Raw genomic sequence first — 72,089 nt, forward strand, 5'->3', positions numbered from 1 at the left:
ATTCTTACCAGCATATGATACATTACAATTACTTGGTTTCTCCTATCTCAAAAACAAAAATGAAAACCTTGACCTCATGCCTGCCCCCTTCCAGTGACAGCACCACTTCTGTTCCCATACTCGCTAATTCCCCTCCTCCCACCACTCTATTAAATAATGTGTCCCCTCTGTGCTATCCCTTCACCAAAAGGGTGCTCGCATATCAAGATCTACCATGACCTCACATCGCTACAGCCAACGGTAAATTTTCCATCCTTATCTTACCTAAACTAGCACCTGCATTGAACACAACACTCCTCTTGGGATACTTTTCATATTTGACTCCCAAGACACTCAGTTTTCTTGGTTCTTCTCCTACTTTCCTGGCCACAGCTATTCAGTCTTTCTTGGTTCCTTCTGTGTGCCTTTAACCATCAACAATAGGGTGTCCCAGGGCTCAGTGTTCAGCTGGCACCTATTCTCTTCTACAGCTCCCTGCCTTGGTGGTCTCATGTGAGCTCACAATTCTGTATGCCATCTATACACTGATGGCTCCCAACTGTCTAGCTTCTGCCTAGATGCTTTTAAACTAAGAGATACTCAGCTATCCAAGTGAGTATGCAATAATGCCACATGGATACTGTCTTAGTCCATTCAGGCTGCTGTAACACAAACACCATAAACTGGATGGCTTATAAACACAAACATTTATTTCTCACAGATCTGGAAGCTAAGAAGTCCAAGATCGTGGTGCTGGCAGATTCAGTGTCTGGTACAGGCCCACTTCCTGACAGCCATCTTTTTGCTGTAGGGCAGAACACAGGCAAGGGATCTCTCTGGAGTCTCTTTTATAAGAGCACTGATCCCATTCATGAGGGCAAAGCCTTCATAACGTGAACACCTCCCAAAGGTTCTACCTCCTAATAGCATCATCACTTTGGGGTAAGGATTTTAACACATGGGGGCACCTGGCTGGCTCAGTCAGTAGAGCATGCCACTCTTGATCTCAAGGTTGTTGAGTCTGAGCCCAAAACTGGGTATGGAGATTACTTTAATTTTTTTAAAAAAAGGACTTTAACATGAATGGGGTGTGTGTGTGACACAAGCACTCTATAGCAGATGTCTAATTTTAAGAATTTTGTTAAGAAATGGGTAACTAGAGGGGCACCTGGGTGGCTCAGTTTGTTAAGCCATCTGCCTTCGGCTCAGGTCATGATCCCAGGGTCCTGGAATAGAGCCCCATATCGGGCTCCCTGCCTAGCAGGGGGGTCTGCTTCTACCTCTCCTTCAGCCTGCCCCTCCTGCTGTTTGTGCTCTCTCTCTCAAATAAATAAATAAAATCTTTAAAAAAAGAAATGGATAGCTTGAATAGGAGTATCATCTAATCTGTCTTTTGGATGTGGAGACTGCCAGGTTCCCAGAAATAAACTAGGTCCCCAATGGTCAGAAAGAGGAAGAATTCTGGTCACCTGATGCTCTTTATTTTTTTTAAGATTTTATTTATTTACTCATGAGAGAGATGGCGGGGGGGGGGGGGGCGGGCAGAGACACAGGCAGAGGGAGAAGCAGGCTCCATGCAGGGAGCCCGACGTGGGACTCGATCCCGGGTCCCCAGGATCACGCCCAGGGCTGAAGGCAGACGCTTTAGCTGCTAAGCCACCCAGGGATTCCACCTGATGCTCTTCTAGCCACCTCTCCACCTCCACTAAAAGAATACTTCTGCCTGGGCATCATAATGGTAAAGATAAAGAGGAGGGACAGATAACAAACAGTAAATCAAAACAGCAACCAAAAAATAAAACAGTAACAAGATTAAGGATGTTTCTAGTAAAAAATGGAAAACACCTAGAGTAACAAAGGAGCAATCCATAAAACCTTAACAGACTCTTAAAATTGACCCACCGACTTTGTGGATATCTCAGGTAACTCTAATATGGAGTCAACTTCATTCTCAAAGATATTCCATCCACAGACTGCATACCAGAAAGGGATTTTAACTGAACAGGTGCTTTGGTCTCTGGAGCTGGTCAATTGGTGAGAAGGCTTGAGAGAGAACATTTGCAGCATTGCTAGGAGTAAGGCTTGCCAAATGATCACCTCCCTCCTGACATGTACAATTTCACTTTGGCTTCACCTTTTTTACTTCCCAGCAACATGACAAGGTTAGTTTCACAGCAATAAGCCCATTTCTTTCAAATCCAAATGGACAACTTATTAAGGATTTGAAAGGCACTAGCGACAAAAAGTAAAAGCTTGGTTACCAAGCCTGAGCAAAGGTCACCTGGAGTGCTATCACATAACCCAGATCATTTTCTTAAGGTGCCAAGTCCTCATGTCCATACAAGTTACAATGCTGTAGCACAGACACCTACATAGGCATTTCATTGTGCCATATGTAACTCCATCTGAAAAAATTAAGTTACAACGTTAAACTCAATGTACTTAACTGTTCTTATTGTGTTTCCCTGTATGAAAGATGCAATAGGGACGCCTGGGTGGCTCAGCAGTTGAGCATCTGCCTTCGGCTCAGGACGTGATCCCGGAGTCCCAGGATCGAGTCCCACATCAGGCTCTCTGCATGGAGCTTGCTTCTCCCTCTGCCTGTGTCTCTGCCTCTCTCTCTGTGTCTCTCATGAATAAATAAATAAACTCTTAAAAAAAAAAAGAAAAGAAAGATGCAATAATTGAACCAGATCATTTTTAATAATGCCCCCCTCAGGTAATTCTTACGCAGGAGGAGCACAAGCCACACATACGGAAAAACAATGGCTCAGACAGTGCCTTGGATGTTCTTCTAATGGTCTGGGACTGTAAAAGCAGTTTAAAAAGGAGGCAAAACACAGGAAGCCAACTCTGACCATAACAAGTATTAAACTAGGGATTTGACAAGTTATTAGTCCTACATGATCACCATTAATGTGTATTATGTCTATGTATAAAGAATGCACATAAAACCTACAGAATGAAGACTAAAAAGCAAATGAATACTAAAAATTATTAGCAACATTTACTTTCAGTAACGACGGACCAGGTAGTTGGGGCCAATACACCCACTGAAAATACCAGCTGAGCAAAGGGAAAGAAAATATCTTAAAAAGGTACAAAAGAGCTATTCAAATTGTGGGTAACCACTGAGTACCAAGTCTAAAGGTGGGTGGGAGGACATACATGGGGATGTTTTGCTCAGATACAGTTGCATTTGGCATGATGAAATGCATAAACCCCTATATAGAGGTCTGTCTAGGCTACAGGATTGTAACTTGTGTGGAAATACAGACTTGGCACCTTATGAAAATGATCTGGGTTATGTGTGCTAGCACTCCAGGTGATCTTTGCTTAGGCATGGTAACCAACCTTTTACTTTTTTGTCACCATCACCTTTCAAATTCTTAATAAGTTGTCCATTTGGATATGAAAGAAATGGGCTTCTTGCCGTGAAACTAACCTTGTCATGTTGTTGGGAAGTAAAAAAGATGAAACAAAAGTGAAAACACAACTGTATTTGCGGATACTCTCGGAAAATGAGAGGATGAAGGTTATTTCTGATGGCCTCTCAGGGAGAAAAAACAGAAGTTGAGGCCCAGTAAGAATAGACTATCTCATCTGGGGATTAAAAAAAAAGCAGACTGAACAGAAAGTAACTAGCCCTCATAGGGACTTACAGCCAGGCTTCAAGTCATCTGGGAGGCTCAGATGACTTAGATTAATAAGAGGATTCCAGAAAGCTAGTACCTTCAGGCATCTGACAGCAGAAAACAAAAACATTCTCTAGGGGCATAAGGCATCTTAGATTTTCAAACACAATATCCAGATATAATCAAATGTAACCGTTTATGCAAGAAGAAAAGAAATCACGAGCAAGAAAAAACAGAAACAAGACACAACAGAAAAAAAAAAGACTCCAAATATTAGAACTGTCAGAATTGGACTGTAAAATAACTACTCCTGACATAAGGGGCTAAGAGCCAAACTTAAAAATTTCATTAGGGTTGGACGCCTAGCTGACTCAGACCAAAGAGCATGCAACTCTTGTTCAGGGGTGTGAGTTCAAGCCCCATGTTAGGTATAGAGATACTTAAAAAAATAAAATATTGAAAAACAATGTATCAGTAGGGAACTAGAAATTATTCTCTTTTTAATGACATGGGTGTGAGAAAAAGAAAATATCAGTTCTACATGTGAAAATCAATCTTTTTTAAATTAGGAGCTCAACGGATTAAGAAAATTAGTGAGCTGAAAGGTAAATTGGGTGGATAAAAGCATTCAGAACAAATTACAGAGAGGCATAAGGATGGACAAAAGGCCAGAGTAAGAGGTATGGTAGTTTCTAAAGATAGGACACAACAAGCCATGCTTCCCAGTATTCATGAACTTGTGCCATCCCCTCCCAAATTAAAGCTTAGTCAGTTTTCAAGTTCTGGTTAACTTTAACTAAAGGAACAGAGTCAAAGCGATACCGGAGTCAAAGTGATACCGTATGAGTTCTGGGCTTATTTCTCAAGAAAGCCTGACCACTTCGATTTTTCCAGAAGCTCTTTTAGGAGCCTAGAGTCGCCATGTAAGAAGCCTAACTGTCCTGCTGGAGAGACTACATGGAGAGGCCATGACTAGAGGCCTAGTCCTAAGATTTCCTGTCACCTCTATCGAGATCAACCTTCCAGTTGTCCCTATCCAGGACACCAGATATGTCAGTGAGGGCATTTTCAACGTTTGAGCTGCATATGCCTTCTGTCTGCAGTCTCATGACAGATCCCAAGCAAAAGCAGAAGAATTATCCAACTGAGCCCTAATCTACCGACAGAATTTTGAATAGTGAAATGGTTGCTGTTCCAAGCCACTAATTAAGGGACTTGTGTGCAAGAACAGGTAACTGAAACAAATATTTTACTGGAGATAGAAGAATGAGAAAATGGACTAGGAATACTCTAGAAAGATAACAGTCGAGAACTTTCCAAAATTCACTTAACATTCCACTCTCAGATTCCAGAAGCTCTAATAAAACCAAAAAGGGTATATGAAAAGCTTTCGACACAACATAGTAAAAACGCAGAAAATTAAAGATGCAGATAAAATTTTAAAAGTAACCAACTAGAAAAAAATAAAAATAAAAAATAAAAGTAACCAGAGGAAAGAGGCAAATTATATCCAAAGCAACAATAATAAGGGGTGCCTGGCTGGCTCAGTCAATGGAGCCTGCAACCTTTGATCTTGGGATTGTGAGTTCATACCCCACATTGGGTGTAGAACTTACTTGTAAGTAAAATCCTTAGGGATGCCTGGGTGCCTTCAATTCAGGTCATGACCTCAGGGCTTCCTGCTGGGGGGGAGGGGGTCTACTTGTCCTCCCCTTCTCTGTCCCTCACCCCTGCTCATGCGCGCTCTCTCTCAAATAAATAAATTTTTTTAAAAAAACTAAATCTTTAAAAAGGAGGGGACAATAATTAGACTGATGACTGTCCACAAAAAAAATTACTGGGGGCACCTGGGTAGCTCAGTGGTTGAGCATCTGCCTTTGGCTCAGGTCATGATCCTGGGGTCCTGGGATCAAGTCCCACTTAGGGCTCCCCACAGGGAGACTGCTTCTCCCTCTGCCTATATCTCTGCCTCAATCTCTTTGTTTCACATGAATAAATAAATAAAATCTTTTTAAAAAATTACTGAAGTTGGAAGGCAATAGAATGATATCTTCAAAGCACTAAAAGGAACTATTTGCCAACTGGGAATCCTATAAGCAATGAACACACCGCTCAAGAATGAAGGGGAGAAAAATACTTTCAGAATAACAAAAACTGAAAAAAAAATCATCACTAGCAGAACTACATTAAAGGAAATAGAAATGATGTTTTGTCAAGCAGAACAATTAAAACAACTCCAATTTATTTGAAAATTAAATAATATCTAAGTAACTCAAAGGTCAAAGAAAAAAAGTAAAAAATCAACAATATTTCAAACTGTATAACAAACTTACATTTTCAAATGTATAGATTAAAGCCTAAACTACTTAAAATAAGAAATATGTATGTCAGAGGGATACCTGGATGGCTCAGTCGGTAGAGCATGTAACACTCTTGATCTCGAGGTCATGAGTTCAAGCCCATGCTGGGTGTACAGCTTACTTAAGAAAAGGAAAGAAAGGAAATAAATATAATATATATGTTATTTTCTAAGAACAACTAAAAGTTACAAAGCTAAGTATGCATCTCAAAGCATTAAGACCAAAACTAGGGCAGCCTGGGTGGCTCAGCGGTTTGGCGACGCCTGCAGCCCAGGGTGTGATCCTGGAGACCTGGGATGGAGTCTCATGTCGGGCTCCCTGCATGGAGCCTGCTTCTCTCCTCTGCCTGTGTCTGTGCCTCTCTCTCTGTGTCTCTCATGAATAAATAAATAAAATCTTAAAAAAAAAGACCAAAACTAAACCAAAGAAAGCACAAAGAAGGAAATCCTAACAAGACCAGAAATTCAATGGAAAACCAAGCATAAAATAGTGACAATAGGCAAAAGTGTGAATTGGCCATTTGAGAATATTAATAAACATGCTAAACCTCTGAATGAAAACCGATGATTAAAACAGAGAAAAAAGACATAACTGCAGATAGTGAAGATGATTAGAAAGCATATTTCAATCAACTTTATCCCAAAAAGTTTAAAATTTTGGACAACTTGGGAAAAATTCTCAAAAAATACAACTTACTGAATCACAAGAAATATAAAACCTAAACAGTCCGTTAAGAAACTGAATCAGTAATTAAAAACTTTCCTACAGTAAAAAATAATAATAAACTGCATACCTAGATGGCTTCACCATCAAGTTCTACCAAAAATTTAAGAAAGCAGTAACACTTAACACAAGATTTAAGGCTAAATTATACAAACCTTTCCAGAGAACAGCAGCAAAGGGCACGTTCCAGAGCTTGCAATTTAGATTGAGCCAAGTACAAAAACACAACTAGAGCTATGCAAGAGCTGAAAATTATAGGCCAGTCTCATTCCTGATCACAGATTTAAAAATCTTAAAGAAAATATCAGGCACATCAAATCCGTATTATTTCAAAAGGACCATATACCTATTCAAATTGATTTTAAATCTGGACTCCACCCTTCATTTCTCTTCAAAGTCAGTCAATATAATTGGCCATATTAACAGAGTAAAAGAAAAAATCAGATTCTCATCTTGATACAGAAAAAGTGACATCTATTGATTAAAAAAGTAACTCGAGCAACAGAAGGAAAATTCATCCTCTAAAAGAAGATAACATGCCAAAACCTGTAAGAAACATAATACTTACAGGTAAAATCTCAAAAGGATTCTCTTTTAAAAAGGGGAATGAGACAAGGCGTCTACCGTCATTTCTTCTACTCAACAGTGTACTAGAAGTCTTGGCCATGACAGTAAAGCAAGAAAAAGATATAAGGGTTAAAAAGGAAGAAAAACGTAGTATTATTGACAGATGAGAAGACTATGTTCATAGAAAAAAAAAAAAAATCAAAGGCCTCACTATATTACTACACTTTTAAAGGGCTTTTATTAGCAAGATTATGGACTATAACATCAAAGCTCAAAAAATTTTTTTAGTTTTTTATATACTAGCAATTGTTAGAAATAAAGTTCTGATAAATATGCCATTTTCATCACATAAAAATCTATTAAGTATATGGAAATAAATCTAACAAATTATGTACACGATCACTATGCAGAAAATGGTATCACTGAATCTGTTGAGCAAATAAAGGCAGATGCAAAATACATGCTATATTAATCTATTCACATAAAGCTTAGAAATCAGCAAAACTACATAATTTAGAGATAAATATTTAGATAGTAAAATTAAAAAGCAAAACAAAGGAGGGATTTTCATAAAGCTAGGATATCTCTGGGAGAAAGGGCAAATGACTAGAGGGAAAAGAAGGCTTCCAGGTTCCATTTCTTGGCCTCAGTGGTGGTTAGATGGGTGCTTGTTTATAATATCTCTTTCAGCTGCACAGTTTCTACCACATTTCTGCAAGTATACTGTATTTCATACACAGGCCTATATACATGAAAGGTTTTTAAAAAATCCCCAAAGAACCAGGGAAGTGGAGATCCATATGGTAAATGGCTCTTTGAGACATAAGGATAAACTAATTTGGAACAATCACTTTGAAGAAACACTTACAATGAAACGTTTTTATTCAAAAAAAAAAAAAAAAAAAAAAAAACAGAGGACTAACAGGACGGAAGCCAGTCTCCCTACCAGGGCAGCCAAAAGCATGGTTTTAGAGTCAGAAAAGTTAAGTTTCAATCTTAGTTCTACCACATTCTAGCACTGTCTTGGGAAGGTTTGGTGTTTTTTTGTTTTTTGTTTAGCAAAGTCTAGTTTTCTGTACTGCAAAATAAGGATTCCACTTAACTCAGAAGGATTAGAGAGAATATATCTGCAGTGTCTTGTCACGTAACAGAAGATCAGTAATGAAAACCGCTTTTGTAATTATCTCTGCTATAACTAGAAGGTGAGTGCCTCCCCATTATTAGTAAGTTTACAGTCTTGAACTGACACGTAAGGTACTGACCGACCAAAGGCATTACCAGTCATTCGGTTAATAAAAATCGATCATCAGGAACTACCTCACTTGAAATCATTACTAAATGACAAGTTTTACAGAAATCTCAATAAATTACATTTAATACATTCAATAAATATGGTTTTATAGTAGGCTGCTCCAACAGTTCCTTTCTGAAAAGAATTATAAGAATCCTTTTTACATGTGTTTGTTATATGACCACAGTATAACCTGTACATAAAAAAAGAAGAGTCTTCACAGTATGAAAGCTTTAAGGACATAGATGTCACACAGCACTAATGAGTATTTATCCACATTAGTCCAAAAGTATTCAAATCCACAGGTATTCGCCACAGCAGCGTGAGCTGATCATGAGCGCTCAGCCCATCTCATTCAGACGCAAGCCATAGCACAAAGAACCATGGCCATGGAAGATCCATTCAACCTGTGAGAAACAAAGTAGTAACAGGAAAAAAGAATGCGTCTAAGAGACAAACAGATCTGCTCACAAATCCAGGCTCTGCCATTTCCTAATTAAACATTCTCTTTAAGCCTCGGTGTCCAGAGTTGTCCCAATGAAATAAAATCTCAAAGGACTGTTGAACAGAAATTCCTCACTGCAGAACTGGGGCAGGGGGGAGTGGACCGACCATCATTCTGCGGAGTAAAGCCACCTCTTAACTCAGATACCCCACCCCACCAGATTGTGCCTGCTTTTTCACACAGGTGTTTCTTTGTTAAGTGTCTCATAGAAGTTGACTAATAATACAGCCATTAATTAGACATCAGTACAAAATTAAAACTCCAGCACAAGGAATTAAAATCCCAGAAATTCAGAGCTGCAGAGAGCGAGCCCGGAGACTACCAGATGCTCTAGACATAACCTGGTGCCATCTACCTGGGCTTACGTTTTTTACATAGATGATCACTACAATGTAGTTAATTGTTAAGGATTTGTTAAAGGTCTAGAAGAGTAATTCTCAACCCCGGCTAAACATTACAGCCACGTGAGTAGTTTTTTTTTGTTTTTGTTTTTTTTTTTAATTTATGATAGTCACAGAGAGAGAATTCAGAATGCCAGAACAAAGGTCTTTTTTTTTAATTTTTTTATTTATTTATGATAGTCACAGAGAGAGAGAGAGGCAGAGACACAGGCAGAGGGAGAAGCAGGCTCCATGCACCGGGAGCCTGATGTGGGATTCGATCCCGGGTCTCCAGGATCGCACCCTGGGTCAAAGGCAGGCGCCAAACCGCTGCGCCACCCAGGAATCCCCTACGTGAGTAGTTTAAACACACATGCACACGTTCCACATTCAATCAGAATTGAACCAGAAATTTGAAGTAGAACATGGGTGTTAATCATTTTGTAAACCTTCTCCTGGTGATTCTAATGAACAGCAAGGGTTGAGACCACCAAAGCAGAAGAAAAGACAGCAAAGAAACCTGTCAGTACTTCATAGTCAAAAAAAAATTGCCTTAATAATTATGTGGCCCTTTTTCTATCCCACTAAAAAATGAGTCAGATAAAGAGCAACCCAAGAGATCCAGGCTGTATTTAAACAATTTCACAATCAGGGGACCTGGGTGGTACAGCCAGTTAAGCATCTGACTCTTGGTTTTGGCTCAAGTTGTGATGGAGCCCTGCATTAGGCTCCGCACTCAGCATTGAGTCAGCTTGGGATTCTCTCTCCCTCTGCCCCTGTGTTCTCTCTCTCAAATCAATCATTTTCACACTCAAGAGTTATTTGATATAATGTAATTAAAGGAGATATACAATTAGCTTCTCTGGAACACTACTCATACAAAGAGCACATTTTGGTATTATCATGTTAAGAAAAAATGGAACACTACTGCTTTTGCCCAGGGCTTTGCACTTTCTCTTGTGATTTTATCCATGCTAAACAGTGCATTAGAAAGTCACTCCAAGTGTAACATTTTTAGTTATCCCATATCAAAATGAAAAGTGTTAACAGACAGTGGCTATCAGAAACATGACTTTTGTTTTTCTGTACTTTCCACTTTACACAACGTGTATTTCTACCCATGTTCCAGATATTCTTGGTTTATTTTCTAAATTTCTCCTATAGAAATAAGTCGTTACTATAGTAATATTTACCCACCCTGATATTCTTTCCCATTTGCTTATTCTAGGGCTTTTGCACATAGCAACCACACAAATCTCTGCTGCAAGCTGCTCATAGCACTCAGATCCTTGGCAACATTCAGAAATGAATGTATCAAAAAAAAAAAGAAATGAATATATCTTTAAACTATGGGAACACTTAGCTGAATACCATAGTTTCAAATGTCTCTAAAGTGCTTTTTGTGCAAAATCCATCCCAGATTTGACAATTCTTACTATAAGTAACACATTCTCTTTATCTTCACGCAGGTGGAGGAGTCAAAAACTATAGCAGAATAAGCTGGCACAGGAGTCTGCTCATTATTAACATATTTTGGAGTTGAAGACATTTACTCCTGGCATGTATAGCTAACGAGTGATTATTTAGTATACATGTATTTTTCTCCCCGACAAAAGTTGCAAATAAACGGTATCTTTATGCAGATTGAGAATGTTCCTACTCTTTAGATAAGAACTTAGCAGTTACTATGGTAGCTGTTTGAATCGATAGAGTATTAGTGGACTGCTACCTATGCTTTGTCAACATATTTTCCCTAGAAATAACTTATGTGGAAAGACAGTGGATGTGATTCTTTGCATAAAAGTTCCCATTTGTGAACTCATAAAGGAGTAATAGATTAACACCTACCTGATTATCACAGGAGGGAGTCCAGTTACAGAAAGGGTCATAAAGAGCACAATCACAGCCTCTTAACTTTCGGTAACAAGTCTTTGCAGAAAGAATAATTAGTTATAGACGTATGTGTGCACACACTCAAAATATGTGGAGATGTAAGTAGATATAAATGTGTGTATTTGTACACATAGAACTTTAAAATACATAGAATTTTACAATGCATACAACCATACAGAACAAAGTAAAGTGTGGATAATACTGAATTAGCTAAAATCAAGATCGAGGACAGCCCCGGTGGTGCAGCAGTTTAGCACTGCCTGCAGCCCAGGGCATGATCCTGGAGACCCAGGATCGAGTCCTCAGGCTCTCTGCATGGTGCCTGCCTCTCCCTCTGCCTGTGTCTCTGCCTCTCTCTCTCTCTCTCTGTGTGTGTCTCTATGAATAAATAAATAAAATCTTTAAAAAAAAATAAAATCAAGATCAAAGCCCCCAAAGACCCTAATGAGTAACGTCTTCATTCTCTTTTTTTTTAATTTTATTTATTTATTCATGAGAGACAGAGAGAGAGAGCGAGAGAGACAGAGAGAGAATGAGGAAGAGAGGCAGAGGGAGAAGCAGGCTCCATGCAGGGAGCCCTACGTGGGACTCGATTCCGGGTCTCCAGGGTCACGCCCTGGGCTGTAGGCAGCGCTAAACGGCTGAGCCACCAGGGCTGCCCTTCATTCTCTTCTTAATGTTTCTTCTAAGTCCATTTATAGTAGGAGGGAAAAGAGTTGAAGAAAAATCACAATAGGGGAGTTATTCCAAATAGTATCCACCAGCAGGTTGTCTCAGCCTAATGATTCGTGGTCTCTTGGGTGTATGATGGGAGCCTGTTACTCTGAGCTGGGTTTGCAATGAGTCACACAATGGCTGACTCACTTTCCTCCATGACTAACCAGTGCAGGAGTTTGTCGGTGAAGGACCCACAGCCCACCACAAGGCGGCACCCCAGGGAAGGAAGAGTCTAAGGTTAGTGGGTTCCAAGAGAAAAAGATTCTTTGGGCTGCGCGAAGGAAATAGCATATAGCCACAAAATATAGAATATGCAGCTCACTGATGAACCGGGGAATCTGTGCAGTCAAGTCAGCATCTGATGACAGAATTATCTTCAGTACGTTGCAAAGGACTGGTTGAAAGACTTAAAAAAGAAAAAAAAAAAAGAGGTCCAAAAAGTTGCAAAGTGAATTTAACCTGTGGTCAGACCCCTAATACTAACATAGAATTTGGAAGAAGAAAAATATATTAAATGTTAGACTGATTTACCATTTTCTATTTAAAAAGGGGGGGGGGATCAAAATTCTTCAGACACAAGAATTTCACACTTGGACAAAAAGCTATCCTGGAATACCTGGGTGACTCAGTGGTTGAGCGACTGCCTTGGGCTCAGGTCATGATCCCAGGGTCCAGGGATGGAGCCCCACACTGGGCTCCCTTCTCAGTAGGGAGCCTGCTTAACTCTTTCTTGCTCCCTCTACTTGTGCTTTGTTCTCTCTCTCTAATACGTAAAATCATTTTTAAAAAGAGAACACTTTTCTTTTAAAACAGCATTTCTAGGGCATGAAACTTAAGATTCTCCCTCTGCCCCTACCCTCTTCCTTCTCTAAAAAAAAAATAAATATAAATAACACAGTTATTTCTTTTTTTAAGATTTTATTTATTTATTCATGAGAGACACAGAGAGAAGGCAGAGACCTAGGCAGAGGGAGAAGCAGGCTCCTCACTGGGAGCCTGATGTGGGACACGATCCCAGAACTCTGGGATCACGCTGAGCTGAAGGCAGATAGTCAACCACTGAGCCACCCAGGCGTCCCTAAAACAGCCTTTCTAAGGACGATCTAGATCAGTGCTCTTCAGAGTTTAATGTATATACCAATCCCTTAGGGATTGTGTTGAACTACAGAATCCAATTCAGTAGGTCAGAGGTAGGGCCCAAGATGCCCCAATTCTAACAAGCTCTCACCTTGGAAATGTCAATTTCAGTTGCTTAGGAAATCAGGTCAGTAAATTTTACATTAGCTCCTCAGTGACTGTGCACTTTTTAAAGGGACTTGGGGAGATATAATCCAAAAACTAGGCCCATTTTTCCCTGTATGACTAGAAAATCCACAGCATTGTGTGTACCTGAGTTAAAACCCAAGAACGTCAAGTTCCAAACAGACACGAAAATAGCACATCCAGTACCATGGCAAAATTGTACCATCAAAGGGAGCTAATATTTGCTGGCGGCCTTTTACATGTCAAGCAAGCACAATGTGCTTTGGAGACATCATTTCTTTTCATTCTTCCATGTCAGAGGAGGCACCTGAGACAGAGCCTCTGCTCCAGGTCAGAATCTGAATTCACATTCCACCCCCATCTGTCTCTATGTGCTACTTTTATTTATTTCTATTTTTATGTTCCAGCTCTATGCATCCTATTCCCCACCAGGTGGTAGATGGGATCATTATTCCCAACTATTTCTCCCTCTGCATAATAGGGTTATTCATCCTTTTGACTGTCATGGGAGAGAAGTACATGTCCCCACTTCCTTGACTTTGGGTTTGGCCCCTATGACACACATTGACTAATGGAAATGTGAGCAGATATGGCACTAACCACCTCCAAACCGAGGTTTTAACTGTGTTGCGTGGTTTGGATTGTGCTCCTGCTCTTCACCAAGAGAACAGCATGTCCCAGATAGAAACTGTTCTTTCAGTATCACTTGTAATAATAAGAAAATTGGAAACCACCTATTGTCTATTAAAGATGGTAATTACAAAGACACAGGCTATGGAAGAATACATAATGTCAAATAAGAAACCCCAAACTAGGACTGCAGCTATGGAGAGCTGCAACATACACACGAACACGGACAAAAGGACAAAAAGGAAATCTACCAAAATATAATCAAGATTTTGTTGGACTCCTGGATAACTTTCGTCCTCTTCTCTATTTACTACATGTCTGTTACCGTGGCACGCTGCTTCAATAAAATGCAAATTCATCTTCAACTTTCAAATTTCAAGGCAAGACTTTATAAGACATACCATCAGACAATACAGGCCATGGGCACACCTTGCCAAACTGAGAATGTCACAACTTGGAATCTTCTCTTTTTTATGTGCAATAAAAACTCACAGTTGCAAGTTACCAGCAGTGTGACCTTGTATAAATTAACCACTCTGCCTGTTTCCTCATCCATAAGTGGTTTTAATACTGACTTCTTTGGTTATTTAGCACATTAAATATGGTAATATATAAGGCACCTGACTTATACAAGCATTCAATGAAAGCACCTTTCTTTCACTACAGCTAATAACACAGAAAACAGATGTAATTATATCTGTTGTAGAAAGGGATTTATCAACGAAGCATTAACCGAAGATAATATTCAAGGCAATTTAAAATCCTCAGCAGTCCATGAACCTAGCTCTAAGCAGATTCTACAGCACACACCACTTTTAGGGACCCTTGATTACCCTGAGCCTACCCAGGTAATCCAGTACCATCTTTTTTTTGTTTTTTTAAAGTAGGCTCCACACCCAATGTGGAGCTCCAACTCATGGCGCTGAAATCACAAGTCACATGCTCTATACCTAACTGAGCCAGCTAAGCACCCCCAGGATAATCTTTTATTTATTTTATTTTATTTTATTATTTTATTTTATTTAGGATAATCTATTTTAAAGACACCTGAGTAGCAACCTAATTCCATGTGCAACTTTAACTCCTCTTTCCTTTCCTTTATTTAACATGTTCCACAGGTTCCAGGAATTAGGACACAGAATTCATCTGTGGGCCATTATTCTACCTAGCACATGGTGATACCACATGCATAACAACTCAGTACTTCAGAAGCTGGCTGAAATCACAGATTCCCACAACAAAGCACCAAGGTGAATTGCTCTTTTCTATTTGTGTACTCTGATGTTCCCAGTGGTTGATCAACATTCAGTCTCTTATATCAGAAAAGCACATTTGCTTCTTTTTTCCAAGATTTTTTAAATTGATTTATTCATGAGAGACAGAGAGCGAGGCAGAGACATAGGCAGAGGGACAAGTACGCTCCCCACAGGGAGCCCGATGCAGGACTCGATCCCAGGACCCGGGGATCATGACCTGAGCCAAAGGCTTAAACACTGAGCCACCCAGGTGCCCCCAGAAAAGCACATTTCTGTAAGAACCATACTTAAATGAATGAATGCTCTCCATCTATTCAGCCCTGCTTCAGGGCCAACTGCCAGGGCCACATCTAATAGAGAAGACTTAAGGGCAGTCTCAGTTCATGAAGCCCTCACCAACCCAGGGGAAGGGGATTAACCAAGTGAAACCCCAGTAACACTGAAATCAGAACTTCCAAAGTTCTGTGGAGCTGCAACAGGTTGTCAGTGAAGGCTTTCCTGAAAAAGGCATTTGGGTGAAATGTGTAGGGAGGAAAGAGAAGCAAGGGGCTGAAGGCACTGAGGCTCAGGCACATTCTGTCCAGGGTATAAGGAAACAGCCCCCTGGGCTGGGGAGCAGCGGAGTGGGCCCATGTCCCTGGGCTGCTGAATGGGAAGGTAGGAGAGCGCCATTTATGAACTCCAAAGGAGAGGAGGAAGCCAGCCTAGATCCTAAGGATCACAGGGGCCAAAAGGCCAAAGAAGGAAGAAAAAGGACCTCAAAACTGGGCAGTAAATTGTTCCCCAGAGAAGCCAGAAAACTGCAACAAATGAGGGAAGAGGCGGAGCAGAGGAAGACAGAGGCAGGGGAAGGAGGGAGAGGACTTTTCTGGGCGGCCACCAAGCACCAGCCACTGCATTTGTGCAGGACTATATAAGGAATGTGTGGAAAAATCATAAAGACAAAGAATTACGGGGGTTGCCAGAGGTTGGGAGGAGGGACCTATGAGAAGTTAGTATTTAATGGGGACAGAGTTTCAGGGTTTTTTTTTAAGATTTTATTTATTTATTTGACAGAGAATGAGAGAGCGAGCACAAGCAGGCAGAGTCAGGCCGAGGGAGAAGCAGGCTCTGCGCTGAGCAGGGAGCCCAACACGGGGCTGGATCCCAGGACTCGGAGTTCATGACCTGAGCGAAAGCAGATGCTTAACCATCCCAGCCACCCAGGCACCCCAGAGTTTCAGTTTTGCAAGACAAAGAAATGGGTTCGGGTAGACAGTGATGATGGGTACTGAACGCTACTGAGTGATATACATAAAAATGGTTAAGATGGTAAATCTTACATTATGTGTATTTGGCCATGATTTTTTTAAATTGAAGGAAAAAGGAAAAGGATGAATGGAACTTGACAAAGGAGGGATTTCTCTGCTTATCAATTTCTCTTTCTAGCAGCCAAATATTGAAAAGAAGTAGTATGCGAGATTAAGTTAAAAAAAAATCCTACAATAAGCTTGGACACCTTCATGGGCTAAGGAGAAGCAACAGTAAGGGAAATAAAGATAATATGGGATGACAGTATAAGTTCTGGAATAAATCCCAGAGAGGCAAACAGACTCAGAATCCAGAGAACATGTGGGGAGGGCAGTGGGGGGCGTAGGGGGAAGGAGGAGCTTTGGTGAGAGGTGGAGGACTCTCTTCTCCGGAGTGGAGAGAGGCGCCACCACAAGAAAGGGAGAAAGAGAGGGCTGGCTGTGAGGCAGGAGAGAAGTAAAGGATGTCAGAAGTTAGGGAGAAGAGAAACGGAGAACTGCAATGTCCAAAAGGGAATTGCTTCATCTGGATCCCTGACCAAAATTCTAGAAGTCAGTTGCACATGTCAAGGTTTCAATGGAGAACAGTGAAGTCTCAGTTGTGGTTTTATCTCGAAGCAGCTCTGTTACTTTTGCTAAGTCCATTAAACTTCTTAAACGACATCTCTCAAAGAGGGGGATTTGCTAAAATAATCCTACTGTCCCTTCCAGCTCTACATTTCAATGATTTTAAAAGCAGAGAGCTTATCCTTTGCACCGTGTCAGTTTACCTACCTACCCACCCACCCCACCAACCCCCACCCCCACCACCAAAGGAAAAAAAAAGGACTGAAATGAGAACAAAAGTCAAGGTGTATATCATTTAAATACCCTTGGGCTGATTTCACATCTCACTTTGAATAGTGAGAGCCACAACAAACAGATGGTTACCGCTGACAAGAGATGTGTCATTACAGTCCTAATGATAACTGATGTTTTTACAGCTCTTTACTCTTTATAAAGTGCCTTCACAGATCAATCATTTGTGATCTTCCTCACAACAGCTATGTGAGACCGGTATGGTCCTAGTATTCTTCTATCCATTTTGCCGTAGAGGCAAGTGAGCCTGACAAGTTGGTGAAGTGCCCAGGGACCCAGAGCAGATTAAGTGACAAACCTAGGACTGACATGGGGACTCAGGACTCAAAACACAGGACTTTTTTTAAAATTGTGGGGTACCTGGGTGGCTCAGTTGGTGAAGCGGCTGCCTTTGGCTCTCAGGTTATGATCCCAGGGTCCTGGGATTGAGCCCCCGATTTCACTGATCCCTACTCAGCACATGCTGATCCCTGCTCAGGGCATGCTGATCCCTGCTCAGGGCATGCTGATCCCTGCTCAGGGCATGCTGATCCCTGCTCAGCGGGGAGCCTGCTTCTCCTACTCCCTCTGCCCTCCAGTCATGCTCTCTCTCCCTCTCAAAAAAAAAAAAAATCCTTAAAAAAAAAAGAAAAATTGTTTCTTAGACACTGACACACAGTATCTAAGATTTCCCACTTGGTGTCACAAACATATAAAACATAGGGGTCAAAAGAAATTTGCCTAAGTTTGTGCTTTCACTTGATCCTAATAGTTTACTGAAATGCAAGTACAACCTTAATTTCCATGTGATAAATGATTGGAATCCGAAGGGCAGAGATGGTAAAGGATTAGAACCCAACAGTTCCAATGTCCTAACAGTCTCAGGATGAGAAAAATGGAGGTCTCCTCTGGGAGGAACAGCGTGTGGGAGGCCGAGGCAACACTAGAACTCAGAGCTCCCACCAAGCCTAGAGCTCTTGGTCCTGGCCAGGTCTTACATAGCCTCTAAGAAAAGTTAACGACAAAACTGCTCCTTCACACTGAAATGGTTCCAATTTAAATAATGTGAGGGGCTCATTCTCTCCTTTTTACATGTGCAAACCATATGGATGCTGCCTAGAAATGGGCCTAGGATTCTCTGGAGCAAATTCTCCCCACAAATGAGAGGGTTTGTAATGAGTCATGCCTCATTTTAGTACAAAAGCGAAGTAAATGTGTCCAGTAAGGAACCCATCTGAGAGAACCTGAAGTCAAGTGAGAGTGCCTCATTACCTTCATCTACCTAAAAAGTGCTTTTTAGACAAATTAAAATTGAAAAACTAAAAAAATGAAAATATTTTGAAGAGGACCATATTGTCCAAGTAGTCCTATTTTCCTCCTCTGGCAGTAATATTGTAATGAGTCAGCAGGTGCTTCACTGCCAAAATTACTTTTATCACAAAGCTAGGAAATGTGGAATGCTTCAACTGAAGACTTCACAAGGAGAATAGATGAGGACATGAAAATGATGTATATTATGAAATTGCAGATCTCACCTTATATGCTTCATAGAGAAAAAAATAGTATGAGGCTTTCTTGAGACTAGAAAGGATTCAAGGACAAGAATGTCAAAGGGGAGCCCTTCTGAGGTGAGCAGAAATCTCTGATTTTCTTCCCTCAGGGCACTTGGGAGCTGCGAAGACTTGCCAAGAGAAAAGATTTCTACCGAGGAAAAGTGATCAAAACTTCTTGGTGAACATGCTAACGTAGGCTAATGTGACAAATGCAAAATACCCACATTTGTTCAGTTCTGGAGCTGTTAAGAGGAAGACTGAGATATTAGGCCAAAAGCTATTCAAAGGCAGAGTAAAGTCTCTAGTTTCACAGTGTTTTGAGGACATTTGTACCAAAGGAGGAGTGTTCCCTCAAATACATAACCAGGTTTCTCTTCAAAACAGTTCCAAGAACTTAAAATCAAGGGGACAAGAAGCTAAGCTCAAGACCCTCAAAGGGCAAAATTTAATCTCCCACAGTTTTCCAAGGCCAAGGAGACAAAAAAGTCTTCTACAGTTTCAATGAAAAGCCTGAAGAACCACACCTGAGGAGCACAGCAACCACACCTGGACTGAGTCTTCCTAAAACTGCAACCTGGCCTTGACTTAGCTCAACTCCCAACTCCTCACTATATTTACCTAACAGAGGAAAAGGAGGAAATCCTCTCTGGAGGAAGATGTGCCGCAGAACTAGTAAGATTCTTTCACACAAAATTGCTGGTTATAGGATTAAAACATTGTAAGACTATTATGAGGTGAGAAAAAAAATTGTAAGAAAATGTAACCAAGGGGACCTGGTGGCTCAGTGGTTGAACATCTGCCTTTGGCTCAGGTCATGATCCTGGGGTCCTGGGACTGAGTTCCACATCAGGCTCCCCGCAGGGAGCCTGCATCTCCCTCTGCCTATTGTCTCTGCCTGTCTCTGAATAAATTAAATAAATAAATTAATTAAATAATAAATAAAAAAATAAATAAATAAATAAATAAATAATAAATAAATAATAATATATAATAATAATAAATAATAAATAATAAATAATAAATAATATATAATAATAATAAATAAATAAATAAATAAAAAATAAATAAATAATAAATAAATAAATAAATAAATAAAAATAAAAAAAATAAATAAAAAAATAAATTAAATAAATAAATAAATAAATTCTCATGAATAAATAAAATCTTTAAAAAAAAGAAAATGTAACCAATATTCAAGAGAGAACAAACACAAGAGATGCAGACTCATAGATGCTCCAGATAACGGGATTCAGCAGACAAAACCTTTGAAATGATTGATTAGTCAAAGAAATTAGTCAAAGAAAATGAGACCAAAAAAAGGGAATTGGATGGAAAAATGGAGAATTTCAAAAAGGAACTAGAATCTAGGTCTACGGCCCTACCACCTTGAACACACTCAATCTCGTCTATAAAAATAATCAAATGGACATCATAGAAAAATAAAATACTTTAAATAAAGAAAAATATAATGTCTGAAATAACCCAGACGAATCAATTAGCAGGGTTGGGTTTAATAGCAGGCTGGATGTAATAAACTTGGAATATAAAAGTTAATGGAAAACATCCCTATTAAAGCCCAAATAGAAGAGGGGAGGGGCACCTGGTTGGCTCAGTCCAGGGCTTGTAACCCTTGACCTTGGGGTTGTGAGTTCGAGTGCCATGCTGGGTGTAGAGATTACTTAAAAATAAATAAAAATTAGGGCAGCCCTAGTGGCGCAGCGGTTTGGTGCTGCCTGCAGCCTGGGGTGTGATCCTGGAGACCCGGGATCGAGTCCCACATCAGGCTCCTTGCATGGAGCCTGCTTCTCCCTCTGTGTCTCTGCCCCTCTTTCTCTGTGTCTATGAGTAAATAAATAAAATCTTAAAAATAAATAAATAAATAAATAAATAAATAAATAAATAAAAATTAAAAAATAGAAAAGGGATAGAAAAAATAGATCATAAAGAACATGGAAAAGGTCTGATCATGAAAGTGGTAGAGTCATAAGAAAGTAACAGAACAGGGCAGTAGCAATATTTGAAGAGACAATGGCTGGGAATTTTTTTTTAAGATTTCTTTCTTTTTAGAGAGAGAGAGAGAGAGAGAGAGAGAGAGAGAGCATGCAAGTGGGGGAAGAGACAGAAGGAAAGGGAGAATCTCAGCAGACTGCCCACTGAGCTCGGAGCCTGACTTGGGGCTCAATCTTATGACCCTGAGATCATGACCTGACTGAATCAAGAGTCCAACACTTAACTCACTGAGGTACATAGGTGCCCTGAGAATTTTCCAATACTGAGTAAAGACATCAACCTTTAAATTCCAGGTCGGGGATCCCTGGGTGGCGCAGCGATTTAGCGCCTGCCTTTGGCCCAGGGCGCGATCTTGGAGACCCGGGATCGAATCCCACGTCGGGCTCCTGGTGCATGGAGCCTGCTTCTCCCTCTGCCTATGTCTCTGCCTCTCTCTCTCTCTGTGTGTGTGTGTGACTATCATAAATAAATAAAATTTTTCTTAAAATAAATAAATAAATAAATAAATAAATAAATAAATAATTCCAGAAGGTCAACAGACCAAAGCAAGATGAATTTAAGGAAAACCACACCTGGACTTGTGAATGTCAAATGTTTAGTACAAAAACATGGCAAGCACTAAGGAAATCATGTAGCAACCCCCAAACTTAGTCTGATACAACTTGGTCTTCCTATTATTGGAGAGGTAATGATAGAAAGGACACTGGGAGGGGCACCAGAATTCAACAGTAAAGTTTAAATTCTTTAGTAGGGTTATAGTCACTCTGCTCTTGACCAAGTACAGGAAAACTCTACAATAACATAAATGTGAATATACTATGATGGATGGTTGCCTCTTGGGTTCTACCTGGCCACAGGTTGCATTTCATGAACCTTCAGCTCAGGTCATGATCTCAGGGCCCTGGGATACAGCCCCACCTGGGCTCCCTGCTCCACGGGGAGTCTGCTTGAAGATTCTCTCCCTCTGCCCCTCCCCCACTGCTAGTGTTCTCTCAAATAAATAAAATCTGTAAAAAAAAAATTTAATCCTAGTAATAGTTTTATGGTAGAGTTTACTAAAATCAGGGGGAAAAAACACTGATGGAGTAAGCAGAATAAGATGGGACTCTAGAGGTAAACAGTCCAACCCCTATGTTAGGGGATAACAAAACTGAAGCCTGGAGCAATAAGAATGATGTGCACAGCACCCACAGCTATTTAGAAGCTGACTGGAAATCTGAACAGCATCCTTCTAACTTCTAATCCAGCCTGGGATTCTAGCACCAGGCCAATCCAAGGTCAAATCTAATCCAAAGTGAAAATTCTTGGTGTAATGCTTTTATTTAATGAATATATATATATATATATATATATATATATATATATATATATTTGGACCAATAGTGATGGAAAAATCACTGCTACTGATGCAAAATACAACACACTAGGTGCTCATTTACTGAGCATGTAGACATGGAGACATCATCACTGGGAAGAGCTCCTACACACACACACACACACACACACACACACACACACACACAAGGACTTTGGTCATTCTGTTCACAGGCAGAGCAGAAGAACATGTAAGAGAGGTAGAGAAGGGTGTGGCCAAAGACTATCACTTAAACCCCAGCAGTCAGGGATGCCTGGGTGGCTCAGCGGTTTGGTGCCTGCCTTTGGCCCAGGGCGTGATCCTGAAGTCCCGGGATCCAGTCCCACGTCGGGTTCCCTGCATGGAGACTGCTTCTCCCTCTGCCTGTGTCTCTGCCTCTCTCTGTGTGTGTCTCTCATGAATAAATAAATAAAATCTTTAAAAAAAAAAAACCAGCAGTCAGGTTATTTCTGTGAGTCTCCATAACGCGATTAAGAACATGCACAATATCACCACACATGGTGGTTAATAACAGAAAATATCCCACGTCGCCATACATAGGGGTGAGAGAAAACAAGACAAGAGCTGACCCTCCGTACAGATTCTTTATTACCAAAGCACAAGGTGCCCCTCAGCGCCTGTAGCCTTTTACTTCACACAGTTCATATATTTTCTGAAGTGGGGATTAGTGAGTGTTCAGAGGATAAGACGATGACTGATGAACCATCTAGTCCCTCTTAAATGTCTATGCTTTATGGGTTTTATTTTCTTTAATGATTTAATTATTTGAGAGTGAGAATGAGGGGGAGGGGTCCAGGGAGAGGGAGAAGCAGACTCCCCACCCAGCAGAAAGCCCGACATGGGGCTCAATTCCAGGACCCTAAGATCATGACCCGAGCCAAAGGCAGATGCTCAACCAACTGAGCCACCCAGGCATCCCAAATATATGTTTTTAAATTCTCACTTAAAAGCTGAGTTGTGCCCAAAACACCATTCAGTGTGGCATCTGAGGTTCCTTCTAAAGTTATCACCTTGAATATGTTAATCATTTCCCTATCATAACCTTCTTCAATATAAATACTTAACTAATAATCCCTGATACAACTCAAGTCACTGTTCTGTATAGCTGTTTCAGTAAATCAGCTCTATGCTTACTCATGATTTTTGTACAGCTTTTGCTAGTATTTTAACCTTATACAGGAGGATGTGTATTCTCTCCCTGTCTCTCTCCCTCTCCCTCACTCTCCCCACCATATAGTACATATAGACTATGTATTTATATAATATACATTAATAGATGTAACTTAGGAAGGAGCATTCACATTATGCAACATGTAAGGAATACTAGTATATAAAATATTTTACACTACTGTCTATTTCAAACTAGCTCTTGGGAAAACAAAAAACATGAATACCTGCACATCTGCACATGCTATCTCAATTAATATCCTACTTCAATCTGTTAAAATACCTTGATTTGCTCAATTGTTAATAGTTAAAAATACTGATTTTTCTAACTCAAAGTGGGCATGGTCTTCTAAAAATATTGAACTACAGTCCCTTGATTTTATTTTACCTAAACAGCAAGGACAATACAAAGATTTGGTAAGATACGGATTTTTTTAAGAAACTGATTTATAAATAGAGTACAGTGAGATATGAACTACGTCTTTTGTTCTCTACAAAAGGAAAACATGCCATGAAAAAATTTTAAGATATCTTTTAACATAAGTGATAAGTTCTATTTTCACCCATAAATAGTAACACATCTGTTATTTTGACAGAGGATTACTTGGGTTGTGGATGTTTCATGCCTTTAACTGTGTCAGCGGCCAATCTAGGAATGGCACGTGGCAGGAGAAAAACATGTGAAAGGTCGTTAAGAGGTCATAAGGGGTCTTACAGCCCTTCAAGTGCCTCCTGTTTTACACTTTCTCGCCACTTCACAGTTCACCTGTATCTCTAGGATCAGTAGAAATGGGCTTGAAGGAGGAAAAATCTAGATCTGTGTTCTTTACTTCTAACAGCTCTACTAAAACATACTATGTACTATGACAAAGTTCTGGAAAAACTCAAACTGATCCAAGATTATTCTACTACCTCTGAAGTTGAGGTCATTTCATGTATAGTTTTCTAAGAATATTTATCAATATACATTTCATGTATATTTCAATTAAGCTCCTGCACCTGTATTGTAACCGTACTTCCTCTTAATGTACACTAGTCCTTAAAAAGAATCCTTTAATTGGTAGTAAATCAGAAACACTGAACTTCATGTTTCATGCTCAGCAGTTGAGCATCTGCCTTCAGCTCAGGGCTTGATCCTGGGGTCCCAGGATGGGGTCCCACATTGGCCGCCCTGCAGAGAGCCCGCTTCTCCCTCTGCCTGGGTCTCTGCCTCACTCTCTGTGTCTCTCATGAATAAATAAAATCTTTAAAACAAAACAAAACAAACAAACAAAAAGCAAAAGGTGGAGAGGAGCTGATCCCTTGCTAGAAGAGCCAGCCCCCAACCCACCTCTTGGAAAACCTGCCCAGATCCAAAGAACTACCCAGCTGAGTCCTATCCAAATGGTCAACTCACAGAATCAAGAGCTAAGCTAAATGCTGGTTCTTTTAAACCACTGATCAGGGGCACTTGGGTGGGGTCTGCCTTTGGCTCAGGTCATGATCCCAGAGTCCTGGAATCTAGCCCAGCAACAGGCTCCCTGCTCAGCAAGGAGTCGGCTTCTCCCTCTCTCTCTCTCCCTGCTCATGCTCACTCATGCACATGGCTCTCTCAAATAAATAAATAAATAAATAAATAAATAAATAAATAAATAAATAAATAAATAAAACAATATTGTGTTTGTTAAGCAGCAAAAGCTAACTGCTACAGTAAGGAATGGAGTCACTCAGTGAACATGTAGCAAATGTCTTCGTATGTGAACGAGTGCTCTCAGTAATTACTGGGGGCACAAAGATTAATATGCAGTAGTGCTTACATTTAGTCATCCCCTCCAAGGACACTAATAAAGTGTGAATTACAAAATCTACTTAGAGGATAGGAAGGCTCACTCAAAGAAGAGGTCACATTGGAGCTAGTTTTTAGGGGAAAAAATAGGAAGTCATCGGTAGATAGGAATGGACGTCAGAAGCAGACAAGAAACAGCATGTGCAAAAGCACAGATGCAGGAAAGAACTCAAGGAATGTTCTAGGAATGGCAAATAGTTTAGGACAGATGGAGTGTGGGGAGGAAACGGCAGACGATGGAACAGGAAAAGCAGGTCGAAGGCAAATAATTAAGGGTATCCTACTGTAAATCATGCTAAGGAATGTGAATGCCTCTTGTTAGGTTGTAGAGAGCTACAAATCACTTTTTAAGTAGGAAATGACATGAGTAAGTCTGTGTTTTAGGCAAAAGCAAGCTGATGACAAGTGGGGGATTAGAGGCAAGGGGAAGAATCAGGGAGATCGGTTGGGAGGCTATTACTACAATCCCAAAGGCGACCTGAACCAAACTAAATATAGCCTCTAAGAGGGATAGGAACTATGTGGGAGGAGGGAGACAGTGCCAAGATGTCTACTTTGGGATCCTGGATTCGTGGTAAATATATCAATTAAGGCAGGAAAGCAGAAGAGCAGACTAAAGAGGAATGACACGTGTGTTTTATTAAGACACATGTCATCAGAGATCCAGTGGGAGACGTCCAGGGGGCAGGTAAAGATAAAGAGCTAGACCTTCTGCTGAAGGACAGGTGGGGAGAACAGATGATAGACCAGGGGAGTCTTTTGAACACAGGGCAGGGGAAGAGGGACAACTGAAGACCTAAGAATGAACATGAACACAGAGCACTGAGAGGAAAAAAATACAGGTGAAGAGAAAAAGCTAATGAATGCCAGAGGGGCATTGATAATTTCAGAGGCAAAGAAAAGAAGGAGCATCCACCACTGGCAACTCTCCCTGGGAAGGGAAAAAGGGAAGGGTCATTCAGCAAGTCTGGATTATGAATTAAGGAAAAGTGGATACTCATCCATTATGCCACATTCTTTCCTCCAGCCAAGCCATCACCAGGCTCTTCCCTAGGGTTCTTCCCACTCTGGAGGGGCTCTGAGGACATAATCAGTGTTAGGGGGAGACCACAACAGGGGCCACTTGAGTAACAGTGTCCATGAATCTTCTTGAAAAAACCCCTTTTTCAAACCCCTTCTCTGGCACCTGCTACAACAAAGAACATTTCCAACTTTCATTCTTGGGGTACTTATTTTAAATATGCTTATAATTAATATACTGCATTTTCCAAACGTATTGCCTTTATCTATTTCTAATAACTAAAAGGGAGGTTTTAAAAAATAACCCCAAGATAGGGGGTTTATAAAGTTTTAAGTTTTATAAATAGAACACAAAAAGTAATAGCCATAAAAGAAAAAAAAAGTCCATCATTGGACTTCATTAAAAATCATCAAAGACTGCATGAAGATAGTGAAAAGGCAAGCCACACACTGGGAGAAAATACTTGTAATACATATTATCTGACAAAGGACTCCTATACAGAATACAAAAGAACTCAAAGAAAAAGATCCACTTCAAAACCTGACAAAAGATTTTAACAAAAATTTCACAAAATGGTATCGAAATGCCAGTAAGTTCATGAAATGGTATTTAACACTAGTCACTAGGAAATAGAAATTAAAACCGTAAGGACCACCTCACACCCGTTAGGATGACTATTATCAAAAGAAAAAGGAGAAAGGAAAAGAGGGAAAAAAGAAAAAACAGAATAGGGGCACCTGGGTGGCTCAGTCCTTTGAGCATCCGACTCGATTTCAGCTCAGGTCTTTCTTTTAAAGATTTTATTTATTTATTCAATACAGACAGAGAGGCAGAGACACAGGCAGAGGGAGAAGCAGGCTCCCCTCAAGGAGCCTGATGTGGGTCTCCATCCCAGGATCCCAGGATCATGACCTGAGCCAAAGGCAGACGCTCAACCACTGAGCCACCCAGGAGCCCTCAGCTCAGGCCTTGATCTCCGGGTCCTGGGATAGAGCCTGGATTTGGGGTTCCATGCTGGGTATGGAGCCTACTTGGGGTTCTCTCCTACTCTCCCTTTACCCGCTCCCTCCCCCACTCACTAGCATGCTCTCATTCTCTCTTCCTTTCACTAAAAATATAAAATAAAGGAAAAAACAGAATTAAGTGTTGGCATGGATGTGGAGACTGCGGCCCCCTTCCACTCTTCTGAGAATGTCACATGGTGCAGTAGCTATGAAAAACAGGATGGTGGGTTTCTCAAAAAATTTAAATAGAATTACCATAGCCAATCCAGCAGTTCCACTTCTGGGTACATGCCCCCAGGAAACTGAAAGCAGGGTTGTGAAATACCTGTACACCCATGTTCTGAGCAGCACTATTCACAACAGGCAAAAGGTGGCAGCAATCTCAGTGTCCACCCAAAAGATAGATAAGTGGATAAACAAAATGTGGTAGATGCCGATGGTGTGATAGCACTCAGCCTTAAAAAAAAAAAATCCTGACACGTACTACAACATGAGTGAATCTTCAGGACGTTTGGCTCAGTAAGATAAGCCAGTTACAAAAGAGCAAATATTCTGTGATTCTACCCCTGAGATACTTGAAGTAGTCAAATTCATTGAGACATAAAATACAATGGTGCTTGCCAGGGGCCATGGGGAAGGGAAACCAGGGATTTACTGTTTGATGGGCAGTTTCAGGTCTACAAGATGAAAACAGTTCTGCAGACACATGGTAGTGATGGTTGTTACCCAACAATGTGAATGTGCTTACGGCCACTAACTGTACACGCATCAAGGGGTTATGGTGGTGTATTTTATGTTACCTGTGTTTTGCCACCACTGAATTTGTTTCAATTTTAAAACCCCCAGGGAGATAACAGTATGCCCTCCCACCAAGAACAGCTGAACTTAAAAAAGACTGCCCCCAACCAAGTGTTAGCGAAAATACAGAACAACTGGAATAACTGGAACGCCTTACACCACTGGTAGAGTCTACATTGGTACAATCACTTTGGAAGACTATTTGGCAATTATTTACTAAAGGTAAATATTAAGCCTCCTCTATGACCATGCAACTCCATTCCTAGCTGTGTGCTCATGAGAAATGAGTGGGCATGTGCACCAGAAAAACGTTAAGGAAGACTGTTCATAGCAAGGGTCTCATGTTCAGGGTCACCTGGGTGGCTCAGTCCGATAAGTCCCGGACTCTTGGTTTCAGCTCAGGTTCCGATCTCAGGGTCATGAGATGAAGCCCTGTGCAGCTTCTTCGGCCTCCGAGTCTGCTTGCGATTCCTTCCTCCTCCCTCTCCCCCACCTCCTGCCCCTCTCCCCACACTGTCCCCCCAACACTCCGTGCTCTCTCTAAATAAAATTTTTAAAAATAAAAATGAATTTTCGTAGTTGCTTTATTCGTATTAGCCACAAACTAAAAACAACCCTAAAATCCAACAGAATGGATAAACAAATGTAGTATGTCCATCCAATTCAACTATAAATCAACAATGAACTAGAATGAATTACTACTACAGACAGTAACACGGATGAGTCTCCCATACATTATTATGTTAATGTGAAAGACACAAGAATCCCTTAACTGCATGAAGACTGCCTGAAGACATACACAAGAATCCCAAAACTAGTAGCTGGAGTTTTTAAAAACCATAATGTGAAAAAAGAAATCTGAATATGGTTACCTTCAGGTTTGTAGTGAGTGAGATAAAAACGGACCAGAAGGGGAAAGAGGAGAAAATCGGGGGTGGCGGAAGAGATCCATATCTTGACCTGGGCGGTGTTCACACATGTCAAAATTCACTGAGCAGGACACTTTGGAATAATGTGTTTTTACACTTTATTGTATGTCATACCTCATAAAATAAAATATCTCTAAAGCACCTAATGTCTCTACAATGAGGGTAGTAGGATTCAAAAAGGGAATAAAAATCTCAACTTGAAAAAAAAAAAAATCTCAACTTGTTGGGCTATTCCTTTCAGACCTAGAAGATGAGACCCTATTCATATTAGAAGCATAGAGGGTTGATTAGTTGCCGGAGTCAGATAATGAATCTAATAAGTCCCACACACTGCAAACTTACCTGTTCCTAAATGTCGACAAGCTTTCCTGAAGCCACTCCCTATCCGTGGGGTCTTTGCATTAAGAACCCCCTCAGTCCTCAGTCTAGCCTATACTTTCTGAGTCAGAGGTCCCAATTTGCTTTCTACTGGTACGTGTCCAATTTGGCCTTTTAAAGCTTTGAGAACAGCATCTGACTGTTTTACACCCTCATCGGCAGGGGCTAATTAAATCCCTCTTCAGCTATAAAGGCAGAATGTCAAAAATCACAAGATATCACCACATTCCCGAATTGTGATGAATGCGTACACCCCGAGGAAAGAGAAAGCTTCATTCTCGTTAACAGCCATTTTGATGCCTGCCCCTAACACAGCCAAGGTAGCAAGAACTTTAACTTCCCTGGGAGAGCACCATGAGCCATGGCCCACCATTCTAAGAGAAAAATCCACAATGCTAAACCCCTCCCTTCTTCAACCATTCATAATACTGTGCTACCCAGTCGTTGAAAAGGCCCTTAATATGCAAATCTTTATGTTTTAATGACCCTCGAAGGCAAATTCTTTTCAAATGCATCACAATGAAAAACTCTTAATTTGATAGTCTTTGATCCCCTTTGAAACCTGCCATTAATTTAGTGAAATGGGTGAATTATGAAGGTACCTCGTCTGTGTTCAGCTTGGGAAAAGAAAAAGGACGAGATGGTCAAAAAAAAAAAGCCTGGTTTCAAAGAAGCAGCCTGATGCCTTGGTGTTCTGGTAAGCCGTATGCCCAGTCAACAGCGAGATGTAGTTTTTGTGAAAAGCAGATACTATCGTGTAGGCTCAACAGGGTGACTGGTTAAAAGTGTCCCAAATGAAATCATTCAAAAAAAATTAGCAGTTTTACACAGTTTAAACAAGTGTTTTTAAAAGCAACAACTTGTTAAATGCAAAGCCACATAGTCACAACGGAAAACAAAGCTTCTTTGGGGGTGGGGGCGTAAAAAGTAACAGAACTACACGCAGGATTTTATTTAAATACACTGTAATAGAATAAGCTGGTTTTCTCCTCTGGAAATGCCTCAAAATAGGTTTCACTTCATAAAAGTCTATATAAATGTCAAGATATTGGAATGCGATAATCATAAAACCGGCTAGGTGTATTAATTTTTCTACATACCTGTGGTTTTTCTGATTCCAGTACTAGCTTACTCGTGTATATTCACTCCTATTTTTCAGAAACCACTTCTGGAAGCTCCCGTTTTTGGCTTCCACACTGCCACCTGTAGACATAAAAGAGAAATAAACCTTATGCATTATTCATCAACCACGCATCTTTTCTAAGCAACTAACAGGGACAATTGGGGCAAAAGTAGCAAAGTCTTTGCTCCAAGAGATTTTTTAAAACGTGTTCTTTCTCCTCTGTGTGGAAATTCTTAAGGAGTCCCTCCCGGGAAGGTTTGATAAATGACTTAGAAATCGAAACAGATTAAATCTCACATCAACACCACTCTGATCAGTCCATTAAAGAGATGGAGTCACAGAACCCATCCACATGCCAACCCACAACCATTTCAAGATCTGCCACTTCAAATCAGAAGACACTTTACCACTTTGTTAACTAGGGAATTGAGAATTCTGTAATTTACCCCAAAGAAGAAAAAAACATGAGGGAGAGATCCAGGCAAAGCACACTTGCTCCCATGGCTGTAAAGTATCTATTAAAAACAGTAATATCAACTCTCAAATGAAGCAGTGCTTTATCCATCCTAAACAGCAGTTAGGTGGGGTTGTTTTCCTCAGAATGCCATATTCCCGTTGTCAATGTGAATGTAGAGCGCTGAAAGAAAGGGCTTTCCCAAAACCCCATAGATTTTAACACAGGTAGGTCTTTTTTACTTTAAAAGAAAGGAAAAAAAAAAAGTCGGATGTATCCAAATCTAAGAGCAGAAGAAGCAGACCAAGCAATAAATGAAAATCCACGAACTCTCAAGTCAAAGCAGCCACGAGGGGAGGGACGTGTGCGCGCGCGCGTGCGAGAAGAGTCAGAGAGAGAGACACACACAGATTTTAGAGTTATTGAGAGTAACAGAGCAAAGCAGGGTGTGTTTTGTGTCTGTAAGGGAGAGCGAGGGAGCAGCGACGAAGATTCTAGAGTGAATCGAGAAAAACAGATGGAACCATGGGGTGCTGTGTGTGCCCGCGCGTGTGAGACAGACAGGACAGACACAGATTTTACAGATTTTAGAGTTAACAGAACAACACCGCGCCGCGCAGCTCTTTACCTCCGGGGTCCCACCGTCCACAGAGAGCAAGTGCCCCAGCTCCAGCACCTTAAGCCAAAGACACAAGCCCCACCCCCACCCCACCCCACCCCCAGCCCCAGCCCCAGCCCCACCCCCACCCCACCCGCTAGGCGAGAGAGCGCCAGGAGCCACCCAGCCGGCAAGGCCCGCCGAGCCCGCGAAGCCCGCGGGCTTTTTTGTGGCCCCACCGGAGGGATCCATCCCCACTTACCCGCGATTCACTTTAACTCCCGGGAAGCCTGGTCGGGTTCTAAGAGCTGCCGCAAATCCAAGAAAACCCAGTCTCCTCGAGCCACTCTCCTCCTTCTCCCTAGGGCGGACATTCGCACACGCTCACACTCCCTCCCTTCCCAACCCCGAACACGCGCTGGGCCGTCCCAAGAGGCTCTTTGGGGGCCGGCCGGCGACCCATCCTGCTCCCACGTGCCTCCATTAACCCTTCGTCCAAACGTGCACAAGGCGCCAAGTGCATGTGCACCGTCTGCCTTCGGAGAGAAGTTCGGCAAACCCCACCCCGCCCCACCCCCCGCACACAATCACACCCCCCACTCCGGCCCTGAAAGCGCCAGCGGGCGCGCGGGCTCAGGCACCCGGCGGGCAGACAATACTCCGGCAACTCCTGCCTTCCCCGCACGCGCCCCGGCGCGTCCTGCCACCACCACTCTCGCGTCTCCCCGGCTTCCTACAGTCCCGAGGGCCCAGAGCAGCGGCCTCCGGATGGTTGCTAGGTGTAGACGGCGAAGAAGAGGAGAGACCCGCACGCACCACCGAGATGGGGAGGGGGGCGGTCGCCGTCCTTCAAAGCCGCCCCCGGGCTCCGCTCCCGAGAAAGCGGCGGGGGTGGGGGCTGAGACCCGAGGGGGAGAATCCCCAGGGAGGCAGCTTCTCCGCACCTCTTCCCCACCTAGCACAGCGCGCGCGCACAAGCGTGCACACCAAGGGGCCGCGCACCTTCCCGCTGCCCCCGGACCTACCCGGCCCTCGCCCCCGAGCTCGGTGGCCCGGACGCCAGGGCATCCGGCCCGCGGCGGCTCCGGAGGGGGCAGAGCGCCGCGCTCGGGGGTGCCCACCTGCGCGCAGGGTAGCCGACGCGGCCGGTGCGCCGCCCGCCGCGCCGCGTCCGCTGCAGGAGGAGGTGGAGGCGGCCCGAGCCCCGGACTCCACACGTCTCCTCGCTCCCCAGCCGTGCGGTCCTCGCTTCCTCTCCTCCGCGAGGGTGAGCCTCCCACCTAGCCCGCAGGTTCTGCCACCGGCCCGCGGCCCGCCCGAGCCAGAGCTGTCCTCCCCGCCCCTTTCCCGCCGCCCCGCGCAGCGCGCGCTCCGCCCCCCGCCCGCCCACCAACCCCCGCCCGGGCGCAGCCGGGGGCTGCGGGCCCCGGGCCTCAAGTCGCCGCTCCCCGGATCCGGGCGGGGGGCGGGGGGTGGCGGGGTTCCGCCCAGACCCCGCGCCCCGAACCCGCTCCCCTCTCCCGCACCGGCCCCGGCCGCCCGCACTCACCCCGCGGTCAAGGGTGTGGACGCCGCACGCTCTGCCCTCGGTCTTCCGGCGTCGCCGCTCCCCGCGAGGCACCTTCCACGGCCCAGAGGGTGCCTCGTTTCTTGGGGGAAGCGGGGGTTGGTGAAGCGGGGTGGAGTGAGCCAGAGAGAGAGAGAAGGCAAAGAAATTAGCATGTCAACTGCCAGGGGATACAAGTTGCTGCCTGTGCCTTGTTTCTGTTACATTAAATACCTGGCTGTGCTGCTTTCCTTGTTAAAACCGCAGCAATATTCAGAGGCATGAATGTAACATTTCCAAGCTCATTGGTTGTAGGGGCTTTTAAAAAACCTGATGATGCAGTAGACAACAGATTCACTCTCTTTAAAAAGTTACTTAATATATGTGGCCACATTTCTTATTTTAAATAATAGCAAAATATAAATAACAGAACAGCTGTGTTTTACAGAAACAGATCCAGCTTGTATGTGTTATTTAAGCCCTCTGTAATTATATTAATTGGATTTGTTTTAAAGCGTATTTTAGGTATTTCTTAAGAAAATGGGCTCAGAATTTAGGGATTAGAAATACATAATTTTTAATTTGGCTTTTTGCCATTATTCTAAAATATCAATTTCATGGAAATTATTAAGTGTGGTTGTGTAGAAAAATGGATCTTTATTCTCCCGAGCTGGCAACATTCTTAGATTTGGCAAAGGACAGACTTTTTTTTAACGAAGAAATAATAAAATTCTCATTCATTTTCTAGGGATGGAATATCTATCTGGTTTAGCAGCTTTTTCTTTAGTGTTTTTCTCTTTGAGGCAAACTTCCTTTCTGTTTCCTCTTGAATTTGTTTTCTTCAAAATTTCCCCCCTAAATATAAATAAAGCTATGGATGCCAGGATTTTTGAGCCTTTGTTTTCCTGAAGGGATAGGAAAATGAATTATAATCGATTATCAAAATCAACTCCAGGCTCATGATACTAAATTTCACACTGATTAACCCTGTTTTTCAGCTCGGCTTTTAGTAATTTAACCTGCCACTTGAGAACCAAGAGTTTTTTTAAGTTTCGTCCCTATAAGAATGAAATGTACACTTTTTAATTAACGTTTTGAACCAAAATTAAATTGACTGATGAAAAGCATATTCGTAGTGCATTTGTTGCTGGGTAAATGAGGACAACGTGGATGATAAACAGCATTCTGAAGAAGAGGCTCTGAAGCAAAGAAAACAGTCTTTAGAAAAACTGATGATCCCCTTTTCAAGGCAAGGATAACAAATACCAGTAATTATGCAAAGAATGACTGCTGCCTCTCTTCTCTCTGCTTTGGTTTTGTGGCTGGGCCTGCATTTATCTCTTTTGATCATCATAATAAAAGTAAAGTAATTCAGCATTCCGGTGACATTGCTTAGTAAATTAGCAATTTGAAAATGCTTTTATTACCTAATTAATCCAAGTAAATGCCTCCAATAAATCCGATTTTATTCTTTTTTTTTTTTTTTTTTTTTTTTTTTTTTTTTTTTGCTGCCTCCAGAGAAACACTTTGTGTGAAATAAAAACAGCTAAGGCTAGCTCAAGAACAATTACCATCTAGACTCTTTTGGTGCATCTGTGTCGCAATAGGGTTGATATTATGTGACCTTTGGGTCTTAAATTATATATAAGATATTGGTTATGAATTGCTCATCGGCTACTTCTTTAATGAGTACCAGCTTGTTTGCTCTGCCCAGAAGCGTATTTTATTTCTTTATGTCAGCCTTACAGAGCCTACCTTTGCCTAAACTGTTTTCATGGAACTTCCACCAAAGACTCAGATCCTAATCCATAGCTCGCTTGACAACCATCTTTGTCCTTCAAGTTGTCTCCCTTGAGGTCTTTGGTAAAAATCCAGCATGATTAACCATCCAAAATTGGACAGAGTACTCTGTCAAGCACGATTCTGACTAAGAGATAACAATCAGATTTCTCAAAACCAAGAGGGTGTGTCTCATTTGAATAAAAAGAAGAAACAAAACTGGCAAATCCGTTTTGTTCAGGTCAAAACCAAGCCAACGAAATCACAATCGAGATCCTTTCTAAGCCTGAATTATGCTAAGAGATATATAAAAAGCACAATCCAAATAACTTCATCTGTATTTTCTTTCACCACTACAAATCCCTTGCCTCACTGACCAAATACCATTAGATTTCATGTTTCCCTTTTAAGGTCCCGTGCTATTGAGAATTTTTCACTGATCTTTCAATAAGAAAGTGCAACCAGAAACTCCTGCTGTCTCCAAGGGAATCTGTGTCCCTCTCCCTTTTTTAAAAAAAAAAAATTTTGTTTTTTGAAATGTCTATGACATTGATAAGGATAGATCTGAACATCCCATGTAGACCCATGGAGGGGGAGTTCCGATGACCAGTCCAAATTCGGAACAGTGAGGTTGAAACAAAACACGAGTTTGTTGTAATAGCTTAATCCTATCGGCATGTCCCATTCTGATCCTCACCCCAGCACAGAGTTCAATGACACACCAGCTTTCCCCCCTTGAGCAATTTTCTCCTGATAATTATTTTCAACAGAATTTTGTTCATTTGCTCTTTGGGCTGTGTTATAATTCACAGAGAGCCCTAACCTAAGTGTAGTCCTCTCTCCTTTCTTTTCTGTGATAATCGAGGATTGGAGATCCTTTATCCTTTATGGGGGAAGAGGAGATGATAGGGACAGCTCTTTTGCCAGAGTTTCCGCTTCTGACTCTAAGAAAAGCATGATCTGAGTTTCTTCACTTTGGTTGATTGAGATTAGTGAGCAACATCACTGATTCAAATTTGAAGAATGCCAGACTTTAATTGGTCTCCTGGTGCTAGGGAACTCTTGTCACCAGGTTATCACACAAGACAATGATAGAGACAATAGTACCCATGTAATGCTCAGATTGAAATGTTGATGCTCTAAGCTAAGTTACTTAAAATGTGTGTGTGTGGGGGGGTGTAAATGTATAACTCAAAGCTAAATATACACCTGAATACTTAAAATAGATCCTTCAGTTATGAAACTCTTTGTAAGCTCTCTTATGGTTTTTGGGTATGTGATAAAATAAAGAGTACTTCAATATTTACCTTACAGGAGAGTACCTTTTTAAAAAAATTTTATTGATTTATTTTATGTAATCTCTATGCCCAAGATGGAGCTCGAATGCATGACCCCGAGATCAAGAGTCCCATGTTTTTCTGACTGAGCCAGCCAGGTGCCCCCAAAATTACCTTTTTCTTTCTTTCTTTTTTAAAGATTTTATTTATTTCTTCATGAGAGAGGCAGAGACACAGGCTGAGGGAGAAGCAGGCTACATGCAAGGAGCCTGATGTGGGACTTGATCCTGAGACTCCAGGATCAGGCCCTGGGCCGAAGGCAGGCATTAAACTGCGGAGCCACCCAGGGATCCCAAGAGTACCTTTTCCTGATCCAGATTTTCCCATAAATTTCCCAGAACCAAATATTTAACCATATCATTTCATGATGGAAGGAAGGAAGGAAGGAAGGAAGGAAGGAAGGAAGGAAGGAAGGAAGGAAGGAAGATAGGGAAGAAGAAAGGAAGGGAGGGTTAAGCCAGTGTGATAGATGGGGTGAGTACATGTATGACTCATCAGCACAACTGTTGAGTACATCAGGTTAGTCAGATCATGGTTTCCTCCCACATGGACTATTTTGTTTTCATCTGCTTCATGGCTGCCAATCAAAACCTTATTCCACGGCGCAAACATTGTTGGTCACTAGATGTTGTGGGTGAAATTGTGTCCCCAAAAAAGATATGTCAACGCCCTAACCCATGGTACCTGTGAATATGACCTTATTTGAAAATAGGGTCTTTACAGATGTATTTAAGATTTAAGATGGATGTTGAGATGAATTCATACGGAAGTAGAGTGAGCACTTCATCCAATATGACCCATGTGTTTGCTGGAAGAGAAGAGACAGACACAGAGGAAGTCAGTCCCATGAGGATGAAGGCAGAGATCAGACTGAGTTAGGCTGTCGCAAGGCAAGGAACACCTGGAATTACCTAAAATGGGAAGAGATGAGAAAGGATCCTTCCTTAGGGGCCCTGCCAGTGCTTTGATTTTGCACTTCTAGCCCCCAGGACCGTGAAACGATAAATTTTTGTTGTTTCAGCCAACCCACTGTGTGGTACTTTGTTACTGCAGCCCGAGGAAACCAATATACCAGGGAATCATCAACTCCTGGTGATGCCAGCCCATAATCTTCCATATCCGGCACAGAGAAAATGCTTAATTGTAGAATGTTTAGGATCAATAGACTGTCAGAGTCAGCTCTGTACTTGAAGCACAGCAGCAGGGGAAAAATCATCCAGGAACTGGAAGGAATCTTGAGAATTTACCTAATCTCATGGTTCCTCCAAGATGGGAGTTGGCTACAACCGAGATTCATAGAGTCACAGAATCTTAATGTGTTCAAAGAATGTTGGATATTTTTCTCTACTTTTGAGATTATGCGATACCTCGGTGGCGTGGCTTTAAAATGTGCAGGATGGGGTCCTCAGCACACATTGCACCCCCAACGCCCAACATGCCCCCCTGATTCAATCCTACCTCCAGTTGTTGGGTTATAATAGCTTCCTCCCTTTGTGTTAAAGCGTTTGGTCTTCAGTAATCCCAAATTAAAATGTAAATGAGTCTGGAAGACTTCCCAGCCTGAACTCATGTCAGTTCCCAACTTGTATGTTATTCAGTTCATCATTATATCCCCCCATTGCCTAGTAGAATGCTGAGCTCATAGAGTATCCTCCATAAATATTTGCCAAGCTGAAGTGAGAAGCAGAGATTAGTAGAAGCTCAGTGAAGGCTGAATTGGAGAAGAGGAAGCAAAGGAGAGCCCAAAACATACTTAATCTCAAAGTTTGATATAGAAGCCCTAGGCTTGGGGCGCCTGGGTGGCTCAGTTGGTTAAGTGTCTGCCTTCAGCTCAGGTCATGATCCTGGGGTCCTGGGATCAAGCCCCATGTCAGGCAGGCTCAGCGGGTAGCCTGCTTCTCCCTCTGTCTTTCTCTCTCAAATAAATAAACAATCTTATTTAAGAAGAAGAAGAAGAAGAAGAAGAAGAAGAAGAAGAAGAAGAAGAAGAAGAAGAAGAAGTCGTCCTAGACTTTGACTCTGATTGTGACATGGGACTGGAACAGAGGAATGACAGGTCAGCTAGGAGCTTTATTCTCTTTACTTCTCCCAGTCCGGGAAGGATTTGTGGCCCTAAAGGGTAGTGTGGAGGCAGGGCAGCAGGGAGGCTTTCAGCCTAACGACTTCCACCAGCTCTCACCCCCTCTCCAGCCATTTCCCCTAAAATATCTAAACTGAAGAAAAATAATGTATTTGCAATGCAAATGCAGCCTCCAGCAAGCCCCAGCAGGACCCCCTATGCCTACCCCCAGCTCCAAATTCCAATTAGATGCAGCCCCTGTGTCCTTCCTTAATGGAAATACTGGAGCTGCCACAGCCAGTGAGGAACTCATTTTGAAATGTGTGCTGAGGACAGACCTCAATATAAACCCACAGTCAATATCAGAAATCCTCCCACTTCGTATACGATTGGTAAAAGAACCACATACTTTTGAGACAAGTCTGCACCACTTGAACAAGAATAGAGTGGTTGTTTGGTCAGAAGTGCCAGGAGAAATAAAAAGGGAAGTGTCGATTCTTTGAAGAAAGGAAGACTGGGATAATTCTGCGTGTCTGTTGTTGGACCTCGATACCTAGACTCTAAAAACTTTTGAAAATGTATGAGGCAGTTCAGGAGCTGCTTGAGATCTCACTGGATTTATTCCCTTACAAAAATGTGCGGGAGCAGCTCAACTGTAGCCCACAAATTGAATCAAAGCATTACAGTAGAAGGCAAACAGATTTTATATTAGATTTTTTTTATTTTAAATTGGGCCCCTGAAGAAAAGTTGACAATCCAAAACGTTAGTGGTGATAGTATTTTTGTTACGATATTCGCAGTAAAGGGTCACTCTTTACAGGGTGCGTGAACTCCATCAACCACTAAACCTACTTGATGGTATAATTAGGGTGGCTGATTCCATGTCTGGAGATGTCACCCAGCAGGTGGGTCCCAGGGCACTAAACCTTGAGGTGTGTGTCTGGGAGGGGAGCAGGGTAAGGGTAGCCAATCCCAGCCAGAAATGAGGACAGAACTGCCCAAGGCCCAAGGGATCATTTAAATATTCCCTGAGTCCCCAACCCCAGGGACCTGCAACCTCCAGCGGCTCCATTTCCTGCCTTATATTTCTCTGTAGCATCTGTTCCCATCAGCATCCTTTATAGTTTACTCATTTATTTTTACTGTCCACTTCTCCCCACTAGAATTATACATTCCCTGAGGGCGGGGTTTTTTGTCTATTGTGTTTGCTGCTGTGGCCCAGGCACCTGCAACAGTGTCCCGCGCATTGTAGGGGCTTGATAAATATGTATTACAATGTCATATATTTCAGCGGTTTAGTGCAGCCTTCAGCCCAGGGTATGATCCTGGAGACCCGGGATCGAGTCCCACTTCGGGCTCCCTGCATGGAGCCTGCTCCTCCCTCTGCCTGTGTCTCTGCCTCTCTCTCTCTCTCTTTCTCTCTCTCTCTCTCTTTCATGAATAAATAAATAAGATCTTTATTTATTTTTTTTTTAATTTTTATTTATTTATGATAGTCACACAGAGAGAGAGAGAGGGGGGCAGAGACACAGGCAGAGGGAGAAGCAGGCTCCATTCACCAGGAGCCCGATGTGGGATTCGATCCCGGGTCTCCAGGATCACACCCTGGGCCAAAGGCAGGTGCTAAACCGCTGCGCCACCCAGGGATCCCATAAATAAGATCTTTAAAAAAAAAAAGAACCAAAGAATGCCCAACGTGCCTGCCTAGTCAATAGGATAAGCCAGTTCATTTTCTTGTCTGATATTATTTTGCTGTAGCAAAGATCTGATAATAATGAGATAGTGTACAAAGTCAACAAGAACATCCATGACAAGCACTTTGGTTTCTTCCTCTTCATCAGTTCAATTTTTATTTCTGAACGTATTTACATAGATATCCCTGACAATCTTTGAATCATAGGACTTGTCTGTTTGAGACTGTTCTTTGGCACAATTTGGTCTTTACTTGCTTTCTGTGTAGAAGTCCAAGTGTTCCAACCACAGAGGTGAGGAAGGGAGTCTCTGACCCAAAGAACACAAGATTCAGGTGAGGCCTCCCTCCGGACAGCAAGGACAATAAGGCAAGGCACTTAGGACTTAGGGCTTTCTACCATCTTTTCTCTCTAGTCTCTGTTCGGCTAAGGGGTCAGGTCCCTCCTTCTGGTGCCGAGGGTCAGAGATCCCCAGCCCTGGAAGACTCACAAAGCCTCCCGCACGGTTTCAAGACCTCTCCTGGTCCCTGGCTCAAGGGAAAACCTACGGGTTGCTCGGGTTGCTCTCCGCACCTCAGCTTTGCAGAGGGCACAAAGGAAACCAGCCCTCTCAGCCTGTTTATTTCAAAAGCAGTGGACCAGGAAAGAAAAAAAAAAAAAAAGCAGCGCCCATCCTTGTTTGTCCAACCCTGGGTTCTAGGGCTGGACGCAGGTGATGTGGTGGCCGCTTCCCACGAGGCTTGGCCCCTTGCAAGTCTGCATCGAGACAGGGCAGGTGGGCGGGGCCAGGAGCCTCGGGAAAGGCCCCGCGCAGAAGCCCGGGGGCGGGGCAACCGCCAGTCTCTTTGAGAGGCTTTGGCTCCGGGTTCTTTCATCAGCAGAGTCCAGTGTTTACTGGCAAGCTGATCCAAGGCTTCTTTATTAGTGCACTTTATTCAGCGCTTCCTACACTGAAACCGCCTGGGAAGCTTTTAAAAAGATGCTAATGCCCGGACCCAGAGCCTGCTACATAATTTGCAGGGCCCCTCGTTCAAAAATTACTTAGAATTTCAAGACGACAGAGCATTAAACCCAAGGCAGGGCCCTTGTAAGCGCAGGGCCCCGAGGAAGTGCCACACGTCGTGGCATCCTTGAATAGGGTCTAGGCACTGGGGCATTTTAAAGCGCCCTAAAATATTTTTTCAGATGCAACCTCATTCTAGCTCCGGGAACCATTAAATCCAAAAGCTTCTTACAATTACAGTTGACACCTGCATACAAACGTACCTCTAATTCAATAACCCAAAACCCTCACTCAAACATTTTCAGCTTATCCAGGATGAAATCATCATGACAACATTCTTTAGAAAATTTTTCAACTCATGCATAAGTTAAAAGCTGTAGTCGTGAATCACCTTTTGATTCCCTGTTTTAAAAAACAAAAATGGCATGAAAATGGCATATTTTCTCATATAGAAAATTGATATAATTTAGAGTGTTATTACACATCATCATTCACATCAGATTTGAAACGAAGCTAAACAAGAATATTGCTAAATGGAAATTTGTTATCGCATCGGTAGAACTCAGTGAACAAAAAATTCAAATGAGAGTCAAACACCTCCCCTCCCCGCCCCTCCCTGGAGAATAGGGAGCATGAAAGCACTATTGTGGGAATTTTATCTGGGAGAAACGTCCTAGGAAAGGTCCATGGAGAGTTTCCTTTTTTTTTTTTCTTAAAGATTTTATTTATTTATTTATTTATTTATTTATTTATTTATTTATTCATGAGAGACACAGAGAGAGCGGCAGAGACATAGGCAGAGGGAGAAGCAGGCTCCCCATGCGGGGAGCCTGATATGAGACTCGATCCCAGGACCTGAGCCGAAGGCAGACGCTTAACCACTGAGCCACCCAGGTGTCCCCATGGAGAGTTTCTGATCCTGAGCTAGCCCCACGACTGTGATCCTCTCCAGAGAATTGCACCCTCTTCTCCCCTTTAGGAAGTAGGATGTTCCTCAGATATGCTTCTTGAGAAGGGAGAAGGGACTCCCCACTGCCATTGCTGTCCAGAGCTGAAGCCCTCCCCCTTTGTCTACTGCTGTCCCCAGACCCCTTATTGAGACTTAATTTCTTTCCAGATTTCCAGACTCCTATTATAAATGCAGCTCTGGAAACCACCCAGTGCTACATCAGGGGAGGTTAGCAAACCTTCCTACACTCACAACAGGCTCTTCTTGGGTGAGATCTTCCAGTAACACTACCAGAGAGTTCTTCACTGAGTGGCATTTCAGATACAGGTAGGGTGACCAACCATCCTAGGTTACATTGGACCATCTGGGTTGTAGCACTGAAAATCCAGCATCCTGGGATACTGTTGGTCACCTTAAGTACAAGATGTCACTCATTCTCTCTCCCAAAGTCTCCAGAACCTAAACATGCGCATATGAGGAAAGTTGAGTTTGTTTGTGTTGAGTTTGTTTGTTTCTGCTTAACTGTGCTTTGATCACTTGCAGATATGCCTCTGGAAAGACTGTGTAACAGATAATACTGGTACTCTGGTCAGATCCCCCAGACCCTCCTTTATGGGTTCCACGTATCCATCCTCTGGCTTTTGTGCTGTGCTTTGCTCCAAACGCTCACACCTGCAGCTGTCTTCAGCGACCTACTCTTGGGCTACTGGATCCACTTTGCAGGACCCTCTGGGACCCTGGCAGCTTAATGACCTTCCCACCTCATCCTCCTACCCTGGACAGCCCAGACTGCAACTAATTGGTGCAGAAATATGAAAGATCCCCCTTCTTCCCTCACAAGGGGACCAAACTCTGAGGTGTACTTTACATTTCTGAGCTCCCTGGGGGACATCACCTGAACTCACACTCTCTTAGTTTTTCCTCCCCCTCCCACCTTCCCCTGTCTTGCTTGCTGCACTCCCTTACTGGTTTCTCCTGGGAGCACTTCCTTCATTTATTTTAAAGATTTTATTTATCTGAGAAAGAGAGAGCATCGGGGTGGGGTGGGCAGGAAGGCAGAGGCAGAGGGAGAAGCAGGCTCTCTGCTGAGCAGGGAGCTGGATGCATGCCCTGATCCCTGGGCCCTAGGATCATGACTTGAGCCCAAGGCAGACACTTCACCAATTGAGCAGCCCAGGCACCCTGACTGCTTCCTTCGTAAGTAGCTTCTACTAGAATCTTCCTCTTGGTCTCTGCTGTGGGGAGCCAGACCCAAGATACTTGATTCAAGAGATCTTTTTGTTTATTTAAGATTTTATTTATTTATTCATGAGAGACACACACAGAGAGAGAGAGAGAGAGAGGCAGAGACACAGGCAAAGGGAGAAGCAGGCTCCATGCAGGGAGCCCAATGTGGGACTCCATCCGGGAACTCCAGGGTCACGCCCTGGGCCAAGGGAAGGTGCTCAACTGCTGAGCCACCCTGGTGTCCCGATTCAAGACGTCTTATATGAAAAAGATATAACAAACACCAATAAGCAAGGTGAGTATTTGCTTCGATGTCTGCCAAGGAGAAAAGGAGGTTTCTGTCTTTACAAAGTCAAGAGAAGATTATAAATCATCAAACCAGCAGTGATCCCTTCTTCGTGTTGCTCACAGAGAATTTTACTGAAAAGGCCAAGTGAATGTGGGTAAATCTTCCATTTGCCCACTATATGTAGCAGCACTATAGCAATTCCTTCACGGTATTATAATATTATGTGTTAGCCTTGTCATCTTGGTAGACCAGAAGCCACTGAAAGGCAGGATCGAAGCATTTTCTCCTGGAATCACGAGTTACACAGAAAGGTGAATTGTAGGGGTACCTGGGTGGCTAATTTTTGGTTTAGCATCTGCCTTCTGCTCAGGTTATGATCCCGGGGTCCTGGAATCAAGCCCCGCATCAAGCTCCCTGCTCAGCAGGAGAGTCTGCTTCTCCCTCTCCCTCTGCCGCTTCCCCCTTTTTGTGCTCACTTGCTCCTTCTCTCTCTCAAATAAATAAAATATTTTAAAAAGGTGAGTTATAGCACAGAAAATATGCTTACATGGCAGATAGCAACACCATCCAGAAATGTTTAGAATTTTTGCAAACCATAGTAAATAGCCTTTTCACTGACTCTTACTTCAATACCCTTGAAGCTAGTAAGGGTGGGAAGGTATTATTAGCCTTAGTAGCTCCCATTCTAAGTCTTTGCTCCAGAATATTCTCCATTTACTATTTTCCACCCATTTATCTCTTTTTAAAATTTTTAAAAGATGTATTTATTTATCTGAGAGAGAGAGAGAGTATGAGCAGGAGGAGGGGCTGAGGTAGAGGGAGAGGGAGAGAGAATCTCAAGCAGACTCCCCCTCCTGAGGGGGGAGCATGATGAGGGGCTGGATCCCACAACCCTGAGATCATGACCTGAGCCAAAATCAAGAGCCAGCCACTCAACCAAATGAGCCACCAAGGCCCCACTTTCCCAACCATTTCTATTTCTTTCTGTCTCTCTGTTTCTTAGGTTCTTAGGTTCTGTACTTAGACCTGCTTCTAGCTCTGACATCCAGAACACCCTTTGGATTTTTTTTCTAGTTTCTTAGACATTAGCTTTCTCACAGTTTCTTGGCTCTCTGTTAAAGGCTCCCTTTTCTGCATCTCCTGACGTTTCCAATGAGAAACATCAGCCCAGTGGAACCCCACTGGGCATAGCCATTGCCTGACTCGTTGAAAATTTGATGTTCAAGGAAAAGTAGCTTTTATAGCCACTCATAGACCAACATAAGGTGATGACTTTGATATGGGGTGTGTGCACATGTTATAAGATTTCTAGGGATGCCGGGGTAGCTCAGTCGGTTGAGCGTCTGCCTTTATTTTATTTATTTTTTTTTTTATGACAGTCACAGAGAGAGAAGGAGAGAGAGGCAGAGACACAGGCAGATGGAGAAGCAGGCTCCATGCACCAGGAGCCCGACGTGGGATTCGATCCCGGGTCTCCAGGATCGCGCCCTGGGCCAAAGGCAGGCGCCAAACCGCTGCGCCACCCAGGGATCCCGAGCGTCTGCCTTTAGCCCAAGTCACGATGTCAGGGTCCTTGGTTCGAGCCCCGCATCAGACTCCCTACTCAGGGAGGAGTCTGCTCCTCCCTCTGCCTCTCCCCCCACTTGTGCTCTCTCTCTCTCTTTCTCTCTCATTTGCTCTATCTCTCAAATAATTAATAAAATCTTTAAAAAACAAGGACTTCTAGCTTTGAGAGGATCATTTACCAGAAATAACTCAGCCTGATAATTGTTTCTGCTAAACATGAGGCTGATGTGTGAAACCCTTCTGTGCAGTCAGGGAATGGGTGTACCTTTTCCAAAAGGAAAAGTAATGGGAGCCATTCTCCCTTTTTTATCCCCATTTTTGCCTGTATCTCTCCATTAGCAAGCAGAAATAGTTAATAGAATCATTGGTGACGTACTCATTGTGACATCAATTCTTAACTCTGAGTGCTGGCAGATAGAAAGCAAAACCAAGAAACAGACTCTTAACTATAGAGAACAAAATGATGGCTACCAGAGGGGAGAGGGATGGGTGAAGTAGTTGATGGGGATTCAGGAGTGGACCTGTCGTGATGAGCACTGAGTAATGTATAGAATAGTTGAATTGCTTTATTGTACACCTGAAACTAGTAAAATATCGTATGTTAACTATACTGGAATTAGAATGAAAAACTTTAGGGGCACCTGGGTGACTCAGTCGGTTGATCATCTGCCTTTGGCTCGGACAGTCCTGGGATCTGGGATCCAGCCCTGCAGAGAGCTCCTTGCTCAGCGGGGAGCCTGCTTCTCCCTCTCTCTCTGCCTGCTGCTCCACCTTCCTGTGTTCTCTCTCTCTCTTTGTCAAATAAGTAAAATCTAAAAAGAAATACAGAAGTAGAATAAATAAAAAAACTTTATTAAATAATTAAAGTTACAGAAAGATTCCCTGCAATCCAAGAATCATCCTAATATAAAACAGTGAGTACTGCAACGTGGGTCAGTAGGGGTTGAGACAGCAGTTGGCCACTCTGGCCAATTAGTGGAAAGAAGATGAAGGTACAGACAAAATCAAAATAGGGGCATTTAATCTAGCAAGACCTGGAAAGTAAACATGAGAACTCTGCTGTAACCAATTAGCTGAGATATTTACATCTCTTTTCCTTGAATAAACACGTTATTGGGGAAAAGTCCCTTTGTATGCGCTGAGTTATATCACTTGCGATACAGAAGCCTAGAAAGTCTTACTTCAAAAGGTCAACGTCAGCTTGCTCCAGTTGTCTAGAAATCTCTTTTATTTTAACACTTGCCAGCGTAACAAACATCATCAACAACTTCACTAAGTAAATGATTGTGCTCAGAAAGAAAACCCTCTCTCAGGAAAACATTCTATGGGTTATTATTTACAATTTGAAGGCACTACCTGATAAAGAGAGAATTCATAACCCATGTTTTTTTCATCAGCCATGCAGAGATTCAATTCATTTGGCTCATTTGGCACGAAGTATTTGAAAATTTACTCGGTGACTGGCAGTGGGCTAAAGTCTGAAAAGAATTGTCATAGAATGTGGCAGTGAAGAATTAGAAAATCAGAGAGGGACTCTTTCACAGAAGCCTGACAATTCGAAGTTGTACCAAGCTTCCGTAAAGGCAAATTAATCTGATAGTCATGGGATGGATAAGAACATCCAACTTTTAATAACAATTTCAGAAATTAAAAGAAACAGATACGGCATCTGGTTTCTTTAAGAGTTTAACTTTTCACCCCCACTCCCCAAAAAGAGTTTTACTTAGGCCAACAAATTATAAAATCCACGTTTTACAAAGCAGTACATAGTAACCACAGGGTTCTAAAGGCAAGCCTCCACCCCTTGCTTCCTGCAACCTGGCTATGGCTGGCAAAATAATGACCCCCTAAAGGTGTCCATATTCTAATCCCCAGACCCTTTGAATGTGGTACTTTACAAGGCAAAAGGTACTTTGTAGATGCAAATACATCACGGATCCTGAGGTGGGGAGATTATCCCGGATTATCCAGGTGGGCTCACTAATCACAAAGGTTCTTGTAGGAAAGAGGGAGGAGGGTTCCGAGTTAGGAGCAGTGTGGACAGTAGGACAGAAGCCAAGGTCAGAGGGGGGTGGGGTGGGGTGAGAGGTTTGAAGAGGAAACGCTGCTGATTTTGAAGATGGAGAAAGGGGATCACGAATAGAGGAATACAGGCGACCACTAGAAACTGGAAAACACAAGGAAATATAGTCTTCCCTGGAGGACTCCAGAAGGAAAGCAGCTCTGGCAATGGATGCCTCAAGTTTAGCTCTGTAAGACCCATTTCGCACTTCTGACCGTAAAAGAAGAAGTCTGTATAGTTTTAAGCCCCTACAGCAGACTCGAATACCGTGGCTGACCGGAGGAACGTCCCTGGGAAATGACAGTGAGCTTGCCTTTATAGAAATCTGAATGGGCTAGAAGGAAGCACTAAGGCACAAGCGTCAGGCAGGCAGTGGGGCAATTGTAAAAAATGGTCACTAATTCTTCCACAGACCTCCCTCCGAGAGGTTGAGGCCCCTACCCTTGAATCTGGGTTCCCTTTGGGACTGCTTTGACCACTACAAGGGTAGTGACCACTACAATTTAGAAATGCTGTCGTAGGACATTTGAGGCCAGGTCACAGAAAGCCATGCAGTTCCCAGTGAGAAACATGACTATTCTTAGGTTCTTTTTCACTCTGTGAAACTATAATCCGATAAATGATCACATCTCTCAAAGAAAAAAACAGATAGAATAAACACTTTTCATCAAAGAAAGAAATTAAGCCACGCTATGTAAGATTCCAATTCAAACAAATTATGGGCAATTTTCCTCTGCTTTTTTTTTTTTTTTTCTTTAAAATACATTGTACCAGTCTTTGGGCTCATTTTCTCACCAGGTTTGGGACATATTCCCTTTTTCACCCAGTGTTTTAACATTTTTCTGTAACAAGAATTATTCTGAATGCCACTTCCTTTATTTGCTGTACCAAAGGGAGAAAAACAGTTTCTCCTCTCAGGTCTGGAACTCGGGGCTGGCACCAGCAATGACGATTTTCCTAATTATGACTATTTCCCTATGTTCTCCCCTTCCAGTCTTTTTTTAAATTTTTATTTATTTATCCATGAGACACAGAGAGAGAGAGAGAGAGGCAGAGACACAGGCAGAGGGAGAAGCAGGCTCCCCCCCGCCCCCCCCCCCCATAGCCTGATGTGGGACTCAATCCCCGGACTCTGGGATCAGGCCCTGAGCTGAAGGCAGACCCTCAACCACTTGAACCGCTTGAGCCACCCAGGCACCCCATCTCCCCCTTTTTTTTCCATCTCCCCTTTAAGTCTTTATCATGACCCCTCTTAGACCTCCCTCTTCTGCTTCATCACCTTTTAAGTATTTATCAGATTAACTCTTCATCCTCTAACAGCATTTATTTATTTATTTATTTATTTATTTATTTTTAAAGATTTTATTTATTTATTCACAAGAGACACACACAGAGAGAGAGGCAGAGACACAGGCAGAGGGAGAAGCAGGCTCCATGCAGGGAGCCCGATGTGGGACCCGATCCCGGGTCTCCAGGATCGCGCCCCGGGCCAAAGGCAGGCGCCAAACCGCTGAGCCGCCCAGGGATTCCTAACAGCAATTATTTAAACACGAATGCTCTTCTCGGGCTCCCGGGCTCCCTGCGTGGAGCCTGCTTCTCCCTCTGCCTGTGTCTCTGCATCTCTCTCTCTCTGTGTCTCTCACGAATAAATAAATAAAATATAAAAACAAAAACAAAAAACAAAAACAAACAAACAAAGAATGCTCTTCTCCATCCACTCTTCCAATTCCTTTCTAGCTCCGGGAAGCAATCATCTTTCCTGGGGACATTTGACCACATCAACAGGCAACTTCAGAATTATTTCTGATAAAATGTTCTTTTGACTTTGCTTCATTAAAGAGATGCACTTTGCTGGGAGCTTCAGTGAGTGTTAATGGGTTCTTTGTGAAGATATGATAGATGGTGGCTCTATATTCGGAAAACCACTTGAAACTCTCTCTCTAGAGTTCCAGTTCAGGTTGGGCACCACTAAAATGTGATTTTTACAGGTAGCTTACATCAGTGACTATGAGAGGTATACGACTTATTTTTTGGAAATTTTTTTTATTTTGATCTAGTTGCAAACTTGAGAATGTCTCACATGCCGTTCACTCAGATTTATGAATGTGCCATTTGCTTTATTGTCATTGTCTGTGCATATCTGTGTGTGTATTTTTTTCTGAGCCATTTTAGAACAAGTTGATATCATGTCCCTGCGCTCCTAAATTTTTCAGAGCATATTTCCAAAAAGAAGGACGTTCTCTTACATAAGCACAACACCACTGTCAATGATTTAGACAGATTTTTATTTATTTTTTTTAAGATAGACAGATTTTTAATATTTTCATTTCCACTGAAAATTCAGAATGTCTTTCAAAGGACACCTCAGGGGCAGCCTGGGTGGCTTAGCAGTTTAGCACCGCCTTCAGCTCAGGGCATGATCCTGGAGTTCAGGGATTCAGTCCCACATAGGGCTCCCTGCATGGAGCCTGCTTCTCCCTCTGCCTGTGTCTCTGCCTCTCTCTCTCTCTCTCTCTCTCTCTCTCTGTGTGTGTGTGTGTGTGTGACTGTCATAAATAAATACAAAAAAATTTAAAAAAAAGATTTTATTTATTTATTCACGAGAGGCACAGAGAGAGAGAGAGAGAGGCAGAGACACAGGCAGAGGGAGAAGCAGGCTCCATGCACCGGGAGCCCGACGTGGGGCTCGATCCGGGGTCTCCAGGATCACGCCCTGGGCCAAAGGCAGGCGCCAAACCGCTGTGCCACCCAGGGATCCCCTTTTTTCTTTTATTTTTTAATTTTTTTTGTATTTATTTATGACAGTCACACACACACAGAAAGAGAGAGAGAGAGAGAAATAAAATCTAAAAAAAATCAAAGGGCATCTCAGTAGAACACTTCTTTTTTTTTAATTTTATTTTTAAGTAATCTCTACACCCAACATGGGGCTTGAACTCACAACCTGGAGATCAAGAGTCCCATGATCTAGCAACTGAGCCAGCCAGGTGCCCCAGAATACATTTCTATAATCAGGTCAAACCTACAGGTGTTGTGTGCTTTTTATACTGGTAGCTTCTGAGGGTGAAAAAGTCCTCCCTTTACTATTTCACATATATATATATATATTTCGTCCTAAATTCCTTTTGTTCCTGTAAATCCTGGGTCAGGGAGAGGAGAAGACTTCTGAATTCAAGACTTTAAAGGAAAGTCTGATTAAGTCTTTCTAGATTTTTCTGAAGGTATGATCCCAAATGGTCCTAAACTGGACTTAGCTCTTTGTTCTATCTACACAAAATTCAGGAGACTGTCACTTTTATTTAGCGATGTAATTTTCTTTTTTTTAATGTAATTTTCACTTCAGGCAGATCTTTATAAATTTATTTTTTCTGGACTTTGGAAAAAATACACTTCATGGAGCAGATCTTACAATCACCTTCCAGGAAAACGTGTCTCATTTCTAATTTACGATAGCATCCCTACTTCCTTTTATTTTTTTTTCTTTTTTAAATTTTTTATTTATTTATGATAGTCACACAGAAAGAAGGAGAGGCAGAGGGAGAAGCAGGCTCCATGCACCGGGAGCCCGATGTGGGATTTGATCCCGGGTCTCCAGGATCACGCCCTGGGCCAAAGGCAGGCGCCAAACCGCTGCGCCACCCAGGGATCCCCCTACTTCCTTTTAAAAAAGATTTTATTTTTAAGAATTTCTATGCCAAAAAAAAAAAAAAAAAAAAGAATTTCTATTTCCAATGTGGGGCTTAAACTTGCAACTCCAAGATTATGAGTTGCACGTTCTACCGTCTGAGCCAGCCAGATACCTCAGCATCCCTACTTTCAGCTCAAACCCCTAATATATTGTCTCCCTTATTCCATACTTATCTGGACATATAAAATTCATTTTAATACCATTTTTCTATTCTTTAGCTTTACTTGAGTAACTTAGCCATCAAAATGAGTAGAAGCCATGAAAATTTGACAGTGCCCATGTTTTGGCTGTGTGAGAATTCGATAAATTCTATTTCCCCAGTTGCCACAATTTAAAAATTATTATTTTAACTGACAAAATGTAGTTTTAAGATGTTCAACAAAATAAAATGTAATTACTGAATAAATTTCATTCCACTATGCACAAAAAGATGCAGACTTTGGAGTTAACTGAAGGCATTCAGTAGATAGCAAAGTGCAACTGGATGCACGGAGTAGATGGGAAATTGCTGGGTTGGAGCAGCTATTCTATTAGTGAAATTGTCAAAATTCATAGCACAGTAAATTAGGAGGTACTATAGGCATCCATAGACTTAGATTTATTCCTACACATAAAATGGTACCCAAGACTATTGTAGTAATATTGTTTTCAATTTTTATTTTCTGTCTACTGTAAATATAGAGAGGTGATTTTTTATTGTATACTGACCTTGTACCATACAATTTTACTATGCTTATTCTACTAGGTTTGTTTTATGAATACCTTATTGTTTCCTATGTAAATAATCATCTCATCAGTAAATAATGAGTCTTATTTTTCCTTTCCAATTTTTATGCCTTTTATTTCTTTTTCTTGCCTTATTTCACTGGCTAGGAATCTTTAAACAGTGTTGAATCAAACTGATGAGAACATATATCTTTCCCTTCTTGATGATGTTAGAGGAATCATTAAGCATGATCTTAGCTGTAGATATTTCACAGGTTTTCTTTCTTTTTTTTTAAGATTTTTATTTATTTATTCATGAGAAACACACAGAGAGAAAAAGGCACAGACAGAGGCAGAGGGAGAAGCAGGCTCCATGCAGGGAGCCTGACATGGGACTGGATCCCGGGGCCCCAGGATCACGCCCTGGGCTGAAGGCGGTGCTAAACCGCTGAGCCACCCGGGCTGCCCCTTTCACAGGTTTTCTTTTCTTCTTGTTTTTTTTTTTTTTTTTTTTTTTTTTGTTGTTGTTGTTGTTGTTGTTGTTTGGGTTTTTTTTTTTAAGATTTTACTTTTAGGTGATTTCTACACTCAACATGGGGCTCAAACTCACAACCCCAAGAGTTGCATGCTCTACCAACTGAGCCAGCCAGGTACCCCTAGATTTTCTTAATCACATTAAAAAAGATTCTTTTCTATTCTTAGCTTGCTTAGAAAACCCTCCATCTAATACATGGCTAAACAATTAGCCAAAAATAAAAATCAAGACTGCCTTGGAAAAGTTTGGAGTATGTGAAGTTGCTGTATCTCCACCTTTTACCTTTGTGTCTCATGTAAATGCTTCTTATTCTCTGAACCTTGTCCTGGTACCCTCAGTCCTTTATTTTTTTAATTTTTTAAAGATTTTATGTATTTATTCATGAGAGAGAGAGAATGAGAGAGAAGCAGAGACAGAGGCAGAGGGAAAAGCGGCTCTATTCAGGGAGCCCGACGTGGGACTCGATCCCTGAACTCCAGGATCATGCCCTGGGCTGAAGGCAGGTGCTAAACCACTGAGCCACCTAGGGATCCCTCCCTCAGTCCTTTAGGACTAAAGACATCTCCCAAGCAGAAGGAAATCTCCAGCCCTAAATGTGCCTCTGTGCAAAAAGTTCCCATATGCTCTGTTAAAACCCCGGAAAAATAGTACCCAAGGCCAAAAGCCCTTCCAGGTCTTATAATCCATTTAATCTTCCTACCAAACTCCTACCCTCAGTCTAGTGAAGGAAATGAGAACGGGAAAAGCAAAAAGAGAGAGATCTCTTGGCTCCTCTGCTCTCAGGAGCCTCTGTGGGTAGAGTTCTTTTAAGGAAGTCTAAAGAGCACTGCATGGGTCTAAGAATGGGTAGTGAGGATGCAGGTGGAAAAAGTCTGGACTGGCAGTAAGAAGACCTGGGTTGTGGTTCATACTCCATTCCTTTCTAGCCATTTGACCTTGGAGAAGGCTCCCTGGCAACTTCCCTGGCTTCAGTGTCCTCATCTATAAGATGCATGCATTGAACCAACATATGAACTCCAAGTGCCCTCTGATATTCTGGACCACTTGATTCTAGATTAGAACAACTGAACATACAGAAAGATTGATGGTTACAAAATGACGAATCTGCTAGATAACAAACGCAAATACTCTGTGCAACTGTTTACTAGATAACTGGAGCCACATTCACCGCAAGGTTATCAACCTAGGTTGTGACCTTAGATATCGATTATTCTGCTCCACAGTTATCTCCTTAGCTGGATCCCAGCTTCCTAAGCCAGCAAGAATTTTATAAGGTAGGGCTTACTAATTTCTCACACAGGAAACAGGAAATGTTCCCCTTCAGCTTTGACAGGAAAGTAGGAAGAAAACCTCAAGTTATAGCATTGCCTAGGAAGGGGTGAGGAAACAGGATAGGCGAATCTGTCAGCTGAAAGGTCCCCTCACTCTAATGGTGGAAAAAAGTAAAGGCAGTTCACCTCCATTAATGGGAGTGCTTAATTTAAAGAATTTCCTGGAGACTCAAGATGTCCCATGAGTACAAAAGATCGTTAGGTGGGTGCTAGAGTATTACAGTTCATAGTTCCAGATCAATAGTTTCAAGTTCTATCATTTTTCTATTGAAGGAAATATGGTCCGGGCTTCCTTGAGACAGTGAAGATTTTATGCAATTCAATAAAAAGTCATTAGTGCATGCATAACTGTGGTGATATTGAAACGTGGCTGAAAATTCTTTGATACTTCCATGGACAGGTGGGGATCTATGTCCCCTATCTCCCTCTTTGAATCTTGCCAACCAAGCTTGTGACTTTATTTTTTTTTAAGATTTTATTTATTTTTTTTTTAAATTTTTATTTATTTATGATAGTCACACACACACACACAGAGAGAGAGAGGCGCAAAGACATAGGCAGAGGGAGAAGCAGGCTCCATGCACCGGGAGCCCGACGTGGGATTCGATCCCGGGTCTCCAGGATCGCGCCCTGGGCCAAAGGCAGGCGCCAAACCGCTGCGCCACCCAGGAATCCCAAGATTTTATTTATTTATTCATGAGAGACAGAGAGAGAGAGAGAGAGAGGCAGAGACATAGGCAGAGGGAGAAGCAGGCTCCATTCAGGGAGTCCGATGTGGGACTCAATCCTGGGTCTCCAGGATCATGCCCCGGGCTGAAGGTGGCACGAAACCTCTGAGCCACCCGGGCTGCCCTACTTTGTGACTTCTGAGGCTAGATCAAAAAAGGTGATGCAAGCTTCTACCTCTTTTGCTAGAACATTCCTTCTTGGTGCCCTGAGCCACCATGTGAGATGGCAGACTATTTTGAGGTGCCTGGCTGTGAGGAAACCCAAGCCGTATGGTGGGACCATGTATAGATGCTCCAGTTATCAGTTTCAGCCTTCAAGTCATTCCAGAACAAATGCCAAACATAGGAGTAAATAAGCCTCTATCTGATACCAGTCCTTGGCCATTCAAGCCACTCACAGACATCTGAATCTTCACAGCTGAGGCTTCAGACATTGTGCCTGAACTCTTTTTTAAAGATTTTATTTATTTATTTGAGAGAGAGAGAGAGAGTGAGCATGAGCAAAGGGAAGGGCAGAGGGAGAGGGAGCTGAGCAGGGAGCCCGATGTGGGGCTTGATCCAGGATGCTGGGATCATGACCTGAACCAAAGACAGACATTTAACCAACTGAGCCACCCAGGCGCCCCCCTCACTTAAATTCTTGACCTGCAGAATTTGAGAGCATAATAGAATAGTTGTTACTTTCTGCTACTAAGTTTGGGTGATTTGTTATACAGCAATAGATAACCAGAATAGTGAACACATGTAAATTAATCATTATACCATATACTTTTTATATTCAAAAATTTAAAAACCAGATCTTTGCTCAGATAATATCTCCTAATTTTTCAGTAGGGAAGCGGGATCACTGTTATCGAGTATCCATCATGTACTCCACACCCCCAGTGAAAACCTACTGAGGGATTCAATAAATATATTATAGCTGATAATTACTCAGCATGGTCTAAACACAGAATTCAAAGTAAATTTTAAAATGATAATATGGGATGAGGCACCTGGGTGGCTCAGTAAGTTAAGCACCTGGCTCTTGATTTTGGCTCAGGTCACGATCTCAGGATCATGAGATCGAGCCCTGTGCTGGGCTCAACACTGGGCATGGAGCCTGCTTAAGATTCTCTGTTTCCCTCTCCCTCTGCCCCTCCCCGTCCCTCTCTAAAATAATAACAATATGAAAGATAAGACACATTCTGTCCTTTAGAAATTTGTATGTGAATTAGATTGTTGGGTCAAAATACAGGGCAAGACCAAATTTGCTTATAGAAGGACATACTAGCCTAGCTCTAGGCAGCATGGCATAGTATTTACAAGAACAGATCATGAATCCCAACCACCTAGGATTTGATTCCCAGATTCAAATAAGATTCAAATCCCTCCCTTCCAGCTGTGTGACTCCAAGCAAGCTACTTGATCCCTTTGTGCTTCAGTTTCCTCATCTGTAAAATGAGGGTATCAATACTAACTCCTCATAGGGTGTTTATGAGTATTAAATGAGATAATACATATAAAGCATTAGAATGGTGCCTGGCGCATAGTTGGTTCTCAATAAAGATTAGGTGTCAACACTGCAAGAATATTGAGAGGATGCTTAAGACACCCCACACAGATGAATGCAGACTAAAGCCAAATTCCACTAAAAAGTCACTTAAATAATCCAGGGGTTAATGGCTCATGTGTGCTCCACGAACATAGGGCTGCATGCTGGAGTCAGAACACAAATTCTGCTCCTTTCCTTGCCCCAGTCACTGACTTCCTCTGGTCTACCCTCCTCACTGGGCTGTGGGTATGATGGATGACAGGGCTTGAGTTTCCAAGTCAGCCTGATGATGAGACCTAACCCTATCACTTACTATTATAACCTTGGGCAAATCAGCCAGCATTCCTCAGTTTCCCCATCTGTAAACTGAAGAAGATAATACTTATATTCAAAGACTGTTGTGAGGCCACAAAATGATAAAGCACCCAGCATATAGTAGGAGCTTAATAATAATTCATTACATAATGGGGCAGAGGGAGAAGGTAAATCCTTACCAGAGGGAGGATTTCTTTTCTTTTTTTTGATTTTACTTATTTAAAGAAATAAAGAAAGAGAGAATGAGCAGTGAGGAGGGGCAGAGGGAGAGAAAGAGAAAAGCAGACTCCCTCCTAAGCAGGAAGCGTGATATGGGGCTCAATCCCAGGACCCTGAGATCAAGACCTGAACCAAAGGCAGATGCTTAACTGACTGGGCCACCCAGGTGCCCCCACAGGTACGATTTCTTATGTCTTAAACACACAGTGCTGCCAGCCTTCAGTGTGCTAGGACCCATATATATGTGTTACCTCCTCAAGGCAAACAATCTAGATATTCAAGCTTTGAGGCATAACACGTTCTTACAGGTCAGAAAAAGACAAAAGTTTTATGGTTTTGTTTTCATAAAACTTGAGGGCATTTAAAAGGTACTGTTGGAGGGGCGCCCGGATGGCTTGGTCAGTTAAGCATCCAGCTCTTGATTTCAGCTCAGGTCATGATCTCAGGGCCATGAGATGAAGCCCCACTTTGTGCCCCTCACTCAGCGGGGAGTCTGCTTGAGATTTTCTCTGCCTCTGCCGCCTCCCCCTCTCATGCTCCCCCTCTCTCAAAGAAATAAACAAATTTTTTTTAAGATTTTATTTATTTATTCATGAGAGACACACAGAGAGAGAAAGGCACAGACACAGGCAGAGCGAGAAGCAGTCTCCATGCAGGGAGCCCGATGTAGGACTCGATCCCAGGACCCCAGGACCACACCCCAGGCTGAAGGCAGCGCTAAACCGCTGAGCCACCAGGGCTGCCCGAAATAAATAAATCTTAAAAAAGAAAGTTATGCTGGAGGAGCAGTGAAAAAGAATGACACATGACTACCTGTGTGAATTCACGGACATAATGTTGAGTGAGGGGGAAAAAAAAGACACAAAGATACACACACTGTATGATTCCATTTATATGACATTTAAGAAAAGGCACGATGACTCTATGAGACTGAGGGCAGAATTGGGATTACCTTTGTTGGGATGCTGTCTGGGTGAAAGAATGGGAAGGCATTAGGGGTTCTGGAAATATTCTACACGTTGATCTGGGTCATAATGCGAGTGAGTACATATTTAAAAATTATATCAAGCTGTACGCTTAAGATTCATGCACTTTACTGCTTGTGTGTGAGACCTCATTAAAAAATGTCCCGGAAAGGTGCTGGCATTACTACTTCCCTTGAATTTACCAGTGGTGGGGACAAGGAAGAGGAGGGTAGTGTGGGGGCTCTTACACATGTCTTTGGCCAGAGACCAAAGCCTTCATTTTGATAATTACTTTTAATTTAGCAGGAAAGTCCTGATGCCGCAGCAACAGTGTGATTCAGCTCCCTGCTTTCCCACAGCACTCTTGGAAATGAAGGCACAGCAGGGGGGATATATGTATTTCTTTTCTTCATATATAAAGGGCTTATAAATAGTAATACCAGCTTCAGTGCCAGGCATTTCCTGGGGAATTAATAGCCAGCTGGGGTTAACGGTCCTTGGTTTGACTTTGGGCCATCAACCCTTCTTGCTTCTCATTAATTCCCAGAATGTACTGTGTGCCTTGATGGTTATTGCTTAAATACATTAAAATCAAGTTAAGGGTCTGACTTAATGTTGAACTGTGATAATGTAAAACACAAGGAAGTACTCCCAGCAGACACATTCACTGTTGTGTGTTTTTATTTAACTCATTTTCTTTTATATTTTTGAGTAGCACAATGGAATGATGCACATGGCCATTTTTACAGATGTTGTTGCTGGTGTGTACGTGTGTGTGTGTGTGTGTGTATGGTGTGCCTTTGTGTGCATGTGTATGTGTGTGTGTGTGTGTGTGTTTAATGTTCATAAGTCATCAAACAAGACCTGCATGGAAACCTCACTAAAAAGCTTTATAAAGGGTTCAACGTTTCAGTGACATTTTTCTATTTGGATCCAAATGTTATATGAGAAAATACTTTAGAAAAATCTGGGTAAGTAAATTATCTGTTCTATATGAGTTTGTGGTTGGGGTGGGCCCAAAGGAGGCCTGAAACATGGGGAACAGCCTTTTATTTTTTAATGATTTTATTTATTCATTTGACAGAGAGAGAGAGGGAGAACAAGCATGGGGAGCAGCAGGCAGAGGGAGGGAGAAGCAGGTTCCCGTAGAGCAGAGATCCCAATGCGGGCTCCATCCCAGGACCCCGGGATCATGACCTGAGCCAAAGGCAGATGCTTTACCTACTGAGCCACCCAGGCACCCTGGGAAACAGCCCTTTAAATGAATATTTTCCATGTGCCTCTTTAGAGGGTGGAAAGAACCCTTTCTAGGGCTTTCTGCTTACTGCTACCCGGGAAGGGAGAATTATCTTAAGGCAATTCTGAGCAAGTCTTGGAATAGGAAAGCATACACATTTCTAATTTTTAAAATCCTGTCCATTTAACTTAATCAAATGAGCATTTTTTTGCAAACCTCTTATGTGCAAGGCAGGGCAGGGGAAAGACTGTTAAGAGTGAAGCTCACTCTCAAGTGGGAGAGATGGACAGATCCACGCCAGAACACACAGTACAATGTGTTCATCTCTGTAATCAAGGTGCTTCAAGAAAACAGAATGTTCATTGTAAACAGAGAGTGAATCAAAAAGATCACCCATCTTATGAGAATTCTAAGCATTTGGACTAGCTCTCAATTTGTTCTATGAATCAGCTTCCAAAGAAAGGGTACACCTAGGTGTGCAATATGTACTTTGTTGGAAGACATTTTGAGGGCTATTTGAGTCTCTCGATCTCATATATTTGAATTCTTGGGGTTGAGGGTGTTGTCAAAAATTCAAATTCACTGGCCCCACTTGAGAAATTAAATTGGAAAATCTGGGTGTGGGACCCAGGTATCTCATTTTTTAAAAAAAAGATTTTATGTTTAAGTAATCTCTCTACACCCAACGTGGGGCTCAAACCCACAACCCTGAGATCAAGAATTGAGTGTTCCACCGACAGAGCCAGCCAGGCATCCCCGTCAGGCCTCTCACTTTAAACAAGTTCCCTTGGTGAATTTTTAGTGCATTGAGGTTCGAAATGACTGAATTAGGGTCTTACAATACTATAAAAATTGTTTTGCCCTATACCAGTTGAGAAGGATTAAAAATCCTTAACAAACCACCACCACCAACAAAACACCTTATATCCGGGAGAGCTAACTTCTCAGCGTACACACTTACTCTGAGTGCTTTCCAATTGGTTTAAGGGTTTGAGATCCATGTTTAGCTTCTTACAGGTCAGGACCACTTCTAAGTCACTCCTAATGTCTATCATCCAGGTAGTTCCTGGCACACCAGCGATCAGCTCAATAATGTTCAAGTGGAGAAATAGATGAATTGGAACAGATAAATTTGTATTTGAATGGCTAGCAGCCTTCTTCCAAAGTGTCCCCATGATTAAAACACTCATCCAGAACAGATATTAAACTGGAAATGGTCTGAATTCTGTAAGATTGGCAGTTACTGGGAGATGTGTGCATGTACAAAGTTCCTGGTTTAAATGCCACACCTGGCAGAGGTAAAGCCTAGAAGCTTCATACACAGGATGCAAGAGAATCAAGTGTGATGCTGATATCAGCAAAATTAAGAGAATTTGTCTGTGGCAGTTAAGAAGGATACAACTGGGGTTTATGTTAAGCTAAAATTTAAGTCTACATGGTCAACTAAAAAAATAAAATCCTGTTATTGATTCATTCTCTCCCTCTTTCTCTCTCTGTCTCCGACCATCCATCCATCCATCCATCCATCCATCTGAAAACAAGGGGTAATAATTATGTATGATTTCCCTCCCTCCCAAAGTTGGGAAACATACGTGCAAAATTCATAAATTATATAGTGTTATATAAATACCAATTAATTATTATCACTTCTGCTGTCTCTGGGTAAATATTTAATTGGTGTGGGTCTTCCCCATCACAGAACACTTGAAGGAGCCTGTGCCCCTTGTCACCAGACTGAGATGTGCCCCTTGAGCAACATAAAATGATTATAATAATTGTTTAAGAAGAACACAGCAGGAAGATTACATGTGAAGTGAAACAGAAGTCTTAAAATGTTATCCTCTTTTGGATCATTTATGCATCTCATTTTCTTAAATAATCAAGAATTAACCGCCAATACACACCGTGTTCAATTTATCTTGATAATTTGGAGAGATCTTTACCAGAAAGCAAAGTGCCATTTAAATGGTACAATTGACTCTTCCCCATTGCCCAAGTGGGTTTTTTTTTTCCAGCTAGCCAAGTTATTTTCATCATATTCCTTTTTATCTTAAGTTCACATAACCCCTAGAACCTGAATCTAGGGCAAAAGAAAAAAAGCAGACCTAACACTATCGATTCATTGATGTGGCACCGTTGGTTTTGATTTTAGAAGGTCAGTGCCCTATGGGCCAAATTTGTTCAAAGGACAAACACACGATAATGATATAGTGCTTCCTCTCTTTAAAAATCCAACCACTGCTGTTTAAAACACAGCTAAGTATCAGTGGGAAAATGTAATGTATACTTTTAAAAGTTAGTCTCCGTGTGGTTTAGAGTCATTCTATAATTATGTTTCAAATAAATGATGACCTTTTAAAATATATAATAATAATATTGTTGATATTTCAGATAAATGGTTCCTATTTCATTTTTAATATGTCATTAACTTACCATTACTAAAAATTTAACCACGCTTTAAAGAATTCCCAGATGGAAATGAGATTATATTGGTAATTTACAATAGAGCGATACATTTCTATTATGCTTATTTAAAAGTGCATTTGTATCATGCAAATTCCTTTGAATATAAAATTGTCATTTGGTTCTCCTGGGCAGTAGGTAGAAAATGAGAAAGAAGATCCAAATAGGAGATTTGGGGAAAGATAAGATATATGCAGAGCAGTTTTTTTTTTTCTTCCCATAGACAGGATAGTACCATGAGGAAGAAATTTTAAAAGTATATTTTGGAGGGATCCCTGGGTGGCGCAGCGGTTTAGCGCCTGCCTTTGGCCCAGGGCACGATCCTGGAGACCCGGGATGGAGTCCCATGTCGGGCTCCCGGTGCACGGAGCCTGCTTCTCCCTCTGGGTATGTCTCTGCCTCTCTCTCTCTCTCTCTGTGTGTGTGTGTGACTATCATAAATAAATAAATAAATAAATTTTTAAAAAAGTATATTTTGGAAAGAATAGGGACTAAATGAAGTGTGTATGTGTGTGTGTTTAAAATAAAAATAACTCCCCATAGGCTAAAATTATGCTTCAATGTTCAGCATACTCATTTATAAAAAGAATTGCTCGAGGCTATTACATTACTGACCAGTTAAATTCACTTTAGTGCCATTCCTTACAAGTATACACTGCCAGAGGGTTTTATACTGTAGGGAAGATACCATCTACAACTACCACCAAACAATGCGGCAAGCAGATGAGATCAAGTAGATGATGCTGAGTCCCTATTTTCAGCATCGGCTGACAACCAACCGTATGAGTGTGTGGACATCTGAAATTGTTCTGGGTCTCGTGTGCTCTCCAAAGCTCTCTGCCTGCCACCTGATGTCATGTAATCTTTTGACATCCATGCTGATTACCTACTTGCCAACTTACTTTATTGAAGTTGTTTCCGTCTCCTTACAGTGATTCCTTAAAAGCGTTTTATCACTTGAGTTATGACAAGAAGTGGACCACGAGTGCACTTATTCCAGAAGCTCTTAACCTGGAAGGCTTCAGGCGTCATCAACTCCAGGAAGTTGTGTGCTCAATTTGCACATCTGCTCTCTCCCAGGGAGAGGATTCCTAGCTTTTGTCAGAGTCTAAGAGATTAGAAAAATGAGAGGTTTGCAGCTCCATTGCAAGCTGGATCCAAAGACAGGGCCAATGACAGGGCCAAAGGCAGAGGGAGGAAAGAGGACAAAGTGTGACAAGCAAAAAAGTCAGAGGAACAATAGAGGAGAAAGGAACCATAGAAGGAAGGAGAAGCAAGGGAAAGAGAAAAGAGGACAAGAGGTTGGGAGCAGAAGAAAATAAATTCAAGTCAGGTAAGGAGAAGGGTAGAGGGAAAGAAAGAAAAGACGGATGAGAAGGTTCATCCCACAGCCCTCCCTGAGAGTCAGGGCACCAGGAAGTTTCCCCCTTCTGTCAGCCGGGTGCCCCAGCAGGTCCAGCTTCTGTCCAGCTGGGGCACAACCCTTATTATTTCCTATTTCACCCCATTACCCTTGACTCAAGCACAGGTTTATACTCAGGCAAAGGTGCCATAACAATGAACTGAATGATGATTCCAGAAGTGCATCAGGAGGGCGAGGATTGTGCTGCCTCATGTTTGGGTACAGTCAAATAGGTTAAGCTACATCAACAGTCTTGAGTAGCAACTTGGACTCTAAAAGACACTGGACAAGCCTACTGACACAGACCTACTAAGGAAAGAAACCAGCTGTCAAGGGTGAAAAACATGTAGGTAAATGCAGGTTCTCTGTAGGGATCAAAGCCTTCATGGATCCCTCTGCAGGGATTCAAAGCCGTATGTAAAATAAAGCATATGGCATCTGGGTACTGTCTTGGCAATTTCAATTTTCAGATTTTCAAGGAAATATAAATTTTTGTTTTCAAAATTAAGCTTGTTTATTTTAAAAATTAAGTTTGGAGGCACCCTGGTGGTTCAGTCTGTTAAGCATCTGCCTTTGGCTCAGGTCATGATCCCAGGGTCCTGGGATCAAGTCCCGCATCCAGGTTCCCTGTTCAGCAGGGAGTCTGCTTCTCCTTCTCCCTCTGCCTGCCACTCACCCTTGTGCTTGTGCTTGTGCTCACTCTCACTCTCTCTCCCCCTAAAATAAATAAATAAAATCTTTTAAAAAATTAAGTTTGAAAGATAGATGTTTTGAGTTTATATTAAAACAGTGTTTAAAAACTTTGGGTTCCAGGAATAGACCTTTGGAGCAGAATTTGAAAGTCCATGAGATTGGAATATTTAAGTTCAAATATATAGAAATTTCCAGTAGTCCTTGAAGTGGCATGGTGGAGACTACTCCGAAAAGGACCTCCTTTTCATTTTTTTAAAGATTTATTTATTTATTCAGAGAGAGGGAGAGAGGAGAGGCAGAGACACAGGCAGAGGGAGAAGCAGGCTCCATACAGGAAGCCTGACGTGGGACTCGATTCCAGGTCTCCAGGATCACACCCCGGACCACAGGCGACGCTAAATCACTGTGCCACCGGGGATGCCCAGGACCTCCTTTTCAGATGTTTACCTTGGCGCTCAGAAACTTCTATGCTGGAGAGTTCGAATCTGGTCTCAGGAAAGCACAGAGGAACATGGTGGAAGCATTCACCATCTACCCATGAGACTAAATTAACATTAATCTGTTCCATATGGCCCCTATTTATAGGGTGAACCCATGATTTATCTTCTATACTGTGATGCTTTTGAGAATGAAAAAAAGGGGCCATTAACAAATTAAGTCAAGGCAATCATCATAAACTGAGACTGTCCCAGGCAAACTGGAACATATGAACACCCTATCTCTACAGAACTTCTCATGGGTTGGCAATGAGATAAAACAAAACAGACCAACAAGCAAATGAAACCAAAGTAACAACCAGGAATGATTATTAAAACTGTAATGAAATCTGTTTCCAAATGGAACCCAAAGGAATTCAGGAATTTTAATGACCAAACTCATCATGCTTGTGGCTATCAATTAGTCCTGTGTTTGTGTAAAAGAGGTGTAAAATAAAGCATACGGCATCTGGGTACTCTCTCGGCATAAATGGAAGATTCCAACCAACATGTTATTTATGGATTGACAGGAAGGTACTTCCTGGTGAATGACGGTGGTCACTTTCCAGCAACAGTGGGGGGTTGAAGGAGGACAGATAGACACTAGGGGGAAAGAGGGCCAACTGGAGGTATATCAGGAAATCGGTCTCAATTTGGCAGAAATATTTTTATTAAAAACTTGTAATATTTCATACACAAGAGTTAGCTGTACTGTATTGGATGATTCTCATCTTTTTCTAAGTCTGATCTTTTTTTGCTCCTCTGAGGAGTCTAAAAAGCCGTGAGTTCTGTCCTAAATTCACAAGGCTTTCCAGGGATCAGAAGACAAAGTGCAGGGGCAGCCCAGGTGGCTCAGCTGTTTAGCACCGCCTTCAGCCTAGGACATGATCCTGGAGTCCCGGGATCGAGTCCCACATCGGGCTCCCTGTGGGGAGCCTGCTTTCTCTCTCTGCCTATCTCTCTGCCTCTCTCTCTGTGTGTCTCTCATGAATAAATAAATAAAATCTTTTTTTTTAAATAAATAAAATCTTAAAAAAAAGACAAGGTGCAGAAATAAAGGTTTTTCATTAGTCTTTTCAACCATTGCAACATTACTGTTAATGCATACATACATACGTACGTACGTGCATACATACATACATACAAAATAATATCTCATTATTCTCATTTATTCCTGAACTGCAGAAGGGTAGGATCGACATTTTGGTTGGTGGGTGGGGATGGAGAGCCCTCCCAGAAAGAATATCTCCTAGAAAGTGGGTACCACTCACTCTAGGGATAATCTTATTGATAACGATTAACTTAATGGCAGATTGACTGGGGCGTGGAGTGCCCAGAAATTTGATCAAATATTATCCTGGGTGTGTCTCTGGATGAAGTTAATATTTGAATCTGTAGACTGAGTACAGCAGATTGCCCTCCTTAATGTAAGTAGATCGTATCAAATCAGTTGAAGACCTGAATAAAACAAAAATGCCAAGTGAGAGGAAATTCTCCCTGCCTGAGCCCTGACCTGGGACCTCAGTCTTCTCCTGCTTTCAGAGTGGAACTTACACCATTAGCTCTCCTGGTTTGCAGGCCTTCGGACTTGTTATTGGAACTATACCACCAGCTTTCCTGGGTCTCTAGCTTACCAACTGCAGATCTTAGGACTTCTCAGTTTTTGTAATCATGTGAGCCAATTCCTTATGATAAATCTCTCTCAAGATATTTGTATATTTCTATCATTATCTATAGAAAGATATATATCAGGTATAGATATACAAAGATATATATCTTTCTATAGATATAGAGATATAGATATCTATATAGAAAGATATAGATCTATAGATATATATAGATATAGAAACATACAGCATATAGACATAGATACAGATCTACTGATTCTGTTTCTCTGGAAAACCCTGACTAGTAACACTTACTTTAGAGTGATCTGGGTTCAACAGCACCTTAAGATACAGCAAAGAATAGGCATGTACCCCACTGGAAGTTAGGAAAATGTCTCACAGTGCACAGCCCATAAAGGATAATCCTAAGAGACTTTGACCTGGTCTGGCACCACTCACAGCCGTAACCACAAAGCAGGCCAGGCCCAAACCAATGTCTACCATGACTTTCAAGTCACTGCTCCGCCTTGGAAGTCAAAAGGCCCTTGATCCCCATGTACTCCCAAAAATCCTGTTGGCTATTTGGTACTCTATATGTTTGGAGTCCATCCCTCAGGAACAAATCCAGAATTGAGGATGGATTCTAAACTCTGAGGCTCTCTGCTTGGTAGAAGCCACAGAAATGGTCAAGGGGCGGAGTGGAAAAGCTCATCAGATACGCAGTCTAGGGATCCCTGGGTGGCTCAATGGTTTGGCCCCTGCCTTCGACCCAGGGCCTGATCCTGGAGTCCCGGGATCGAGTCCCACATCGGGCTCCCTGCATGGAGCCTGCTCCTCCCTCTGCCTGTGTCTCTGCCTCTCTCTCTCTGTGTGTGTCTCTCATGAATAAATAAATAAAATCTTTAAAAAAATACACAGTCTAACTAAGCACTTCAGAGAAAAAGCCACAAGCCATGAAACACAGAAGGAATGTATGTGGTTGGGAGCTAACCTAGCCGATAGATCAGAGGCTCAACTGGAAAGCAAGAGATGGAGGGAAGACAAAATCCTCCAATATTGCTACTCCTGCCCATATGATCCTTGGGCACAGTTATTTTTGCTTCTGTTGTGACCGGGCAGGTGGGTCCTCAAAGTGCCGAGCCTTGCTGGATACCTCAGAGGCAGGGGGGTCCATTAGACTCACAATTGTACTTCATAGAAATTCTAGGTATTCCATCCCTATGATTTCAGCTCATTTTCGCCTTTAGATGCATTGATGAGATTTTATATCAGTTGGACAAATCTTCTGTGTTTCCAATCAAGGCCTGTAATTCTTTAGCCACTTATTTTTAAGGATGAAAGCCTCTTTCCCCATCTACATCTTCGTTCATTTCTGAGGTTAAAAAGGCATCTGTAAATTTTGTCTGATAAATTTTCCATTCATTCTCCTCCTCTCCTTCAATATGCCAATCAAGCTGTCAGCTTGCTTTCTCTGCAGATTCATAACACTTCACCTCAGCCTCATTAACTGATTTGCCTTTTGTTGCGCATGAAGAAAACTCATCTCAACACTTAAAACCCTGGGAGTAACAATTCAGAACTTTTTCAGCTGTCTTTTGGATTTTTAGCTCCCACGGCTTGTTCTTTATTTTCTGCCTTTCAGAGAGAAAAATTTCCTCTTTCTTGCCACTACCTTTCGTTGACCTCATCTTTAAATATGGAAGAAGATTTACACTTGTATTTTAAGCTTCTGTATGTGTCAACTTTGATAAATTTCCAAATGCAGTCAAACTTGACTCATTTGGGCTCCATTTGGATTTCTATGAAGATTAGGATGAAACCTAGCCCTTCCCCATTAAGGTAATAAATATCCCCTAATAATGTTCTCTACACAAGCAATTGACGATGTCATCCGTATCTTGGAGTTCTGCCTGGGTCCAGATTGCCCTAAAGTAGGACCAGCCTTACAGGTAAGCAGAATGGGTGCAAATAATTCTGAGAGCATTCATGCACACATACGACCTTCGCTGGTGGTACTTGGGGAGCTTAGTTGATGGACCCCCCCCCCCCATGGCTGTTTCTAAAATGTAAACTTTAGTTTTAGTCTATTTTGAAATCCTGGCTTCACCATGAGCTTGCTCTAGGATCTAAGCCCAATTACTTACTTCTCAGGTCCTCAATTTCTTATTTCTAAGACATGGGAAAATACAATAAACATCTCTCTTTTTTTAATATTTTATTTATTTATTCATGAGAGATACAGAGAGAGAGGCAGGGACACAGGCAGAGGGAGAAGCAGGCTCCCTGTGGGGAGCCTGATGCAGGACTTGACCCCAGGACCCCAGGATATCACCCTGAGCTGAAGGCAGACGCAATAAGCACCTTTTAGAGTTGGCTAAAGATTAAGTGAGATATGACATGTCAAAGATTGCATGTTGCCAGGAAGGTTGCGTTCCCTTATAGGCAGCTGACTGAATTTGTGTTCTCCTTGAAGTAGATCCTGGGACAAGGATTTGAGTGCTAGTAGTTTATCTGGGAGATGATCCCAGGAGACACTGGCAGAAGAGTGTTGGAAGTGAGACCAGGAAGGGAAGGTAGCCAATAAAGAGTGTAGTATCAAGGAGGTTATCACTGTGGACAGCTGGAGCTCAGCCCCCCTGGAGAACTCTGAAAGACGGTTGTCTTTGCCCATAGCCCCTGTCAAGGGGATAGGGAGCTGGGGTCTTTCTAGATGAATTACTGATGACTGTGCTGGGAGTACTGCTTTGCTCAACGGAAACATTGGCTCTACCTTTGTAGACCTAACATTTTTAGTGGGACTAGGGTAATGTATCTTGGAGTTCTTACTGTATGCATTTAGCAAAATTGTCTGGGTCTTGTGAGTGAAGCTGTGGTCAATCAAGAGGCAGCCATGCCGGGGGATGCAAGGTCAGGGTGGGAGGGCTGGACACTTGCATAGAGAATAAGAGCTGCTCAGAACAGCCCAGTTTGTTGCCAGGTTGTCAACAGTGTATGTCGAATCTATGGGCCAGGGCTAGGTCAGAATTGGGAAAATGGGGAGGACAGGTGGTGCGTCAGAGAGTGGGTGGATCAGGGCAGGTCTTTGCACAGAATGAAGGCCTGGGTGACACCCTAAATGAAGTCCAGAGCGGAGCAAGGTGACTTAAAAACTTATGCTTTGTAAAAATAATAAAAATCCATATAATTTAGAGACATTTTCTCTTAGATTGGAAAAGGAAGAGGGGAAATAATCATTTTCTATGTAAATGTCATAAATCTTCCAGATATGGGGGCCATGCCAGGGCTTTGGGCAACCCAACTGGCATTTTATTCAAAGTCCAGCTCAAATGTCACTCCCTCAAGATAGCCTTTTCCAAATACCCCTTCCCCTTTACACATTGTCGTGCCACTATTGTGGCACTTGTTTCAATATCTTGATTATAACTAAATAATTAGCTGCATTATTTGCCATTTGATGACCACCTTCCTGAGAGGTCTGTCACTTTCATCAGTTTATGTCAAGGACTTGCATAGTGAAAGCCAGAGGTGACACTCAGTAATTATTCATTGAATGAAAGAGTAAGTTTTTCTGTGTGCTGTTTGTAAGATACAGAAGTTTGCAAATAGCCAGAGAAACCCAAAACAGGCTGTCCTGTATGATTTTTCCACCCTTTCTCTCAGCAGCATCTCTTTGCAGCTCTGTACTTGGAATAGTTCCAGATCCTTCTGTTGCCGGGCAGTGCATAGTTCCTTTCTCAGCAACATCCTTACTGGGCAGCTGCTCAGGAAGCCCCCTTGGTTGGTGAATGTAATGATCTGAGGCACTTTCAAGAAAATATGTAAATATTTTTAAAAGATTCTGTTTACTTATTTGAGAGAGAGTGTGAGTGAGCAGGAATGGAGGAGAGGGGCAGGAGAGAGAGAGCTGGGAGCTGGATGTGGGGCTCTATTCCAGGACCCTCGGATCATGACCTGAGCCATCCAGGTGCCCCAAGAAAAGATGTAAATTTGAGACTGTGGCTGAGCCCCACTTGTCTTCTCATGTGTCGGCAGGTCACAGGTGCCACCAGATTCTTACCTAATGTGAGCCCTCAGACTTCCACTGCCATCTTTCCCAGAGCAGGCTTTGAGCCTAGCACTTTCCTCTTCCTTACAAGCATTCAGTCCCAGGTATCTAAGAGCCTTGCTCATAACCCCAAGCCATCTTCCCTCCTCCAAGGGGTGGAGGGTCACTTGTGTAAGAGTTCTAGGGACTTCTTGGGTCATCCCATAATTGCCAAGTTGTGTGTGCCAATTAAACTCTGATACTAACCCTGGGGAAACACTCATTTACTCAGAGTTGTGAGAGAGAGGCTACAGGATCCTAAGGTTTTGTTATATAGGCAGTCCTTGCTTTACATGGTTTCCATATGCAAATATTTCAGATATCACAGTTTAGTTAATAACACCAATCCCTCAACAATGTGATTGCATAAAGTACAAATTTGGCTGCTAGGTCTTTTGCCCACAAATCCCTATATAACTAACAGGTGCCTAGCTCAATCAGTGGCCAATCACATCACGTCTTTTAAAGCCTGTCTCTGATTGGTCACTGCCAATCTGTTACTTGGTTCCAACAAGGACAATAGAGTGTGTGCTTTTGTTGCCTACTTGGTCTCCAGTGATGAATCCATATGACATTTTACGAAAATGGGTAATCAAAAGAGAAAGTGGGCCAAGGAAGATGAAAATGTCACAAAGAAATGAAAAAGGAGTAATACTGGAAGTTTAAATTGAATCAAACGTAAATGGAGTTGTGGAAAGAAATATGAGAATGTTGACCATGCCTCTGCCCTCAAGAGACTCTAGATAATGCAGGCAGAAGAAATTTGTGAAGGAGAACCAATCAAATTTATAAATGAGGACGGTGGTTGTGATGAAAAAAGCATGATGTACCAGAGGAAGTGACACTGGCAGAAATTTCACAGTAAAGGAACTCTGAGAAATGTTTTACATTAAAAGTGTAAACACTTGGGTGGTTCAGCTGGTTGAGCATGGATTCTTGATTTTGGTTCAGATCATGATCTTAGGGTGGTGAGATTGAGCCCCACATTGGGCTCCACACTCAACATGGAGCCTGATAGCACTGCTCAAACAATTCTTTTTTTTTTTAAGTTTAGTATTTTTTTAAAGATTATTTATTTATTTATTCATAGAGACACACACAGAGAGAGAGGCAGAAGCAGGCTCCATGCAGAGAGCCCGACGCAGGACTTGATCCAGGGTCTCCAGGATCAGGCCCTGGGCTGTAGGCAGCGCTAAACCGCTGAGCTACCGGGGCTGCCCTGCTCAAACAATTCTTGATAATGTTTTTGTTTGGTTGGTTGGCTGGTTTTTTGTTTTTTGTTTTTTTTTGTTTTTTTGTTTTTACACGGGAAAACACTTTAGGGGCACCTGGCTGGCTCAGTTGGCAGAGCATGCGACTCTTGATCTTGGGGTTGTGAGTTTGAGTCCTGCCTTGGGTGTAGAGATTACTCAAAAATAAAATCTTTAAAAAAAGAAAAAAAAAGACACTTTAAGTCTCAATGTGTCTAACGTTTTCAATTGCAGTGTACTAAATACTAATTTTACTATTTTTAATTTTCTTATACATTTAGAGCCAACAGTAAGAGAAATTTTAATGTTTTTGACAATTTTTAAAGGTCACAGAACACTTGTATTTTTTCCCATTGGTGAAGATTGCTTTGCCTAGTTTGCACAACAAGGACTACCTATAATCTGTTGCAGTGGAATGCATCCAGCTGTTTTGACAAGCCCATCAGTATTATGACAGTATATTGGCCAACTAAAAATTATGTGAAGGCAAGTACTCATATTCTTTTTTTTAAAGGTTTTTTTAAATTTTTATTGATTTATGATAGTCACAGAGAGAGAGAGAGAGAGAGAGAGAGAGAGAGGCAGAGACATAGGCAGAGGGAGAAGCAGGCTCCATGCACTGGGAGCCTGACGTGGGATTCGATCCCGGGTCTCCAGGATCGCGCCCTGGGCCAAAGGCAGGCGCTAAACTGCTGCGCCACCCAGGGATCCCAAGTACTCATATTCTTTTTTTTTTTTAATTTTTATTTATTTATGATAGTCACACAGGGAGAGAGAGAGAGAGGCAGAGACATAGGCAGAGGGAGAAGCAGGCTCCATGCACTGGGAGCCTGACGTGGGATTCAATCCCGGGTCTCCAGGATCGCGCCCTGGGCCAAAGGCAGGCGCTAAACTGCTGCGCCACCCAGGGATCCCAAGTACTCATATTCTGATAGTAAGACAGAATATTAAGATTTGAGGCTCTTTTGGAAAAATAAAATTGTTGTAAAATGATAGAATACCAGGTATCTGGAGCAAGGGATTATAGTACTGCTACATTATCTCAATTCTTAATGCCACCAAATCCAACTACCCCCTGAGCCCCTATTCTTCTATTTGGCGCATTCTAAATGTTAGTAGAGAAGTTTAAATTCCATCCCTTGACCTACTATTGAATAAAAGGGAAACTTGAACACATTTCCTTATCTTCAAATACTTCAAACTCTCCAACTGTGTGATTGAACATACTTAGATATGTTGCAAGGATTAACATTATAATATTTTTATTTGTTTATGTTTTAAAAGTTGTTTTTTTAAATATTTATTTATTCGTGAGAAACACAGAGAGAGAGACAGAGACAGAGAGAGAGACAGAGAGAGAGAGAGAGAGACAGGCAGAGGGAGAAGCAGGCTCCATGCAGGGAGCCTGATGTGGGACTTGATCCTGGGTCTCCAGGATCAGGCCCGGGGCTGAAGGCAGCGCTAAACCGCTGAGCCACCCGGGCTGCCCTAAAAGTTGTTTTTAAGTAATTTCTACACCCAATGTGGTGCTCAAACTCATACCCCAAGATCAAGAGTTGCATGCTCTTCTGACTGAGCCAGCCAGGCACCCCAACAATAAAATATTTTTAAATAGCTCTACATGGCATGTGATACTAATAAACTGGATATTAAACTATATTTTATGAGAGACACTTGCAGATCTTATGGTCAGGAGCATTCTTCCTATTGGAATAGTTTCCTCCACCTTGCAACAATCCTCTTTAATAAAGCCTCTTTTTACCAAGTCTGAACAAAATATGTATTTTAT

General features: G+C 42.2%; 1 long non-coding RNA gene across 2 annotated transcripts; it reads right to left on the bottom strand.

Moving 5' to 3' along the window:
* Window positions 1-6,018: 6,018 nt before the first annotated feature.
* On the bottom strand, window positions 6,019-32,832 carry LOC129518717 (uncharacterized). Of its 2 annotated transcripts, none has more exons than XR_008666230.1 (4): window positions 32,682-32,832; window positions 31,823-31,921; window positions 30,486-30,588; window positions 6,019-6,094 (listed from the first exon to the last, which is right to left on the bottom strand). It is a non-coding gene; the product is annotated as an uncharacterized LOC129518717 (long non-coding RNA). The 2 variants fall into 2 exon arrangements; XR_008666231.1 differs by lacking the exon at window positions 6,019-6,094 and adding an exon at window positions 11,846-12,456.
* Between the last annotated feature and the right edge of the window lie 39,257 nt (window positions 32,833-72,089).

Source organism: Nyctereutes procyonoides, unplaced genomic scaffold (assembly GCF_905146905.1).
Source record: "Nyctereutes procyonoides isolate TBG_1078 unplaced genomic scaffold, NYPRO_anot_genome, whole genome shotgun sequence".
Classification (NCBI taxonomy): Eukaryota; Metazoa; Chordata; class Mammalia; order Carnivora; family Canidae; genus Nyctereutes; species Nyctereutes procyonoides.